We start from the raw sequence: 71,709 nt of genomic DNA, 5'->3' as shown, positions 1-71,709 counted from the left end.
GATTCAAGGACATATTCCCTTGTATTTTGTTTCGCAGGATATCATTCGTCAAATGATAGAAAGATTGACCAGGAGGGAAATTGATATAATACAGGTAAAAATTGCATTCAAATGGGTAATGGAATGATGTTATATGTGGACTTGGAAAGACTAGAGATCGGATTTTTGCTATGCATCCCATATGTAGCCCCTGAACTTATTTATCAAACGAAGTGGGTACACAACGTGGGATTTTGGCAAGAGGGCAAATTCATTAAGATTAAGACTCCAGAAGTGGTGGCATTTCAGTCATGGGAACCTGAAGTTTATTTAATACCAAACCTGGAAACATGTGTAAAATTTAAAGAACAAAATTATATGTGTCCAGGTAAACCGTTTGTTCCGGATGCCACAGATGCTATTTGTGGTTTGAAATCTGACCCAAGTATATCAGAAGGATGTGAAGTGATTATTAGCAATATGGGGAGTGAAGAAATGGCACAGGCTAAGATGGTCAGAGGTAAATGGTTGGTCAGCACCTGTTTAAAGAACATGACGGTAGTACATTTAAACCATGGAACATACGTGGTTAAACAGGTGAAATATAATGTTTTTTATTTACAGGTTCCAAAGGATACAATTGTGTCAATTGGGGGGTTAACATTGTTTCATGTAACAAATGATGTTTGGGAAAGCCAAGTGGAAAATATCGATTTTTTTCAAAGGGATACTTTTCCAATAGATCCGGATGTAGAATATTTATTGAATCACAAAGAAAGACATGTTATAAAAATGAATTTGAGAAAAAACAATATTACAATTAGTAATCTGGGGATAATAGAAGTGGAAAGATTTAATTGGGGAACCTGGGGGGAACGCTCAATAGTGGGTTTGGCTGTCCTGGTGCTAATCATGGGTGGATGGTTGATGGTGCTATCAGTAAATATGAAAATGTTACTGATTTTAGTAGCTACGTCAGGAAGAGAAAGATCCCAATACACATGCATTTTAAGAGAAAAAAAAAGAACAAGTTGTTTTTAGGAATTGGCTTGGATCGTAGCCAAGTTCTAAAAACAAAAGGAGGGTATGTAAGGATATTTGGCGTGTTACAGCACAGAATACAGCACTACTGCACAGGTAGCAATTTTTTTTTTTGCAGCACCACCACATGGGTGTGGTGCATTGCTATATGTGTCGCCAGAGTAACATGGACATATAAGTAAAGCAAATCTATTTTACAGTTAAAAGCACACGTGCACATTTAAAAATGCACACTGTTTTTCACCTGAAATGCCTATGGTGCAAGAGACACATTTGAAAATTAATAACTAACCTCATTAATAACTAACCTGACTAATAAAACTGCACTTAACATAACCCACTAATAAAAATGTGTCTCCACTGCAGAATTAGGCCTACTCTGAAAGTGAACTTTTAAACGCACATTCATTTTTTTTTTCGTTTTCTCTGCTGCTCTGTCCACATAACTACAGAAGGCAAAGGGCTCGAAGGAACAGGAAATCAGTTGGTTACAAATTGTTATTGTAGAAATAAGCCATTGTGTAGTGAGGGAGGAGATGGCATGATTGATTCTCATTGGAGCAGCGTCATAGCAAGTATCATGCTAGAGGCAGTGATTAGAGTTTTGCTGGGGAAGCTTGAGGAGAGGGGGAGGACAATCGAGATTTGGCAGAGCTGGGAGAAGGACCTGTTTCCTGGCTGAAGCATTCCTGCTGCAAAAGCTGAGAATTCCAGGCAATAACCCCAGTTTGAGAACGAAAGACGCTCGTTTTCACTGGGGTTAATCTTCAAGGGAGCCAAATTCAGAAAGAGAACAGAAGGAGAAAACTCATGCTGAACAGATAAGGTAATTACAGAAGTGTGGGGGCTGAGTGTGTACGAGAATATTCAGTCAGTGTAGGAAAGGAGATTCCTGTGCTTTACTCACGTGTTTAATGTTGCAAATTGAGTTCTTGTCTCCGCCACTCTCTTTTCAGTGTATCACAGATAATGCTGTTACTGTGCTATTTTATTTATTTCTGTAAAGAGTGAGATCATGTTTAAATGCAACTTTTATAATACACAAAAATATTTGAAAGCAGACGGGTGGTGTGTTTTATATTTACCAATACAGTGCTGATGATGTGGGGAGATGTCTAGACAGTGCAATTGTCACTTTCAAGGTAGCTAAACATTGGCTGCAGCCGTGTGTACAATGTAATTCAGTATGAGCAATTATAACTAACTGTGTGTGTTGTAGTTTGTCGGAGGTCTATGAGCCGGCAAAAAGGGAGGCCCGGGACATAGTTCACTACCGTATATAAGATAGTGAAAATACCACATGATAGCTCGCTGCCGTAGATAAGACAGAGAGAATTTGCCCATGGTGGCACACTAAAAATGAAAATGTGGTGTTCCTGAAATGCAAGCCTGAGGTCTCTCTAGTGATTACACGAAAAATCAAAACAAAAATAAGGGGTTCTGGATATTGGGGCCACAAATAAAACAAGGGAATTATGCTCACCAAAATACCACCAACCATGCATACCAACCACGCATACCAACCACGCATGCCAACTACGCATGTCTGTGTGCTGAAATAATGCATGTCCACTGTATTATTGTTGTACATGGCCCAATCTGAATACAAGGAGTTATTGTTGCTAAGTTATTTTTCGGCGTTAAGGAAATACCGTCAGGCCCCAAATCTCCACAAAATACCCTACACACTTTAACTGTGTCTACTGTACACCTGGGTGACATTTATTAGAGTTTCAATGTTACACACCAAATCATATAATAGGGCATTGCCCACAACAACTTGGCCAAGAATATGTGCACTAAGAAAGTGAAAAGCATAAATGGTAACTGGCTACTTAAGGTGATACATTATGCAAATGAGGCTGATACAAGCCTTGAATACCGGGCACATAAAATGTGCTCATTGAAAGTGTGATAATTCATATCTTTGCAATCGACAAAAGGCGAGTGGGCACCAGGTGGCAAGTACCAGGTACGATGCCAAAGGTTAACACATGAATCGGTACTAGATCACCTCCTAATCTGCACACTGACCCGTCACACAGAGTGTGGTACTTGGCAGGAGGAAGGTGAAGAGAGCCGAGAAAAGGGAAGCCTTTGTAAATGGACACTCGGTTGGTGGTCCTTCTATTTTCCCAGCCCTAGGCTTTCAATTCAGCTAATTATCAATGTGTTTGTTTACGAAATATAAAAAGGGCACAGACAGTCAAAGTGCTAAGAACCTGGGAATTCTGGAGATTGGAAGGACTATTTCAGCTCTTAAATAAGTGCACATAAACCCTCAGCTACCAGCCCACCAGACTAGTTGCTGCCTCAAGCATATATAAGCACACCCATAATGTATATGTTTTAGTACTACTGTACTAGTCAACAAGTAAACAAAAGCAGCACATTAAAATAATAAAGGCTAAGACCACATCAAAACAGCACTGACAAAGGTGAGATTTGAAACCAGCTCTCTTTTCTTAAGGGTGTGTCAAAACTAATTTGAAACCAATGTGCCTGTGACAAAATGACTATTTCTCTGCAGGAGTATAGGGGCGAGTAGTGTCTAAACAGCCTACTTAGCTCTACTTTACTACTAAACCAGCAGTGATCACAATCATAAAGGTAAAACAGACACAGACCGACAGGTATACCTCGGTTGCCTTTTGTGATAACATGGACCAAAGAAAAGCTACACTCTCAGGTGGGGTGTGAAATGATCACAGTAGCAACCCAAACAGCAATAGTACAAAGGCTCCAAAATAAAAGAATGTTCTATTTAGGTTATACAAAAATATCTATTTTTAACTAAGCAATAAACATGCAAATAACTTACTAGAAAACCTAGCAAACACCCTCTAAGACAACACAGAATATGAAGAACTTCTATAGAAGAGAACTGTGGGTATTTGAGCAGGGGGGGTCATGTAAGAACTGCAACAATGTTCTAAACGGATATGCCTTTCAAGAACAGGATTCAAAAGGGGGCTTATCAATCACTGTGGTCCCAAACGTGGACCAGTGGGATAGGGCCTCTTGACTGTACCTTGATCTTAACATTAGGTAGCTCGACTGTGTTGAACTGGGCTTCTCTCTACTTTCTCACATAGATGGCCTTGGCTCACAGAGCTGATACTGCTATGATATCAAATTGGTGTGGCTTTAATAACTGTGTACTCTTATTAGCCAGCATACTATATCCAGGGGCGACTTATTCGTAGAGATTAACCTGCCACAAGACTGATAAAAAACACACATTATATTTTCAATCAGAAGTGAAGAAGTTAAAATGTCTCATCCGTTTGCAGTGACTTTGGGTTACAACAGTTCTCAGGAATGTGCATGTGCCACTGACGTTCAGGTGCTGCAGTTGTCAGGGGTCTGGTGCAACAATGGCACATGTATGTACCATCATTTTGGCATGGAGCATTATGAAAATGAAGGGGTCTGCTTAGTAGACACCCCTTTCAGAAACAGAATTATCTGCATTCTTTTATATCACTAAAATGAAAAAAGATAGGGCTTTCACATCCTGACCAGATGGCATTTTATCATAGTGACCTCAAAGGCAGTAGAAGTGTAGTGTATATGTAAATCTTCAACACAGCTGGGAATGTCATAATCCTTCACCATCTGTTTAGCTCAGCCAAACCTTACGGATGTGAGTTCTGTTTAGGACGATACCATGGAGAGTGAAGAGGTGCCATTTGTTCCTGTGGCAAAGGTATATAAATTTGCAGCTCTGTAGAACTACACCCCATAAACCGACCATCGACTCACCACTTGAATTGTTCCTGGTTAGAAGACCAGGAAAGGATTCTGCCTAAAAGAAAGAAGATAGTGCAGTGAGTGAAAAGGGGCAAAAGGTGTCAATGAAAACCAGGGAAGATTGGACACCAGATGCTTGAACAAAAGTGATGTGGGAGTCGGTGACCCAGTGAAAACTAAGAATCCAGGTAGGACAACCAAAGGTAATGTTAGGTTTACAAGAATAGTAGTGTGTGAAAGAGATGGAGATTGGGGCAATTGCAGAAAGGTTCGAGATGGAATGTGAACATGTGAGCAAGTTGTATGCTAAATTGAGAAGGGGATTTTGAACAGTGGAAGTTATGAAGATGCCACATGTCGAAAGTTAGAGGGTTTTAGAAATCCCTGGGGAGAACTGTGTGGCATTCTTATGGCGTGCCATATTTTTGTGTGGGAATCAATGTTTTCTATTTGTGCTTAGCTGTTTAGAAATGGTATGTTGCATTGAAAACAGTCCTAATAAGCGCAGGTGGTATTATGATGTACCATTAAAGCTGGAGCGGGATGATGGCAGGAGGTTCTGGGAAGGTCATTGTCGAAAGATCAATTAGCATCTAGGTATGCTGCGGAGCATGTTGTTGCATTGTTTCCAATGAAGACATTCTGTCATTCACATCTGCAACATTTGATGACATTTTGTGCCTTCAGTGTATTATGATCATTATCCAATGGAAGGGTGTAAAGACAGCTATGCTAAGTTAATCTTGTTGGTTCCAAGTTGCTCACAAAGCCTTTGCAGAACCTATACTTTTAATACACTATTGGCATTTCTTAAATTACTTCAGTAGGGTCCCGGATGGCCTATCCAATGCTGTCCTCAAGGAGAAATCAAAATTATGGTGTAGCTTTTTGGCAACATTGTTTAACCAGATCAAGAAGTTGAAGCAGGTGCAGGTGTTCCCTCATGAGATACTATAAGCAGCGGTTTGGATTGGCAAGAGCAGTGGTTGTCTCAAGAAAAAGTCGGTAGCGGTACCTATTTTCAAGAAGGGAGACAGGGCAGATCCGAGGAACTATCTGCCGATCACCCTTCTTAATGTCATAGAAAAAATATTTGGAAAACTACTTCTAGCTCATCTTGAAGACTGGATAAAGACTTCAGGCCATTTTGATACATGGCAATCAGGGGTTTTGAAGGGGTTGGGTAACTCATTAAATGTCTTTTTAATTAACCTTCTCAAAACACAATCTATTAAATCAAATAGCAAAACGTTCCTGGCATTCATTGATTTGTCCCAGGCATTCGATTCCATAGATAAGAATTTGCTCTAGGAGAAAATGAGAATTGGCACTGCCCTCAAGACATCTTGGAAGCCATTAGGGTTTTGCATACTGAAACACCTTTGCAAATAAAGCTAGACCAAAGGGGTCATTTTTAAGGTCAATTGGTACATCAAGAGGCCTAAAACAGGGATGCCCTCTGGCACCGGCTTCATTTAACCTTTTCATCTGAGATCCGCAAGAAGCACTAAAAACAGCAATGAGCTTCCCTCTGAAGATCAACAGTGAACCGCTGGATCCCCTAATGTATGTGGATAATTTGGTCTTTATTGACCAAACAGCGGCGGGCCTCCAACCCCAGCTGAACGCCCTGCAAGCCTATGTGATGGCTAATGGTCTAAAAATCAATGTCGAGAAATCTAACATTCTGATTGTTCAATTGGCCAAAGCAAGGAAGTCTAACAAACAGTCTTGGTAACAAAACAATGCAAGACTGATTAAAGTAAACTTGATCACCTACCTTGGAATTTGCATCAATATTGCTTTAAGAGACGCCCTGGTGAAGCTGTTCTGTGAAGCAAAACAAAGGCATTGGTATTGCAAGCAAAACTGATCCAAAAAAGATATGGTAAATTTTCAGCCGTTCCTGTGGTAATGTTTTATAAAATGAAGGTGGCACAAATTCTAACCTATGGGGCGGAAGCCTCGTTTGCACTACCAAAAGCAAATCGGTACATTTTTGAAAGCCTCTTTTGGAAAAAGATTCTAAATGTACCAACCTGTATCTCAATTCAAGTATCACAACAAGAATTGGGTCTAGTTTCTTTATTTGACTTGGTCACATTGAAGATCTTGATGCTATATCGCAAGTGTCTGTTGGAGTCGTCAGTAATGTGGCCCGCTGAAAAGAGCCATTGCAAGCGGAAGTGATAAAGTCTTCTTGAGTTGGGAAGCAGCTTGCAAAAAGATCCAGGGAAAGCTAGATACAACAGATTTTGAACTGATGACTAACTCAGCTTCAATCAAAAATAAAATATGTAGATAGGACTGGATAGAGACATTAGAAAAAGCATGCCAATTCATGGTCTATTCAAATGTCTCGATTTGCATATCTTATAACACTCTACAAAAATATCTGCTAAGATTCCCTAGCCCTCACTATAGGACAATGTTTATGCGATTCCGACTGAATCTGTACCCAACAGCAGAGGTCATGAAAACAAGGCTTGGAAGAAACAGCCAGAGAGAGATATGGAAAATATATTGTTTCGGACCAGAAGGGAGTGGAAAACCTATTTGCACAATTAAATTGCAACATGCATAAGATAATGCAAGCCCTACCTGTTTCCCTGAAAATCTGGAGCAAATCTACAGCTAGAAATAACACAGCGAGAGCCCCTTTTGACACACTGATTAATTATAGGAAAAAAGATACAGGAAAGAATGAGCGCTGGTTAAGAGAAGTAGGGAATTAAATGACACTGAGCAGAGAGCCGCTATGATAACTCTTCGCACAAATTACAAAAACTAGATACGTAGCCATAAACGCTCCCTGCACAGTGAGAATTGGAAATTCATGTTCAGACTTCTCCACACCAATGAAAATAAAAAATTCTGGTCTTACTACCGGGGCTATCTGTCTGAAGAAAAAGCGAAAGAACTAAATCTGATTATGGAGTCGACATGGCTCATGCACTTGAAAGTATTATATTATGATGAGGAGCTGATAAACTAAGTGAGAGTTACTAAACCAGCAGGAAAAATAAGCTTGGCATTTGATAAGGAAGGCATATATGGAATAATAATGAGATTGCGCAGCTTTAGAGCCCCAGGCCTGATGCTCTACCAAATGTCATCTACAAAGCTAACCCAGGGTATTGGGCGGGTGTCTTGGAGAACTGGTTTAGGAAAATAGTAATTGATGCGAGATTCCTGATAGCTGCCAAGAGTTCATACTTGTACCTATATATAAGAAAGGAGCCAATTTGGACCCCACAAACTACAGAATTCTGGCCATGCTGGATACCAGCTCCAAGATATTTGCCTTGCTCCTCGTGAAGAGATAAGGGAAATGGGCAGACACCAGTGGTAAATTGAAGACATTCCAGATGGGATTTAGAAAAGCGCACAGCACAGTATACAGTGTATGTGCATTACAATACATGGTTTCTGAGATGGCCTCCTCTAAACGCAGGCTATATGCTTGCTACATAGATTATACAAAGGCCTTTGATACAGTCTCCCGACCGCTTTTGTGGGCTAAACTACAGAAATGGGGACTGGATCCCTTGCTTTTTCAGCTTATAAAAGACTATGGCCCTCATTACAACATCTGCGCTAAACCATGGCGCTATTAGCACCATGGTTGGTGCCGGTGTTGTAACGGGTCCGCCATGGTTCAATGGGGAATTACCACCCATTCCAAGGTTGGCGGGGCGGTAATTCCCCATTGAACCATGGCCCTTCCCCGTTCCGATTTTTGCCCCATAGGGCTCTATGGGAATGGGGAAGGCGCTAAGTATGGTACCGCAAATTGCGGTACCGTACTTAGCACCAAGGTCCCTTTGCGGGTCCCTACCTTAACGGCTGGTGTGGACCAGCCGATAAGGTCGGGTCCCGCAAAGGGACCTCGTAGTAAGGCGCTAAGTGTTTAACGGCGCCGCAGCCTTTTACGGCGCTGTTAAAAACTTAGCGCCAGGGTCGTAATGAGGCCCTATATCACGATACCACAGTAGTAATGAGACTGAACCAAGAAGGCGGAGTTTCGGTCAAATGTAACACCAATATTGAATTTTAAGAGGGATGTGCATTATCTCCTCTGTTGTATAATCTTTACGTCTCAGATTTGGAGGAGAAAATGGTAAATATCTGCAACTCCCCTCCGAGAATAGGAAGCGTGCAGGTCCTGTGGATATTGTACGCAGATGACACTGTACTGGTAGTCTGTACACCAATAGGGTTACAAGGCACAATAAATGCACTTCAGGCATATGCGACAGAAAAATGTATGATCAATACAAATAATAGCAAGATCATGATTTGGGGAGGGAAAACCCATGGATAAGGTCCATATGTGTGGAAACTAAATAATGTACCACTAGAAATAGTGGAGAGATACACCTATCTGGGTTTCCTGATGTGTACTCATCCTAGTGCCAGGATACATGAAGAATATGTAAAAAATGAAGTAATGAGAACGTGACACATGATCAAAATACTTGCTAAGAAACGGGCTGGAGATAATATCGAGGGCTTGCATGCTGTATATACAACTAGCATAATCCCTGGCATAATGTATGGCCTAGAGCTACTGACAGAACAGCATGTTAATTGGCTGGAAGCATTGGAAGGGAAAACACTCAGATCAATTTTAGGAGTTCCTGAATCGGTTCCAGTAGAAGCCATACGTTGCGAATTGGGTATCCAATCTCTACGCTCTTGATGGAACATCAAGTGCAGCAAACCTTATCTCTCATTTATCAGAGCACAAAGAGAAGACAAAACATTTGACTCACTGATGTTTGGAAGGTACCAAAGCACTTATCTGAAACCTTTCCTAAATGTCGTGAGAAAAACAGCTGTGAACCACTTCCAAAATTTAGATCTAAAAGTGCAAAGCAGCTCAGAAATTGCTTTAGACCGGCTAGATCCTAATATATAAAAATGGCTTAAAACTAAAAATCAGTTTGGGACTGATCAACCACAATAGCATATTTGAATGGGAAAAAGAGATACCGTGAATACAGCAAGCAAAGCTTCTCCTTAAATGAGCCCTGCAATTATGTAACAAAAATCTGTACTAAAGATCTGAGACTATTTTTATTTGCTGCATGCGTTTCAATATACCACCCACATATGAATATATTGGATGATGGTCGAAAACACTGCCCACAGAAAGAGTCTGTAGACTATGCAAAGCCTCTGTAGAGAAGGAGACACATGTTTTGATACAATGCCCCCAATTACAAGAACAATATCAAAAGGGATATGAGAAAATAGTGAGGTATTTGTGCGACATAGAAAATGAGCAATTTTGGAGCATCCTGATAGGTGCTACCTCAGTGGTGGTGGCCGGAGCAGCATTTAATGTTTGGAAGGGAATTGTAAATGAGGGTCGGCATACATAATCTAGAGGTCTTCAGCGGTAGGAAAGATAAGATAGGAATAGTGAATGGATGGTTTTAATGCAAATGAAATAAGCATTTAATTGAAAAATATAGGAGACATATGAATGATCTGTCCTCGGTTTAAAATAGTTAATATGGATGATTATTCTATTCATTTTTACATGTGTGTAATCAATTGTATTAATTGATTTGTTGAGCTGTTTAAATATGCTTATGTATTTGATTTTTGCACTGGGTAGTAGATATTTGTTGGTTTCTTGTATTTTGTATACTGTTTTGTTTTTGTTGATAAATATGCTTAAGGTTTATGTATTTACACAATTGCACAATAAAAAATAAAAAAAATATAAATAAAACAAGAAATCGGACCAGCAGGCTTCGCGAAAAGGACTCCGAAAAAGAAATCCTCAAACACTTGCTGTTGTTCTGTAACGCATTGACAGATTTTCTAAAACAATCCTTCGGCGCTTTCCTGGAAGAAATAAAGACCATCACGCCAGAGGATTGGTGGAGCATGCTTATGCAGGGGAAACGAGTTTTGGTAATCATTGCTGTGAACTAATTTCTGCAAACAGTGTTTGAGGGTGTTGATGAAGCCTGATTGCCACATTACTTGGAACTAAACGTTGCTATAGTGACGGACTTTGTCTGCCGATGCAGCAGACCTGCCCGGCGGCGTCCACCATTATACTCGCACTTAGAAATCTGCCGATTACGGCGATAATATCTATGAAACAATAACGTTGCTGCCTATCCATGCCGGATTCCCTACCATCTTTAGAACACTAAAACTTGACTCAGTTAACCGTGCTCTGGCCGCAAATGATAGGTGGCTCAGAAGTTTTTCAAAATGTCAGAAGAGAGCACTTACCTCACCGTATCTTAAAACAAAAACAACACCAACTATTCGAATAGACCCATGTTCTCTGAATACACCAGGAGTTGCTAACAAGCACCATTGCTAAAAAAGTAATGTAAATGGTGTATGAATACAGTACTACCCTTACGCCCTGAAGAAGGCCTAGTCAGGTTGAAACACGTCTTGGCGTGACGTAGTTTTCTTTAGGATCCATGTGATAATTCCATAGCTGCATTTGTGAATTATTTCAAGGTTGAGATGTTGTTCAGTTACTAAAAAAGGCATTCACTTATTTTCAGCTGTGACCATGCACAGTCACTAGGAAGTGTATGTGTTATATCCACACACCTATTAGGCAGTGTTTTGATCAAATTTGTATGAATTAAATACTTCTATGATCAGTAATTCTTTGAATATATGAATTGAATACTATTTTTCTTTGTGGTTTTCACCAGACAGATGTCTGCATGCCAATACAAAAACGTTAGTTAATTACTCTTTGGCTCCAAGTTCCAATTATTTCAATTAAATGAAACCCATACCTAAATGTGGGAGAATAGCAGGTTTATCTGAGCACAGTCTGTCGGGTTAGCACCTCTCATACATACGTCAATTATACAGGTGATAGTGGAAGATCACCAGACTAACCACACGGCTGCAGCTACTTACCCTATATATTAGGCATTCTTTGACTTTAGCAGTGCGCATTCACGAATATTGGGACGTTTTTTCCACAAAGTTCAGAATTAATTAACTGGTTCTAACCTTACCTCGTCAGCAAGACATTTCATGCCAAGTCCACTATGAATTACGGAGACCAAGAACAAGTTTGGAAAAAACTATTTTCTTCAATTTGTCGGATTTTAATATCCACAATTGCCCACACGCCTGTGCTGTAAGTCGCAGCATGTTTTTTTTTTGGCCACATACCCTCTCAACAACAATTAGAGTGGCTGCACTTTAAAATCCTTAGCAAATCGCAGCACACTATCCAAATCCTGGGCCATTTTGGTTTTCAGATGTTCTATGTGTTTTGTACCTCTTAGATTTGATGTAAATGTTAGCCCAAGGTAATCAAATCTATGTCTGTTTGCTGCGCACACAAGGCTGCAGTGTGGATTCTAGCTCAAAAGGCCGCATCCCTCAGGTGTGACCTTCTGTGGGTGGCCCGCTCCTCTTCCTTGTCGGGGGTCCCCCCTCAAACCTCTGGGCATGATGCTGCACTCTCCACCGCCCCCTACACCCGATCCTGCCCTCTCCCCCACTTACCTGCTGTGGGCTCCGGCCCCGGATTCCCAACTTCCCTGCTTCTTTTGCAGTCTGCAGAGCGCTGCATCGGAAGCCTGGGGCACACACAGTGCACTTTTGTGTGCAACTTTTTGTGCCCGGATTCCGGCACTGTGCTCTGCAGACTGCGAGCGAGATAATCATATATGGGCCAGATTCGAATTATATCGCCACCAGCCCTAAAATAAGTTACTTTTAGTTGCTTGTTGCCCGATTGCCACACCATAATAGCCGATTTGGTTGGGTTAATCGACAGGTCCAGATTGCCCCTGAACTCTGCATAACAGAAATTATTTTCAGGAAAGAACGTGGGGTTTGGCTATAAGGACCGAGTTGTCCGCTGCAGTCAGAGTTGGAATTGGCAAACCTCCAATAATTGAGACATCAGCCTTGACTTTCACTAGACATGTATTATTGCTATTGATGTATAGTGAGGATAGTAAGGGCTCAAGGACGCAACCTTGCCGAACTCCAGATCTGGCAGGAAAGAAAGAAGTTCAGCGACCATTAGGGCCAGTCCGTATACAAGTTGTATTTTTATCATACATTTGTGAAAGAACTGTGTCAAGGTCCACAGGACACTCCATAGATCTCAGTTGGTTCCACTATGGTGCCCTGTTGACCCTGAAAAAAGCGGCACGAATATCCATAAATGGTCAATAGAGTACTTGCCTTTTGAGGTCAAAAGAATTACAGATAATAAGGTATACGTTAAAGGCTTGATCAAGGGCGCCTAACCACTTCCGGAAGCCCAATTGAGTGGGTGCTTATATGTTATTCTCATCTACCTAGGCTTGACTGCACGGCCAAATAGTATAGCCTAACATTGAACTCGGTCTATAGGAAGCTGAGGTATTACTTATTTATTTTATAAACGGTGCAAATAACAGCCATCCTCCCATCTCAGTACTAACTCATAAATATTGACCATCCATAATCCAATGAGGATGCTCCATTCTGAAATTGCGCGTCGATTTCCCCTTTCAAGATATGAAATCACTCATAGCTATCCCAGAACAGATATGTTTCATAGCAACATATGAAGAGAGTAACGATAACTAACAGCTACTCAAACTACATTTTTGAAATGTGGTCAAAACAAACCAGAGTGTTTAAAGTTTGCATGATCTGAAAGCTGTAATGGTAGATTCAGAAAAGGACATGACTATCAGGCACACAGTTATATTCAATTTTTCTAATGAAATTTGTGGTATTTATTGAGCATGAGCATAGCGTCAGGAAGCAAGGAAGCCCGTATGTGCCATTCGGATCCCTGTTGTGGATTGCTGGGCACGCTATTAGTATACAGTGCTTTCACAGGTGCTTCCAAATGAGTGGAGTGCTCTCAAACCATAGCAATACATGATCTGTGTGCAGTCTTCTGTTTGTTTAGGCATTGATGCAATATATCAGAAATCAGACATGGCATCAATACATACTTGTTTACATTCAAGACACAATTAGCACCCTGATGAATTTAATTATCATAATGGACCCTATCTCGTTCATTAGAACAAGTCGCTTCCATTCTGCACCCTGTCGCCTCGCCTCCATTATAAGCATGCACTACAAGAAAATCAATACTCTAATTGAAATCTCTTTCAAAATTGGTCTGTCCTTGTTTGCCTTCAACTTTGCAAATGGGCACTTGGGGACACTTAACAATGGCTGCGAATGAAATATGAAACAGAAGTGTTGCAGGCTTCTGCCTGATTGGATAATTCCAACAAAAGAGCAATGCAAGGAAGTACAGCTCTATAGAGAACTATCATTATCTAGACCTTTAGTGTTCATATGCTATTGCCTTCCAATTGTGCACTGAAGATATCAGACATGCTGCTGCTTTCAATGGACAGGGCTGACATCTCACATTTCAGTTATAATGGAGCAGCCAGCTCTCAACATTGTCAAATTAAACCTAATTTTGCAAAATTTGAACTGGGTGCACTTTTCTGTCCACAGAACAGTCTGTGTTTCTTTTTTTTTTCAGAGCCACTAATATGTTTCCTGATAGTTGCGAAGTCTGCAGGCATTTTTGTTAATATTCTCGGGTCATGTAAGGCTGAGACAGCTTGGCTAAGTGTTGCAGAAAATGCTGTGCTGCTGCTGGCAAAGATTCACTCTGAATGGCTTAATAGTTTTCAAAAGAAAAGCAGTGGTTAAAAAAGAAATTGCTTAACTACAGAAGCAATGGGCGATCTAAACAGGTCTAATATTAATGTAGTTACTTTGCTGTCCGGGACTCAGTGACAGCTGACATGGATTACTTTTACCATTTATTTCTTCCAAAAAAGGCAGTTTGAGAATTGAAAAATGTTTTAACTTTACCGTAAGCAATCCTATTTCAATTAATGATGTAATTAGGTAATATTTTAATAACACTTTCACTAAATTGCAAGGTTGTGAGTTGGTGCAATGTTCCCATTGTGTTCCTGGTCAAAATGTTCTGGCATAATTTGCCTTTGCGATTCCTATATGACATTATTTAGAGTGAGGCACATTTCCTATAGGTGCCTTTAGAAGCAGTGCCCATGCAATGATCCCAACTTGCTCTTCCTTTAAGTTGCTGAGTTTGGGCATGGCACTTTGTTATACGAGGCGTCACGAGAGCTTGAGTTACCTTTCTTTCCTGGAGAGCGCTGAGTTGAGGCTGCCAGTATGTCGATGAATCACAGCCGAGGAAAGAGCAGCGCTAGGAACCGACCCAACCCCCTCCTGACGATAAACGACAGGATGGAACTGAACCAGCTCCCAACGCCACGAGGAGCTCTTCTCTGTATTAACGTGACGTTGGGACAGTGTTACCACTGACAGAGAAGGCCAAGCTGCGTCCAGTATGGTGTTCCAGAAACGGGTCTTCAGTGCTCCCACGGAGATTATTGGCACAGGTACCGGCAGGGCACAACACAAGCAGGAGGAGGCAGGACAGGTTCACAAGAAAAGAAAGTAGGAGGGATGAGTAACCCACCCAGGGAAGGTTCACTCCAAGTAGTACGAGCTGGGCAAGTTAGTAGCCCAGGCTGGCCAGCAAAACCCAGGAACTGGATCAGGGGGCAGGCAAGGGCTAAGGAGCAGGGCAGAGGGCAGGAAGGACTGGGACCCAAGGGAGGAAGCAAGTAGGCAGGGGGAGGTCTGGCAAGCAGAAACAGGAAGGGGACTGGAGGCAGAGACAAGCAGGGCTCCAGCAGCGCATACACGGGAAACCACGTTGAGACGCATGTTCCCGTGTATGCAGAGCCTCTTTATAGTCCGGGGCCAAAGCGAGGCCTGGAACGCATGCTCCCGCTACTGCGCATGCGCAGAACGTCGGATACTGACGATCCGCGCATGCGCAAAACATTCAAGATGGCCGCGCCCATGGAGCCGGCCCGGACCGCGGGACATCGCGAGGAAAGACGCCAGCGCGGATACAGTCTCCATGAGAGAGACCTCCGCGGCCGAGGAACCGGGACCCCAGAACAGGTAAGTGGTGCGCGTGCACGCAGCGTGACACCATACCCCCTCCCGGACAACCCAGGGGCACCAGGCTTCCAGGCATAGCGGAGGTAGGAGTCCCGAACCAAGCGAGGGGCATGTACAGAGGAACGAGGCTCCCAAGTACGGTCACAAGCCGGATAGCCCTTCCAACCGACCAAAAATTGCAGCACCCCGCGCCTGATCCGGGAATCACAAATCTCCTGCACCTCAAACTCATGAACACCCTTAACCAAGATCGGGGCAGGACGGGAACAGGGACGCCCCAAAACATCGGGTACACAGGGTTTTAGAAGAGAGACATGAAAAACAGGATGGATCCGCCAAGAAGGCGGCAGGGACAGACGAAAAGCAACAGGAGAAATCCGCCCAATGATGCAAAATGGGCCAAAAAAGCGGGGAGCCAGTTTCAGGGGCAAATTGCGAACCAGTAAGTTCTTAGAGGAGAGCCATACCTTATCACCAACCCGAAGGTCGGGCTCAGGCCTCCGCCGTTTATCGGCCTGGTCCTTCATGCGTGCTTGTGCCACTGCTAGGGTACTGGCCGCTAGACGATGCTGGTCGTGGATAAGAGACACCATGGCATCAGCCGACGGAACTGCACTGGGAGGCGTAGGACGAACAGGTAGCAACTTGGGGTGCAAGCCGACAGAACAAAAAAAAGGGCTGAGTCCGGTAGCAGAATGGACAGCATTGTTGTAAGCCACTTCAGCGGTGTCCAACCAACCTGACCAGTTGTCTTGAGTGGCATTTGCGTAACATCGTAGGTACTGCTCAAGGGTTTGATTGGTACGCTCGGTTTTCCCGTTGGTTTGGGGATGATAACCAGAACTCAAAGCCCGCTGAATATCCAAATTACGACACAGTTGATCCCAAAAAGAAGAAATATACTGAGACCCACGATCCGACAATATCTTCTCTGGGAGGCCGTGAAGACGGTATATTTCATGGAGGAAACGTTGCGCCATCTGAGAGGCAGTGGGCAGCTTAGGAAAAGGAACGAAATGAGCCAACTTGGAGAAACAGTCTACCACCACCATGATGCAAGTATGCCCACCCGAGAGTGGTAGTTCGACTATAAAGTCCGTGGCAATAGTATGCCATGGGTATGGTGGTGTAGGTGTTGGCTGCAGAAGGCCAAGAGGTTTCTTGCGAGGTATCTTGGTTTGAGCACATACCGGGCAGGAATCCACGTATTGTTTAACCTGCTTGGCCCATCCGGGCCACCAGAATTGCCGTGCAACCAGTTCTTGAGTGGTTTTGACCCCACAATGACCACAAACAACGGAGTCGTGATTATTTTTTAGGACAATCCTCTGAAGGTCCCATGTGGGAACGTACAGGCGATCCTTAAAGAACAAGCAACCGTTTTGTTCACTGACATCAGTACGTTGCAGTATTTGAGACCTGGAGGGATCCATCTGAGTGGCATCTAGTAGTTGATGAAGCCAAGGAGTCAACATCGACAAGAAATGCTTCGAGGTAATCAAGGGTTCTGGGCTCTTGGCTCTTTCGATGTCATTCTCTAAAGAACGAGACAGGGCGTCGGCCTTTATATTCTGTGAACAAGGTATGTATGTCACCACGAAATCAAACTGAGAGAAGAAAAAGGCCCAACGAGCATGCCGGGAGGTTCTGCATTGCAAGGAACGTAAGAATTGAAGGTTACGGTGATCCATGCGTACTTCCACCGAATATCTACCTCCCAGCAAGTGATGGCGCCATTCCTCGAAGGCTGCTTTTATTGCTAGAAGTTCCTTCTCGATGACAGCGTAGTTTCTTTCGCTGGGTGTTAGCTTCCGTGAGAAGTATGCCACAGGATGTTCTGTTTCCGTGTCCGGATCATGCTGTAATAAGACCGCACCAATTGCAAAGTCTGAAGCATCGGTTTTGGCTACAAACGGTCTTTCATCGTCCGGATGTTTCAGAATTGGAGCCTAGTAAAGGATTTCTTCAAATCTTGAAAAGCCGCTTCAGCCAGAGTATCCCAGAAAAAAGGAACCTTATTGCTAGTCAGGCGAGTTAGCATGGTGGTAAGGTGAGAGAAATGAGGTATGAAGCGTCGATAGAAGTTTGCAAAGCCCAGGAATCGTTGAAGTGACTTTATGTTTTGGGGCTGCTTCCATTCCTGTATGGCTTGTAGCTTCGTGGGGTCCATCCGTACTCCCGTGCTGTTGATAACATAGCCCAGAAACTCCATGCTTTCCTGATGAAACTGACACTTTTCAACCTTGGCATACAGATGGTTGGCGGCTAGTCTTCGGAGCACTTCCCGAACGTGCGTGACATGATCCATGCGAGTAGAGGAAAAAACCAGTATATCGTCCAGATATACCCACACTGAAACTCCAACAAGGTCCGAAAAGACAACATCCATGAATCGCTGGAAGACGGCCGGGGCGTTGCAAAGTCCAAAGGGCATTACCCTATACTCGTAGTGTCCAAAGGGAGTCCTGAAGGCCGTCTTCCACTCATCACCCTCTTTTATCCGCACCAAGTGGTAAGCCCCTCTTAAATCCAACTTGGTGAAGATCCGGGCAGACTTTAGAGACTCAATGATGTTCCGGATGAGTGGTAGGGGGTACCTGTCCTTGCAAGTGATCTCATTCAATTGCCGGTAATCGATACAAGGGTGCAAAGTACCCTCCTTCTTCCTGACAAAGAACAGCGGAAAAGCCGCAGGGGATTTAGACGGTACAATGTAGCCCTTACCAAGGCACTCCTGAATGTATTCATGTAGGACCCCCTTTTCTGTTTGCGTCAAGGAGTAAATCTTGCCATGGGGAATTACTGCATCAGGTAGAATGTCAATGGAGCAGTCGAAATGCCTGTGCGGCGGTAGCGGAATGCCCTCTGGTTTAGAAAACACTTTAAGGAATCCAGCATATTCCTGCGGTACAGAATGAGTGACACATAGACAATCAAAGGTGGTCGTAAGGGCTGGAGACCCCACTGACCCCAAAGCAGCTGGAAAGGTTTCATGAAGACGACATTCCCGAGGACAACGGGAAGTGGTAAAGACCAGGGTTCTGGAAGTCCAATTGACCTGAGGGTCGTGATAGAGCAGCCATGGTAGACCGAGTACCACCGGAAAAGAGGGAGACTTGATGACGTCTAATGAAATCCGTTCAAGATGCCCTTCCACTGATAGCCATAGTGGATCGGAATGTTGGCACACCGGGCCAGAAGACAAGAGGGTACCATCGATCACCTCTACCACCGCAGGCTGTTCCTTGCGGTGCAACTGGATCCCATTAGACGCTGCAAACGAGGCATCGATGTAATTACCCGATGCACCACAATCCAAAACGGCCCGGGTCTTCATGCATTTCCCTTGCCAGGCGATACCTACTTCTAAGACCAATAGAGGTACTGAATGCATCAGAGGAAGGTCTGATCCAAAAGGACGGCCCGCCGCTGCCTTCTCACCATACAGCGGGCCCGCTAGTTTTCCTGTTTCTTCAAAGGACGAAACGGACAGGTGCTTAAATAATGGCCAGAACCTCCACAGTACAAACACAGGTTTTGCTGGCGCCTTCTCTTCTTTTCCGCTTCAGACATTGGTCCACGAATGGCTCCCAATTGCATAGGTTCGGGTCCCACGTCGGTAGCGGTAGACGATCCTGGAGGATGTACCGAGGGCCCCGGATGGTATCGGTCTGTTCGGCGACGTTCACTTCGTCTTTCAGCCAACCTGTGATCAATGCGGAGGACCTGTTCCAACAATGCGGGTAATGTTTCTGGCTCAGGAATATGTAGCAATTCGTCCTTGTACTCATCTCGCAATCCGCGGCGGAACGTTTTCTAAGTGATTTCAGGCCATTGGGAGTCGGTTGCTAGCTGCCGGAACCGACTAATGTAGTTTATGATGTCTCCTGATCCCTGTTTAATTTCCATTAGCTGATTCTGGGCCACGGCTGCCAAATTTGGCGGCTTGAAGACATCCAGGAAGGCCTTCTCAAAGGCAGCAAAATCCCCTAACAAGGGACTGTTGGAGGAAACCAGGGGAGCGGCCCAGGCAAGAGCGTTACCGGTCAGATTTCCAAGAATGTAACCAATTTTTACCTTGTCTAAGTTGAAATGACTCGATCGAAACTGAAAATGGATCCTACAATGGGTACAAAACTCCGCTACTCGACGTGGATCACCATCGAACTTCATGGGGGTTGTGTAGGCCATGGAATTCTCGGGTTGTGGAGAAACATTCACACCCCGCCCCATCGCCTGACGGAGGGTGTCGTTCTCCTGGCGAAGGGCAGACATCTCAAGGCGCATGGCTCGCATTTCATCACGTACTTCCCGCAGGTCATCCATGTCGAGACTGGTGGAGAGGCGTCTCAATCTGTTATACGAGGCGTCACGAGAGCTTGAGTTACCTTTCTTTCCTGGAGAGCGCTGAGTTGAGGCTGCCAGTATGTCGATGAATCACAGCCGAGGAAAGAGCAGCGCTAGGAACCGACCCAACCCCCTCCTGAAGATAAACGACAGGATGGAACTGAACCAGCTCCCAACGCCACGAGGAGCTCTTCTCTGTATTAACGTGACGTTGGGACAGTGTTACCACTGACAGAGAAGGCCAAGCTGCGTCCAGTATGGTGTTCCAGAAACGGGTCTTCAGTGCTCCCACGGAGATTATTGGCACAGGTACCGGCAGGGCACAACACAAGCAGGAGGAGGGAGGACAGGTTCACAAGAAAAGAAAGTAGGAGGGATGAGTAACCCACCCAGGGAAGGTTCACTCCAAGTAGTACGAGCTGGGCAAGATAGTAGCCCAGGCTGGCCAGCAAAGCCCAGGAACTGGATCAGGGGGCAGGCAAGGGCTAAGGAGCAGGGCAGAGGGCAGGAAGGACTGGGACCCAAGGGATGAAGCAAGTAGGCAGGGCGAGGTCTGGCAAGCAGAAACAGGAAGGGGACTGGAGGCAGAGACAAGGAGGGCTCCAGCAGCGCATACACGGGAAACCACGTTGAGACGCATGTTCCCGTGTATGCAGAGCCTCTTTATAGTCCGGGGCCAAAGCAAGGCCTGGAACGCATGCTCCCGCTACTGCGCATGCGCAAAACGTCGGATACTGACGATCCGCGCATGCGCAGAACATTCAAGATGGCTGCGCCCATGGAGCCGGCCCGGACCGCGGGACGTCGCGAGGAAAGACGCCAGCGCGGATACAGTCTCCATGAGAGAGACCTCCGCGGCCGAGGAACCGGGACCCCAGAACAGGTAAGTGGTGCGCGTGCACGTGCGCGCAGCGTGACACCCTTTCATTCTTCTCGGGATCTGAGTAATCCTTCTGCACTAGGACTGCTCAGATCCCAAGAAGAATGCAAGTGCCATTCTTGGCAAGCCTGCCAATGAGGTCAGAAGGACTGCTCAGATCCAAAGAAGAATGAAAGTGCCATTCTTGGCAAGTCTGCCATTGAGGGCAGAAGCAGAAGAACTGCTCAGATCCCAAGAAGAATGCATTTGCCATTCTTGGCATGCCTACCATTGAGGGCAGAAGGACTGCTCAGATCCCAAGAAGATTGCAAGTGCCATTCTTGGCAAGCCTATCATTGAGGATAAAAGGAGTGCTCAGATCTAAAGAAGAATGAAAGTGCCATTCTTGGCAAGCCTTCAATTGAGGGCTGAAGGACTGCTCAAATCTCAAGAAGAAAGTGCCATTGTTTGCAATCCTGCCAAGGAGGTCAGAAGGACTGCTCAAATACCAAGAAGAATGAAAATACCATTCTTGGCAAGTCTGCCATTGAGGGCAGAAGGACTGCTCCGATCCCAAGAAGAATGAAAGGGACAATCTTGGCAAGCCTGCCAATGAGGGCAGAAGGACTGCTCAGATCCCAAGAAGAATGCAACTGCCATTATTTTCAAGCCTCCCATTGAGGAAAGAAGGACTGCTCAGATCCCAAGAAGAATGCAAGTGCCATTTCTGGCAAGCCTGCCATTGAGGGCAGAAGGACCGCTGAGATCCCAAGAAGAATGAAAGTGTCATGGTTTGTAATCCTGCTAATGAGTTCAGAAGGACTGCTCAGATCCCAAGAAGAATGCAAGTGTCATTCTTTGCAAGCCTGCAATTGAGGGCAGAGGGACGGCTCAGATTCCAAAAAGAATGAAATGTCAATCTTTGCAAGCCTGCCATTGAGGGCAGAAGGACTGCTAAGATCCCAAGAAGAATGCAAGTGGCATTCCTTGCAAGCATGGCATTGAGGACAGAAGGACTGTTCAGATCCCAAGAAGAATGAAAGTGCCATTCTTGGCAAGCCTGCCATTGCGGCAGATGGACTGCACAGATCCCAAGAAGAATGAAAGTGCCATTCTTGGCACGCCTGCCATTGAGGGCAGAAGGAATTCTCAGATCCCATCAAGAATGAAAGGGCCATTCATGCAAGCCTGCCATTGAGGGCAGAAGGACAGCTTAGATCCCAAGAAGAATGCAACTGCCATTTTTTGCAAGCCTGCAATTGAGGGTAGAAGGACTGCTCAGATCCCAAGAAGAATGCAAGTGCCATTGTTTGCAAGCCTATCATTGAGGATAAAAGGAGTGCTCAGATCTAAAGAAGAATGAAAGTGCCATTCTTGGCAAGCCTTCAATTGAGGGCTAAAGGACTGCTCAAATCCCAAGAAGAAAGTGCCATTGTTTGCAATCCTGCCAAGGAGGTCAGAAGGACTGCTCAAATACCAAGAAGAATGAAAATACCATTCTTGGCAAGTCTGCCATTGAGGGCAGAAGGACTGCTCCGATCCCAAGAAGAATGAAAGGGACAATCTTGGCAAGCCTGCCAATGAGGGCAGAAGGACTGCTCAGATCCCAAGAAGAATGCAACTGCCATTATTTTCAAGCCTCCCATTGAGGAAAGAAGGACTGCTCAGATCCCAAGAAGAATGCAAGTGCCATTTCTGGCAAGCCTGCCATTGAGGGCAGAAGGACCGCTGAGATCCCAAGAAGAATGAAAGTGTCATGGTTCGTAATCCTGCTAATGAGTTCAGAAGGACTGCTCAGATCCCAAGAAGAATGCAAGTGCCATTCTTTGCAAGCCTGCCATTGAGGGCAGAAGGACTGCTAAGATCCCAAGAAGAATGCAAGTGGCATTCCTTGCAAGCATGGCATTGAGGACAGAAGGACTGTTCAGATCCCAAGAAGAATGAAAGTGCCATTCTTGGCAAGCCTGCCATTGCGGCAGATGGACTGCACAGATCCCAAGAAGAATGAAAGTGCCATTCTTGGCACGCCTGCCATTGAGGGCAGAAGGAATTCTCAGATCCCATCAAGAATGAAAGGGCCATTCATGCAAGCCTGCCATTGAGGGCAGAAGGACAGCTTAGATCCCAAGAAGAATGCAACTGCCATTTTTTTGCAAGCCTGCAATTGAGGGTAGAAGGACTGCTCAGATCCCAAGAAGAATGCAAGTGCCATTGTTTGCAAGTCTGTCATTGAGGGCAGAAGGACAGCTCAGTTCGCAAGAACAATGAAAGTGCCAATCTTTGCAAGCCTGCCATTGAGGGAAGAAGGACTGCTCAGATCCCATGAAGAATGCAAGTGCCATTCTTTGCAAGTCTGCCATTGAGGGCAGACGGACTACTAGATCACAAGAAGAATGCAAGTGCCATTGTTTGCAAGCCTGCCATTTAGGACAGAAGGGCAGCTCAGATCCCAAGAAGAATACAACTGCCATTCTTTGCAATCCTGCCATTGAGGAAAGAAGGACTGCTCAGATCCCAAGAAGAATGAAAGTGCCATTCATGGCAAGCCTGTAATTGAGGATAGAAGGAGTGCTCAGATCTCCAGAAGAATGAAAGTGCCATTCTTGGCAAGCCTTCCATTGAGGACTGAAGCACTGCTCAGATCCAAAGAAAAATGAAACTGCCATTGTTTGCAATCCTGCTAATGAGGTCAGAAGGACTGCTCAGATCCCAAGAAGAAGGAAAGTGCCATTCTTGGCAAGCCTGACATTGAGGGCAGAAGGACTGCTCAGATCCCAAGAAGAATGAAATGTCAATCTCTGTAAGCCTGCCATTGAGGGCAGAAGGACTGCTAAGATCCCAAGAAGAATGCAAGTGCCATTCCTTGCAAGCCTGCCATTGAGGGCAGAAGGACTGTTCAGATCCCAAGAAGAATGAAAGTAGCATTCTCGGCAAGTCTGCCATTGATGGCAGAAGGGCTACTCAGATCCCAAGAAGAATGCAAGTGCTATTCTTGGCAAGCCTGCCATTGAGGGCAGAAGGACAGTTCAGATCCCAAGAAGAATGAAAGTGTCATGGTTTGCAATCCTGCTAATGAGTTCAGAAGGACTGCTCAGATCCCCAGATCCCAAGAAGAATGAAAGTGCCATTCTTGGCAAGCCTGCCATTGAGGGCAGAGTGACTGCACAGATCCCAAGAAGAATGAAAGTGCCATTCTTGGCACGCCTGCCATTGAGGGCAGAAGGAATGCTCAGATCCCATCAAGAATGAAAGGGTCATTCATGCAAGCCTGCCATTGAGGGCAGAAGGACAGCTTAGATCCCAAGAAGAATGCAACTGCCATCCTTTGCAAGCCTGCAATTGAGGGTAGAAGGACTGCTCAGATCCCAAGAAGAATGCAAGTGCCATTGTTTGCAAGTCTGTCATTGAGGGCAAAAGGACAGCTCAATTCGCAAGAAGAATGAAAGTGCCATTCTTTGCAAGTCTGCCATTGAGGGCAGAAGGAATGCTCAGATCCCATCAAGAATGAAAGGGCCATTCATGCAAGCCTGCCATTGAGGGCAGAAGGACAGCTTAGATCCCAAGAAGAATGCAACTGCCATCCTTTGCAAGCCTGCAATTGAGGGTAGAAGGACTGCTCAGATCCCAAGAAGAATGCAAGTGCCATTGTTTGCAAGTCTGTCATTGAGGGCAAAAGGACAGCTCAATTCGCAAGAAGAATGAAAGTGCCATTCTTTGCAAGTCTGCCATTGAGGGCAGAAGGACTACTAAATCCCAAGAAGAATGCAAGTGCCATTCTTTGCAAGCCTGCCATTGAGGGCAGAAGGACTGCTAGATCGCAAGAAGAATGAAAAGGTCCTTTTTGGCAAGCCTGCCACTGAGGGCAGAAGGACTGCTCAGATCTCAAGAAGAATGAAAGTGCCAATCTTTTCAAGCCTGCCACTGAGGGCCGAAGGACTGCTCAGATCCCAAGAAGAATGAAAGTGCCATTCTTGGCAAGTCTCCCATTGAAGGCAGAAGGGCTGCTCAGATCCCAAGAAGAATGCAAGTGGTATTCTTGGTAGGCCTGCCATTGAGGGCAGAAGGACAGTTCAGATCCCAAGAAGAATGAAAGTGCCATTGTTTGCAATCCTGATAATGAGGTCAGAAGGACTGCTCATATCCCAAGAAGAAGGAAAATGCCATTCTTGGCAAGCCTGACATTGAGGGCAGAAGGACTGCTCAGATCCCAAGAAGAATGAAAGCGCCATTCTTGGCAAGCCTGCCATTGAGGGCAGATGGACTGCACAGACCCCAAGAAGAATGAAAGTGCCATTCTTGGCAAGTCTGCCATTGAAGGCAGATGGGCTGCTCAGATCCCAAGAAGAATGCAAGTGCTCTTCTTGGCAGGCCTGCCATTGAGGGCAGAAGGACAGTTCAGATCCCAAGAAGAATGAAAGTGCCATTGTTTGCAATCCTGCTAATGAGGTCAGAAGGACTGCTCATATCCCAAGTAGAAGGAAAATGCCATTCCTGGCAAGCCTGACATTGAGGGCAGAAGGACTGCTCAGATCCCATGAAGAATGAAAGGGCCATTCATGCAAGCCTGCCATTGAGGGCAGAAGGACTGCTAGGTCGCAAGAAGAATGAAAGGGCCCTTTTTGGCAAGCCTGCCACTGAGGGCAGAAGGACTGCTCAGATCTCAAGAAGAATGAAAGTGCCAATCTTTTCAAGCCTGCCACTGAGGGCCGAAGGACTGCTCAGATCCCAAGAAGAATGCAAGTGGCATTCTTTGCAATTCTGCCATTGAGGGCAGAAGGACTGCTAGATCACAAGAAGAATGCAAGCGCCATTCTTTGCAAGGCTGCCATTGAGGGCAGAAGGACTGCTAGATCCCAAGAAGAATGAAAGGGCCCTTTTTGGCAAGCCTGCCATTGAGGGCAGAAAGACTGCTCAGATGTCACAAAGAATGAAAGTGCCAATCTTTTCAAGTCTGCCACTGAGGGCCGAAGGACTGCTCAAATCCCAAGAAGAATGAAAGTGCCATTCTCGGCAAGTCTGCCATTGAAGGCAGAAGGGCTGCTCAGATCCCAAGAAGAATGAAAGGGACAATCTTGGCAAGCCTGCCAATGAGGGCAGAAGGACTGCTCAGATCCCAAGAAGAATGCAACTGCCATTATTTTCAAGCCTCCCATTGAGGAAAGAATGACTGCTCAGATCCCAAGAAGAATGCAAGTGCCATTTCTGGCAAGCCTGCCATTGAGGGCAGAAGGACCGCTGAGATCCCAAGAAGAATGAAAGTGTCATGGTTTGTAATCCTGCTAATGAGTTCAGAAGGACTGCTCAGATCCCAAGAAGAATGCAAGTGCCATTCTTTGCAAGCCTGCAATTGAGGGCAGAGGGACGGCTCAGATTCCAAAAAGAATGAAATGTCAATCTTTGCAAGCCTGCCATTGAGGGCAGAAGGACTGCTAAGATCCCAAGAAGAATGCAAGTGGCATTCCTTGCAAGCATGGCATTGAGGACAGAAGGACTGTTCAGATCCCAAGAAGAATGAAAGTGCCATTCTTGGCAAGCCTGCCATTGCGGCAGATGGACTGCACAGATCCCAAGAAGAATGAAAGTGCCATTCTTGGCACGCCTGCCATTGAGGGCAGAAGGAATTCTCAGATCCCATCAAGAATGAAAGGGCCATTCATGCAAGCCTGCCATTGAGGGCAGAAGGACAGCTTAGATCCCAAGAAGAATGCAACTGCCATTTTTTTACAAGCCTGCAATTGAGGGTAGAAGGACTGCTCAGATCCCAAGAAGAATGCAAGTGCCATTGTTTGCAAGTCTGTCATTGAGGGCAGAAGACAGCTCAGTTCGCAAGAACAATGAAAGTGGCAATCTTTGCAAGCCTGCCATTGAGGGAAGAAGGACTGCTCAGATCCCATGAAGAATGCAAGTGCCATTCTTTGCAAGTCTGCCATTGAGGGCAGACGGACTACTAGATCACAAGAAGAATGCAAGTGCCATTGTTTGCAAGCCTGCCATTTAGGACAGAAGGGCAGCTCAGATCCCAAGAAGAATGCAACTGCCATTCTTTGCAATCCTGCCATTGAGGAAAGAAGGACTGCTCAGATCCCAAGAAGAATGAAAGTGCCATTCATGGCAAGCCTGTAATTGAGGATAGAAGGAGTGCTCAGATCTCCAGAAGAATGAAAGTGCCATTCTTGGCAAGCCTTCCATTGAGGACTGAAGCACTGCTCAGATCCAAAGAAAAATGAAACTGCCATTGTTTGCAATCCTGCTAATGAGGTCAGAAGGACTGCTCAGATCCCAAGAAGAAGGAAAGTGCCATTCTTGGCAAGCCTGACATTGAGGGCAGAAGGATTGCTCAGATCCCAAGAAGAATGAAATGTTAATCTCTGTAAGCCTGCCATTGAGGGCAGAAGGACTGTTCAGATCCCAAGAAGAATGAAAGTAGCATTCTCGGCAAGTCTGCCATTGATGGCAGAAGGGCTGCTCAGATCCCAAGAAGAATGCAAGTGCTATTCTTGGCAAGCCTGCCATTGAGGGCAGAAGGACAGTTCAGATCCCAAGAAGAATGAAAGTGTCATGGTTTGCAATCCTGCTAATGAGTTCAGAAGGACTGCTCAGATCCCCAGATCCCAAGAAGAATGAAAGTGCCATTCTTGGCAAGCCTGCCATTGAGGGCAGAGTGACTGCACAGATCCCAAGAAGAATGAAAGTGCCATTCTTGGCACGCCTGCCATTGAGGGCAGAAGGAATGCTCAGATCCCATCAAGAATGAAAGGGCCATTCATGCAAGCCTGCCATTGAGGGCAGAAGGACAGCTTAGATCCCAAGAAGAATGCAACTGCCATCCTTTGCAAGCCTGCAATTGAGGGTAGAAGGACTGCTCAGATCCCAAGAAGAATGCAAGTGCCATTGTTTGCAAGTCTGTCATTGAGGGCAAAAGGACAGCTCAATTCGCAAGAAGAATGAAAGTGCCATTCTTTGCAAGTCTGCCATTGAGGGCAGAAGGACTACTAGATCCCAAGAAGAATGCAAGTGCCATTCTTTGCAAGCCTGCCATTGAGGGCAGAAGGACTGCTAGATCGCAAGAAGAATGAAAGGGCCCTTTTTGGCAAGCCTGCCACTGAGGGCAGAAGGACTGCTCAGATCTCAAGAAGAATGAAAGTGCCAATCTTTTCAAGCCTGCCACTGAGGGCCGAAGGACTGCTCAGATCCCAAGAAGAATGAAAGTGCCATTCTCGGCAAGTCTCCCATTGAAGGCAGAAGGGCTGCTCAGATCCCAAGAAGAATGCAAATGGTATTCTTGGCAGGCCTGCCATTGAGGGCAGAAGGACAGTTCAGATCCCAAGAAGAATGAAAGTGCCATTGTTTGCAATCCTGATAATGAGGTCAGAAGGACTGCTCATATCCCAAGAAGAAGGAAAATGCCATTCTTGGCAAGCCTGACATTGAGGGCAGAAGGACTGCTCAGATCCCAAGAAGAATGAAAGCGCCATTCTTGGCAAGCCTGCCATTGAGGGCAGATGGACTGCACAGACCCCAAGAAGAATGAAAGTGCCATTCTTGGCAAGTCTGCCATTGAAGGCAGATGGGCTGCTCAGATCCCAAGAAGAATGCAAGTGCTCTTCTTGGCAGGCCTGCCATTGAGGGCAGAAGGACAGTTCAGATCCCAAGAAGAATGAAAGTGCCATTGTTTGCAATCCTGCTAATGAGGTCAGAAGGACTGCTCATATCCCAAGTAGAAGGAAAATGCCATTCCTGGCAAGCCTGACATTGAGGGCAGAAGGACTGCTCAGATCCCATGAAGAATGAAAGGGCCATTCATGCAAGCCTGCCATTGAGGGCAGAAGGACTGCTAGGTCGCAAGAAGAATGAAAGGGCCCTTTTTGGCAAGCCTGCCACTGAGGGCAGAAGGACTGCTCAGATCCCAAGAAGAATGCAAGTGCCATTGTTTGCAAGTCTGTCATTGAGGCCAGAAGGACTGCTCAGATCTCAAGAAGAATGAAAGTGCCAATCTTTTCAAGCCTGCCACTGAGGGCCGAAGGACTGCTCAGATCCCAAGAAGAATGAAAGTGCCATTCTGGGCAAGTCTGCCATTGAAGGCAGAAGGGCTGCTCAGATCCCAAGAAGAATGCAAGTGGTATTCTTGGCAGGCCTGCCATTGAGGGCAGAAGGACAGTTCAGATCCCAAGAAGAATGAAAGTGCCATTGTTTGCAATCCTGATAATGAGGTCAGAAGGACTGCTCATATCCCAAGAAGAAGGAAAATGCTATTCTTGGCAAGCCTGCCATTGGGGGAAGAAGGACTACTCAGATCCCATGAAGAATGAAAGGGCCATTCATGCAAGCCTGCCATTGAGGGCAGAAGGACAGCTTAGATCCCAAGAAGAATGCAACTGCCATCCTTTGCAAGCCTGCAATTGAGGGTAGAAGGACTGCTCACATCCCAAGAAGAATGCAAGTGCCATTGTTTGCAAGTCTGTCATTGAGGGCAGAAGGACAGCTCAGTTCACAAGAAGAATGAAAGTGCCAATCTTTGCAAGCCTGCCATTGAGGGAAGAAGGACTGCTAGATCGCAAGAAGAATGAAAGTGCCATTCTTTGCAAGTCTGCCATTGAGGGCAGAAGGACTACTAGATCCCAAGAAGAATGCAAGTGCCATTCTTTGCAAGCCTGCCATTGAGGGCAGAAGGACTGCTAGATCGCAAGAAGAATGAAAGGGCCCTTTTTGGCAAGCCCACCACTGAGGGCAGAAGGACTGCTCAGATCCCAAGAAGAATGCAAGTGCCATTGTTTGCAAGTCTGTCATTGAGGGCAGAAGGACAGCTCAGTTCACAAGAAGAATGAAAGTGCCAATCTTTTCAAGCCTGCCACTGAGGGCCGAAGGACTGCTCAAATCCCAAGAAGAATGAAAGTGCCATTCTCGGCAAGTCTGCCATTGAAGGCAGAAGGGCTGCTCAGATCCCAAGAAGAATGCAAGTGCTATTCTTGGCAGGCCTGCCATTGAGGGCAGAAGGACAGTTCAGATCCCAAGAAGAATGAAAGTGCCATTGTTTGCAATCCTACTAATGAGGTCAGAAGGACTGCTCATATCCCAAGATGAAGGAAAATGCCATTCTTGGCAAGCCTGAGATTGAGGGCAGAAGGACTGCTCAGATCCCAAGAAGAATGAAAGCGCCATTCTTGGCAAGCCTGCCATTGAGGGCAGATGGACTGCACAGATCCCAAGAAGAATGAAAGTGCCTTTCTTGGCAAGCCTGCCATTGAGGGCAGAAGGACTGCTAAGATCCCAAGAAGAATGCAAGTGGCATTCTTTGCAATTCTGCCATTGAGGGCAGAAGGACTGCTAGATCACAAGAAGAATGCAAGCGCCATTCTTTGCAAGGCTGCCATTGAGGGCAGAAGGACTGCTAGATCCCAAGAAGAATGAAAGGGCCCTTTTTGGCAAGCCTGCCACTGAGAGCAGAAGGACTGCTCAGATCTCACAAAGAATGAAAGTGCCAATCTTTTCAAGTCTGCCACTGAGGGCCGAAGGACTGCTCAGATCCCAAGAAGAATGCAAGTGCCATTCTTGGCAAGCTGCCATTGAGGGCAGAAGGACTGCTCAGATCCCATGAAGAATGAAAGTGCCATTCTTGGCAAGCCTGCCATTGAAGGCAGAAGAACTGCTCAGATCCCCGGAAGAATTAAAGTGCCATTCTTGGCAAGCCTGCCATTGAGAGGAGGAGGACTGCTCAGAACCCAAGCAGAATGAAAGTGCCAATATTTGCAAGCCTGCCATTGAGGGCAGAAGGACTGCTCAGATCCCAAGAAGAATGAAAGTGCCAATCTTTGCAAGCCTGCAATTGAGGGCAGAAGGAATGCCAAGATCCCATGAAGAATGAAAGGGCCATTCATGGCAAGCCTGCCATAGAGGGCATAAGGACAGCTCTGATCCCAAGAAGAATGCAACTGCCATTATTTGCAAGCCTCCCATTGAGGAAAGAAGGACTGCTCAGATCCCAAGAAGAATGCAAGTGCCATTCCTGGCAAGCCTGCCATTGAGGGCAGAAGGACCGCTGAGATCCCAAGAAGAATAAAAGTGCCAATCTTTGCTAGCCTGCAATTGAGGTAAGAAGGACTGCTAAGATCCCAAGAAGAATGCAAGAGCCATTCTTTGCAAGCCTGCCATTGAGGGCAGAGGGACTGCTCAGATTCCAAGAAGAAAGAAAGTGTCAATCTTGGCAAGATTACCATTAAGGGCAAAAGGACTGCTCAGATCCCAAGAAGAATGAAATGCTATTCTTTGCAAGCCTACCATTGAGGGCAGAAGGAGTGCTCAGATCTCAAGAAGAATGAAAGTGTCATTCTTGGCAAGCCGTCCAGTGAGGGCTGAAGGACAGCTCAGATCCCAAGAAGAATGAAAGTGCCATTGTTTGCAATCCTGCCAATGAAGTCAGAAGGACTGCTCAGGTCCCAAGAAGAATGAAAGTGCCATTCTTGGCAAGCCTGCCATTTAGGGCAGAAGGACTGCTCAGATCCCAAGAAGAATGAAAGGGACAATCTTGGCAAGCCTCCCATTGTGGGCAGAAGGGCTGCTCAGATCCCAAGAATAATGAAAGGGCCCTGTTTGGCAAGCCTGCCACTGAGGGCCGAAGAACTGCTCAGATCCCAAGAAGAATGCAAGTGCCATTCTTGGCAAGCCTGAGTGCAGAAGGGCTGCTCATATCCCAAGAAGAATGCAAGTGCCATTCTTGGCAAGCCTGCCATTGAGGGCAGATGGACTGCACAGCTCCCAAGAAGAATGAAAGTGACAATATTTGCAAGCCTGCCATTTAGGGCAGATGGACTGCTCAAATCCCAAGAAGAATGCAAGCTCAATTATTGGCAAGCCTGCCATTTAGGGCAGATGGACTGCTCAGATCCCAAGAAGAATGAAAGAGCCATTCTTGGCAAGGCTGCCATTGAGGGCAGAAGGACTGCTGAGATCCCAAGAAGAATGCAAGTGCCATTCCCGGAGAGCCTGCCATTGAGGGCAGAAGGACCGCTGAGATCCCAAGAAGAATGAAAGTGCCAATCTTTGCAAGCCTGCCATTGAGGGCAGAAGGAATGCTAAGATCCCATGAAGAATGAAAGGGCCATTCATGGCAAGCCTGCCATTGAGGGCAGAAGGACAGCTCAGATCCCAAGAAGAATGCAACTGCCATTATTTGCAAGCCTCCCATTGAGGAAAGAAGGACTGCTCAGATCCCAAGAAGAATGCAAGTGCCATTCCTGGCAAGCCTGCCATTGAGGGCAGAAGGACCGCTGAGATCCCAAGAAGAATAAAAGTGCCAATCTTTGCAAGCCTGCAATTGAGGAAAGAAGGACTGCTAAGAATCCAAGACGAATGCAAGAGCCATTCTTTGCAAGCCTGCCATTGAGGGCAGAGGGACTGCTCAGATTCCAAGAAGAAAGAAAGAGTCAATCTTGGCAAGACTACCATTAAGGGCAAAAGGACTGCTCAGATCCCAAGAAGAATGAAATGCCATTCTTTGCAAGCCTACCATTGAGGGCAGAAGGAGTGCTCAGATCTCAAGAAGAATGAAAGTGTCATTCTTGGCAAGCCGTCCAGTGAGGGCTGAAGGACAGCTCAGATCCCAAGAAGAATGAAAGTGCCATTGTTTGCAATCCTGCCAATGAAGTCAGAAGGACTGCTCAGATCCCAAGAAGAATGAAAGTGCCATTCTTGGCAAGCCTGCCATTGAGGTCAGAAGGACTGCTCAGATCAAAAGAAGAATGAAAGGGACAATCTTGGCAAGCCTCCTATTGAGGGCAGAAGGGCTGCTCAGATCCCAAGAATAATGAAAGGGCCCTGTTTGGAAAGCCTGCCACTGAGGGCCGAAGGACTGCTCAGATCCCAAGAAGAATGCAAGTGCCATTCTTAGCAAGCCTGAGTGCAGAAGGGCTGCTCATATCCCAAGAAGAATGGAAGTTCCATTCTTGGCAAGCCTGACATTGAGGGCAGATGGACTGCACAGCTCCAAAGAAGAATGAAAGTGCCAATATTTGCAAGCCTGCCATTTATGGCAGAAGGACTGCTCAGATCCCAAGAAGAATGCAAGCGCCATTCTTGGCAAGCCTGCCATTGAGGGCAGATGGACTGCTCAGATCCCAAGAAGAACGAAAGTAGCATGCTCGGCAAGTCTGCCATTGATGGCAGAAGGGCTGCTCAGATCCCAAGAAGAATGCAAGTGCTATTCTTGGCAAGCCTGCCATTGAGGGCAGAAGGACAGTTCAGATCCCAAGAAGAATGAAAGTGTCAAGGTTTGCAATCCTGCTAATGAGTTCAGAAGGACTGCTCAGATCCCAAGAAGAATGAAAGTGCCATTCTTGGCAAGCCTGACATTGAGGGCAGAAGGACTGCTTAGATCCCAAGAAGAATGAAATGTCAATCTTTGCAAGCCTGCCATTGAGGGCAGAAGGACTGCTAAGATCCCAAGAAGAATGCAAGTGGCATTCCTTGCAAGCCTGGCATTGAGGGCAGAAGGACTGTTCAGATCCCAAGAAGAATGAAAGTGCCATTCTTGGCAAGCCTGCCATTGAGGGCAGATGGACTGCACAGATCCCAAGAAGAATGAAAGTGCCATTCTTGGCACGCCTGCCATTGAGGGCAGAAGGAATGCTCAGATCCCATCAAGAATGAAAGGGCCATTCATGCAAGCCTGCCATTGAGGGCAGAAGGACAGCTTAGATCCCAAGAAGAATGCAACTGCCATCCTTTGCAAGCCTGCAATTGAGGGTAGAAGGACTGCTCAGATCCCAAGAAGAATGCAAGTGCCATTGTTTGCACGTCTGTCATTGAGGGCAGAAGGACAGCTCAGTTCGCAAGAAGAATGAAAGTGCCAATCTTTGCAAGCCTGCCATTGAGGGAAAAAGGACTGCTCAGATCCCAAGAAGAATGCAAGTGCCATTCTTTGCAAGTCTGCCATTGAGGGCAGAAGGACTACTAGATCCCAAGAAGAATGTAAGTGCCATTCTTTGCAAGCCTGCCACTGAGGGCAGAAGGACTGCTAGATCGCAAGAAGAATGAAAGGGCCCTTTTTGGCAAGCCTGCCACTGAGGGCAGAAGGACTGCTCAGATCTCAAGAAGAATGAAAGTGCCAATCTTTTCAAGCCTGCCACTGAGGGCCGAAGGACTGCTCAGATCCCAAGAAGAATGAAAGTGCCATGCTTGGCAAGTCTCCCATTGAAGGCAGAAGGGCTGCTCAGATCCCAAGAAGAATGCAAGTGCTATTCTTTGCATGCCTGCCATTGAGGGCAGAAGGACAGTTCAGATCCCAAGAAGAATGAAAGTGCCATTGTTTGCAATCCTGCTAATGAGGTCAGAAGGACTGCTCATATCCCAAGAAGAAGGAAAATGCCATTCTTGGCAAGCCTGACATTGAAGGCAGAAGGACTGCTCAGATCCCAAGAAGAATGAAAGCGCCATTCTTGGCAAGCCTGCCATTGAGGGCAGATGGACTGCACAGATCCCAAGAAGAATGAAAGTGCCATTCTTGGCAAGCCTGCCATTGAGGGCAGAAGGACTGCTCATATCCAAAGAAGAAGGAACATGCCATTATTGGCAAGCCTGCCATTGAGGGCAGATGGACTGCTCAGATCCCAAGAAGAATGAAAGAGCCATTCTTGGCAAGCCTGCCACTGAGGGCAGAAGGACTGCTAGATCGCAAGAAGAATGAAAGGGCCCTTTTTGGCAAGCCTGCCACTGAGGGCAGAAGGACTGCTCAGATCTCAAGAAGAATGAAAGTGCCAATCTTTTCAAGCCTGCCACTGAGGGCCGAAGGACTGCTCAGATCCCAAGAAGAATGAAAGTGCCATGCTTGGCAAGTCTCCCATTGAAGGCAGAAGGGCTGCTCAGATCCCAAGAAGAATGCAAGTGCTATTCTTTGCAGGCCTGCCATTGAGGGCAGAAGGACAGTTCAGATCCCAAGAAGAATGAAAGTGCCATTGTTTGCAATCCTGCTAATGAGGTCAGAAGGACTGCTCATATCCCAAGAAGAAGGAAAATGCCATTCTTGGCAAGCCTGACATTGAAGGCAGAAGGACTGCTCAGATCCCAAGAAGAATGAAAGCGCCATTCTTGGCAAGCCTGCCATTGAGGGCAGATGGACTGCACAGATCCCAAGAAGAATGAAAGTGCCATTCTTGGCAAGCCTGCCATTGAGGGCAGAAGGACTGCTCATATCCAAAGAAGAAGGAACATGCCATTATTGGCAAGCCTGCCATTGAGGGCAGATGGACTGCTCAGATCCCAAGAAGAATGAAAGAGCCATTCTTGGCAAGCCTGCCATTGAGGGCAGAAGGACTGCTGAGATCCCAAGAAGAATGCAAGTGCCATTCCTGGAGAGCCTGCCATTGAGGGCAGAAGGACCGCTGAGATCCCAAGAAGAATGAAAGTGCCAATCTTTGCAAGCCTGCCATTGAGGGCAGAAGGAATGCTAAGATCCCATGAAGAATGAAAGGGCCATTCATGGCAAGCCTGCCATTGAGGGCAGAAGGACAGCTCTGATCCCAAGAAGAATGCAACTGCCATTATTTGCAAGCCTCCCATTGAGGAAAGAAGGACTGCTCAGATCCCAAGAAGAATGCAAGTGCCATTCCTGGCAAGCCTGCCATTGAGGGCAGAAGGACCGCTGAGATCCCAAGAAGAATAAAAGTGCCAATCTTTGCAAGCCTGCAATTGAGGGAAGAAGGACTGCTAAGATCCCAAGACGAATGCAAGAGCCATTCTTTGCAAGCCTGCCATTGAGGGCAGAGGGACTGCTCAGATTCCAAGAAGAAAGAAAGAGTCAATCTTGGCAAGACTACCATTAAGGGCAAAAGGACTGCTCAGATCCCAAGAAGAATGAAATGCCATTCTTTGCAAGCCTACCATTGAGGGCAGAAGGAGTGCTCAGATCCCAAGAAGAATGAAAGTGCCATTGTTTGCAATCCTGCCAATGAAGTCAGAAGGACTGCTCAGATCCCAAGAAGAATGAAAGTGCCATTCTTGGCAAGCCTGCCATTGAGGTCAGAAGGACTGCTCAGATCCAAAGAAGAATGAAAGGGACAATCTTGGCAAGCCTCCTATTGAGGGCAGAAGGGCTGCTCAGATCCCAAGAATAATGAAAGGGCCCTGTTTGGCAAGCCTGCCACTGAGGGCCGAAGGACTGCTCAGATCCCAAGAAGAATGCAAGTGCCATTCTTAGCAAGCCTGAGTGCAGAAGGGCTGCTCATATCCCAAGAAGAATGGAAGTTCCATTCTTGGCAAGCCTGACATTGAGGGCAGATGGACTGCACAGCTCCCAAGAAGAATGAAAGTGCCAATATTTGCAAGCCTGCCATTTAGGGCAGAAGGACTGCTCAGATCCCAAGAAGAATGCAAGCGCCATTCTTGGCAAGCCTGCCATTGAGGGCAGATGGACTGCTCAGATCCCAAGAAGAACGAAAGTAGCATGCTTGGCAAGTCTGCCATTGATGGCAGAAGGGCTGCTCAGATCCCAAGAAGAATGCAAGTGCTATTCTTGGCAAGCCTGCCATTGAGGGCAGAAGGACAGTTCAGATCCCAAGAAGAATGAAAGTGTCATGGTTTGCAATCCTGCTAATGAGTTCAGAAGGACTGCTCAGATCCCAAGAAGAATGAAAGTGCCATTCTTGGCAAGCCTGACATTGAGGGCAGAAGGACTGCTTAGATCCCAAGAAGAATGAAATGTCAATCTTTGCAAGCCTGCCATTGAGGGCAGAAGGACTGCTAAGATCCCAAGAAGAATGCAAGTGGCATTCCTTGCAAGCCTGGCATTGAGGGCAGAAGGACTGTTCAGATCCCAAGAAGAATGAAAGTGCCATTCTTGGCAAGCCTGCCATTGAGGGCAGATGGACTGCACATATCCCAAGAAGAATGAAAGTGCCATTCTTGGCACGCCTGCCATTGAGGGCAGAAGGAATGCTCAGATCCCATCAAGAATGAAAGGGCCATTCATGCAAGCCTGCCATTGAGGGCAGAAGGACAGCTTAGATCCCAAGAAGAATGCAAGTGCCATTCTTTGCAAGTCTGCCATTGAGGGCAGAAGGACTACTAGATCCCAAGAAGAATGCAAGTGCCATTCTTTGCAAGCCTGCCATTGAGGGCAGAAGGACTGCTAGATCGCAAGAAGAATGAAAGGGCCTTTTTTGGCAAGCCTGCCACGGAGGGCAGAAGGACTGCTCAGATCTCAAGAAGAATGAAAGTGGCAATCTTTTCAAGCCTGCCACTGAGGGCCGAAGGACTGCTCAGATCCCAAGAAGAATGAAAGTGCCATTCTCTGCAAGTCTCCCATTGAAGGCAGAAGGGCTGCTCAGATCCCAAGAAGAATGCAAGTGCTATTCTTTGCAGGCCTGCCATTGAGGGCAGATGGACTGCACAGATCCCAAGAAGAATGAAAGTGCCATTCTTGGCAAGCCTGCCATTGAGGGCAGAAGGACTGCTCATATCCCAAGAAGAAGGAACATGCCATTCCTGGCAAGCCTGACATTGAGGGCAGAAGGACTGCTCAGATCCCATGAAGAATGAAAGGGCTATTCATGCAAGCCTGCCATTGAGGGCAGAAGGACTGCTAGATCGCAAGAAGAATGAAAGGGCCCTTTTTGGCAATCCTGCCACTGACTGCAGAATAACTGCTCAGATCTCAAGAAGAATGAAAGTGCCAATCTTTTCAAGGCTGCCACTGAGGGCCGAAGGACTGCTCAGATCCCAAGAAGAATGAAAGTGCCATTCTCGGCAAGTCTGCCATTGAAGGCAGAAGGGCTGCTTAGATCCCAAGAAGAAAGCAAGTGGTATTCTTGGCAGGCCTTCCATTGAGGGCAGAAGGACAGTTCAGAACCCAAGAAGAATGAAAGTGCCATTGTTTGCAATCCCGATAATGAGGTCAGAAGGACTGCTCATATCCCAAGAAGAAGGAAAATGCTATTCTTGGCAAGCCTGCCATTGAGGGCAGAAGGACTGCTCAGATCCGATGAAGAATGAAAGGGCCATTCATGCAAGCCTGCCATTGAGGGCAGAAGGACAGCTTAGATCCCAAGAAGAATGCAACTGCCATCCTTTGCAAGCCTGCAATTCAGGGTAGAAGGACTGCTCAGATCCCAAGAAGAATGCAAGTGCCATTGTTTGCAAATCTGTCATTGAGGGCAGAAGGACAGCTCAGTTCGCAAGAAGAATGAAAGTGCCAATCTTTGCAAGCCTGCCATTGAGGGAAGAAGGACTGCTAGATCGCAAGAAGAATGAAAGTGCCATTCTTTGCAAGTCTGCCATTGAGGGCAGAAGGACTACTAGATCCCAAAAAGAATGCAAGTGCCATTCTTTGCAAGCCTGACATTGAGGGCAGGAGGACTGCTAGATCGCAAGAACAATGAAAGGGCCCTTTTCGGCAAGCCTGCCACTGAGGGCAGAAGGACTGCTCAGATCTCAAGAAGAATGAAATTGCCAATCTTTTCAAGCCTGCCACTGAGGGCCGAAGGACTGCTCAGATCCCAAGAAGAATGAAAGGGCCATTCTCGGCAAGTCTGCCATTGAAGGCAGTAGGGCTGCTCAGATCCCAAGAAGAATGCAAGTGCTATTCTTGTCAGGCCTGCCATTGAGGGCAGAAGGACAGTTCAGATCCCAAGAAGAATGAAAGTGCCATTGTTTGCAATCCTGCTAATGAGGTCAGAAGGACTGCTCATATCCCAAGAAGAAGGAAAATGCCATTCTTGGCAAGCCTGAAATTGAGGGCATAAGGACTGCTCAGATCCCAAGAAGAATGAAAGCGCCATTCTTGGCAAGCCTGCCATTGAGGGCAGATGGACTGCACAGATCCCAAGAAGAATGAAAGTGGCATTCTTGGCAAGCCTGCCATTGAGGGCAGAAGGACTGCTCAGATCCCATGACGAATGAAAGGGCCATTCATGCAAGCCTGCCATTGAGGGCAGAAGGACAGCTTAGATCCCAAGAAGAATGCAAGTGCCGTTCTTTGCAAGCCTGCCATTGAGGGAAGAAGGACTGCTAAGATCCCAAGAAGAATACAAGTGGCATTCTTTGCAATTCTGCCATTGAGGGCAGAAGGACTGCTAGATCACAAGAAGAATGCAAGCGTCATTCTTTGCAAGCCTGCCATTGAGGGCAGAAGGACTGCTAGATCCCAAGAAGAATGAAAGGGCCCTTTTTGGCAAGCCTGCCACTGAGGGCAGAAGGACTGCTCAGATCTCACGAAGAATGAAAGTGCCAATCTTTTCAAGTCTGCCACTGAGGGCCGAAGGACTGCTCAGATCCCAAGAAGAATGCAAGTGCCATTCTTGGCAAGCTGCCATTGAGGGCAGAAGGACTGCTCAGATCCCATGAAGAATGAAAGTGCCATTCTTGGCAAGCCTGCCATTGAAGGCAGAAGAACTGCTCAGATCCCCAGAAGAATTAAAGTGCCATTCTTGGCAAGCCTGCCATTGAGGGCAGAAGGACAGCTCAGATTGCAAGAAGAATGAAAGTGCCAATCTTTGCAAGCCTGCCATTGAGGGAAGAAGGACTGCTAAGATCCCAAGAAGAATGCAAGTGGCATTCTTTGCAATTATGCCATTCAGGGCAGAAGGACTGCTAGATCACAAGAAGAATGCAAGCGTCATTCTTTGCAAGCCTGCCATTGAGGGGAGAAGGACTGCTAGATCCCAAGAAGAATGAAAGGGCCCTTTTTGGCAAGCCTGCCACTGAGGGCAGAAGGACTGCTCAGATCCCAAGAAGAATGCAAGTGCCATTCCTGGCAAGCCTGCCATTGAGGGCAGAAGGCCCGCTGAGATCCCAAGAAGAATAAAAGTGCCAATCCTTGCAAGCCTGCAATTGAGGGAAGAAGGACTGCTAAGATCACAAGAAGAATGCAAGAGCCATTCTTTGCAAGCCTGCCATTGAGGGCAGAGGGACTGCTCAGATTCCAAGAAGAAAGAAAGTGTCAATCTTGGCAAGATTACCATTAAGGGCAAAAGGACTGCTCAGATCCCAAGAAGAATGAAATGCCATTCTTTGCAAGCCTACCATTGAGGGCAGAAGGAGTGCTCAGATCTCAAGAAGAATGAAAGTGTCATTCTTGGCAAGCCGTCCAGTGAGGGCTGAAGGACAGCTCAGATCCCAAGAAGAATGAAAGTGCCATTGTTTGCAATCCTGCCAATGAAGTCAGAAGGACTGCTCAGGTCCCAAGAAGAATGAAAGTGCCATTCTTGGCAAGCCTGCCATTGAGGGCAGAAGGACTGCTCAGATCCCAAGAAGAATGAAAGGGACAATCTTGGCAAGCCTCCCATTGCGGGCAGAAGGGCTGCTCAGATCCCAAGAATAATGAAAGGGCCCTGTTTGGCAAGCCTGCCACTGAGGGCCGAAGAACTGCTCAGATCCCAAGAAGAATGCAAGTGCCATTCTTGGCAAGCCTGAGTGCAGAAGGGCTGCTCATATCCCAAGAAGAATGCAAGTGCCATTCTTGGCAAGCCTGCCATTGAGGGCAGATGGACTGCACAGCTCCCAAGAAGAATGAAAGTGACAATATTTGCAAGCCTGCCATTTAGGGCAGATGGACTGCTCAAATCCCAAGAAGAATGCAAGCTCAATTATTGGCAAGCCTGCCATTGAGGGCGGATGGACTGCTCAGATCCCAAGAAGAATGAAAGAGCCATTCTTGGCAAGGCTGCCATTGAGGGCAGAAGGACTGCTGAGATCCCAAGAAGAATGCAAGTGCCATTCCTGGAGAGCCTGCCATTGAGGGCAGAAGGACCGCTGAGATCCCAAGAAGAATGAAAGTGCCAATCTTTGCAAGCCTGCCATTGAGGGCAGAAGGAATGCTAAGATCCCATGAAGAATGAAAGGGCCATTCATGGCAAGCCTGCCATTGAGGGCAGAAGGACAGCTCAGATCCCAAGAAGAATGCAACTGCCATTATTTGCAAGCCTCCCATTGAGGAAAGAAGGACTGCTCAGATCCCAAGAAGAATGCAAGTGCCATTCCTGGCAAGCCTGCCATTGAGGGCAGAAGGACCGCTGAGATCCCAAGAAGATTAAAAGTGCCAATCTTTGCAAGCCTGCAATTGAGGAAAGAAGGACTGCTAAGATCCCAAGACGAATGCAAGAGCCATTCTTTGCAAGCCTGCCATTGAGGGCAGAGGGACTGCTCAGATTCCAAGAAGAAAGAAAGAGTCAATCTTGGCAAGACTACCATTAAGGGCAAAAGGACTGCTCAGATCCCAAGAAGAATGAAATGCCATTCTTTGCAAGCCTACCATTGAGGGCAGAAGGAGTGCTCAGATCTCAAGAAGAATGAAAGTGTCATTCTTGGCAAGCCGTCCAGTGAGGGCTGAAGGACAGCTCAGATCCCAAGAAGAATGAAAGTGCCATTGTTTGCAATCCTGCCAATGAAGTCAGAAGGACTGCTCAGATCCCAAGAAGAATGAAAGTGCCATTCTTGGCAAGCCTGCCATTGAGGTCAGAAGGACTGCTCAGATCCAAAGACGAATGAAAGGGACAATCTTGGCAAGCCTCCTATTGAGGGCAGAAGGGCTGCTCAGATCCCAAGAATAATGAAAGGGCCCTGTTTGGAAAGCCTGCCACTGAGGGCCGAAGGACTGCTCAGATCCCAAGAAGAATGCAAGTGCCATTCTTAGCAAGCCTGAGTGCAGAAGGGCTGCTCGTATCCCAAGAAGAATGGAAGTTCCATTCTTGGCAAGCCTGACATTGAGGGCAGATGGACTGCACAGCTCCCAAGAAGAATGAAAGTGCCAATATTTGCAAGCCTGCCATTTAGGGAAGAAGGACTGCAAAGATCCCAAGACAAATGCAAGAGCCATTCTTTGCAAACCTGCCATTGAGGGCAGAGGGACTGCTCAGATTCCAAGAAGAAAGAAAGAGTCAATCTTGGCAAGACTACCATTAAGGGCAAAAGGACTGCTCAGATCCCAAGAAGAATGAAATGCCATTCTTTGCAAGCCTACCATTGAGGGCAGAAGGAGTGCTCAGATCTCAAGAAGAATGAAAGTGTCATTCTTGGCAAGCCGTCCAGTGAGGGCTGAAGGACAGCTCAGATCCCAAGAAGAATGAAAGTGCCATTGTTTGCAATCCTGCCAATGAAGTCAGAAGGACTGCTCAGATCCCAAGAAGAATGAAAGTGCCATTCTTGGCAAGCCTGCCATTGAGGTCAGAAGGACTGCTCAGATCCAAAGAAGAATGAAAGGGAAAATCTTGGCAAGCCTCCTATTGAGGGCAGAAGGGCTGCTCAGATCCCAAGAATAATGAAAGGGCCCTGTTTGGCAAGCCTGCCACTGAGGGCCGAAGGACTGCTCAGATCCCAAGAAGAATGCAAGTGCCATTCTTAGCAAGCCTGAGTGCAGAAGGGCTGCTCATATCCCAAGAAGAATGGAAGTTCCATTCTTGGCAAGCCTGACATTGAGGGCAGATGGACTGCACAGCTCCCAAGAAGAATGAAAGTGCCAATATTTGCAAGCCTGCCATTTAGGGCAGAAGGACTGCTCAGATCCCAAGAAGAATGCAAGCGCCATTCTTGGCAAGCCTGCCATTGAGGGCAGATGGACTGCACAGATCCCAAGAAGAATGAAAGTGCCTTTCTTGGCAAGCCTGCCATTGAGGGCAGAAGGACTGCTAAGATCCCAAGAAGAATGCAAGTGGCATTCTTTGCAATTCTGCCATTGAGGGCAGAAGGACTGCTAGATCACAAGAAGAATGCAAGCGCCATTCTTTGCAAGGCTGCCATTGAGGGCAGAAGGACTGCTAGATCCCAAGAAGAATGAAAGGGCCCTTTTTGGCAAGCCTGCCACTGAGGGCAGAAGGACTGCTCAGATCTCACAAAGAATGAAAGTGCCAATCTTTTCAAGTCTGCCACTGAGGGCCGAAGGACTGCTCAGATCCCAAGAAGAATGCAAGTGCCATTCTTGGCAAGCTGCCATTGAGGGCAGAATGACTGCTCAGATCCCATGAAGAATGAAAGTGCCATTCTTGGCAAGCCTGCCATTGAAGGCAGAAGAACTGCTCAGATCCCCGGAAGAATTAAAGTGCCATTCTTGGCAAGCCTGCCATTGAGAGGAGGAGGACTGCTCAGAACCCAAGCAGAATGAAAGTGCCAATATTTGCAAGCCTGCCATTGAGGGCAGAAGGACTGCTCAGATCCCAAGAAGAATGAAAGTGCCAATCTTTGCAAGCCTGCAATTGAGGGCAGAAGGAATGCCAAGATCCCATGAAGAATGAAAGGGCCATTCATGGCAAGCCTGCCATAGAGGGCATAAGGACAGCTCTGATCCCAAGAAGAATGCAACTGCCATTATTTGCAAGCCTCCCATTGAGGAAAGAAGGACTGCTCAGATCCCAAGAAGAATGCAAGTGCCATTCCTGGCAAGCCTGCCATTGAGGGCAGAAGGACCGCTGAGATCCCAAGAAGAATAAAAGTGCCAATCTTTGCTAGCCTGCAATTGAGGTAAGAAGGACCGCTGAGATCCCAAGAAGAATAAAAGTGCCATTCTTTGCAAGCCTGCCATTGAGGGCAGAGGGACTGCTCAGATTCCAAGAAGAAAGAAAGTGTCAATCTTGGCAAGATTACCATTAAGGGCAAAAGGACTGCTCAGATCCCAAGAAGAATGAAATGCTATTCTTTGCAAGCCTACCATTGAGGGCAGAAGGAGTGCTCAGATCTCAAGAAGAATGAAAGTGTCATTCTTGGCAAGCCGTCCAGTGAGGGCTGAAGGACAGCTCAGATCCCAAGAAGAATGAAAGTGCCATTGTTTGCAATCCTGCCAATGAAGTCAGAAGGACTGCTCAGGTCCCAAGAAGAATGAAAGTGCCATTCTTGGCAAGCCTGCCATTGAGGGCAGAAGGACTGCTCAGATCCCAAGAAGAATGAAAGGGACAATCTTGGCAAGCCTCCCATTGTGGGCAGAAGGGCTGCTCAGATCCCAAGAATAATGAAAGGGCCCTGTTTGGCAAGCCTGCCACTGAGGGCCGAAGAACTGCTCAGATCCCAAGAAGAATGCAAGTGCCATTCTTGGCAAGCCTGAGTGCAGAAGGGCTGCTCATATCCCAAGAAGAATGCAAGTGCCATTCTTGGCAAGCCTGCCATTGAGGGCAGATGGACTGCACAGCTCCCAAGAAGAATGAAAGTGACAATATTTGCAAGCCTGCCATTTAGGGCAGATGGACTGCTCAAATCCCAAGAAGAATGCAAGCTCAATTATTGGCAAGCCTGCCATTTAGGGCAGATGGACTGCTCAGATCCCAAGAAGAATGAAAGAGCCATTCTTGGCAAGGCTGCCATTGAGGGCAGAAGGACTGCTGAGATCCCAAGAAGAATGCAAGTGCCATTCCTGGAGAGCCTGCCATTGAGGGCAGAAGGACCGCTGAGATCCCAAGAAGAATGAAAGTGCCAATCTTTGCAAGCCTGCCATTGAGGGCAGAAGGAATGCTAAGATCCCATGAAGAATGAAAGGGCCATTCATGGCAAGCCTGCCATTGAGGGCAGAAGGACAGCTCAGATCCCAAGAAGAATGCAACTGCCATTATTTGCAAGCCTTCCATTGAGGAAAGAAGGACTGCTCAGATCCCAAGAAGAATGCAAGTGCCATTCCTGGCAAGCCTGCCATTGAGGGCAGAAGGACCGCTGAGATCCCAAGAAGAATAAAAGTGCCAATCTTTGCAAACCTGCAATTGAGGAAAGAAGGACTGCTAAGAATCCAAGACGAATGCAAGAGCCATTCTTTGCAAGCCTGCCATTGAGGGCAGAGGGACTGCTCAGATTCCAAGAAGAAAGAAAGAGTCAATCTTGGCAAGACTACCATTAAGGGCAAAAGGACTGCTCAGATCCCAAGAAGAATGAAATGCCATTCTTTGCAAGCCTACCATTGAGGGCAGAAGGAGTGCTCAGATCTCAAGAAGAATGAAAGTGTCATTCTTGGCAAGCCGTCCAGTGAGGGCTGAAGGACAGCTCAGATCCCAAGAAGAATGAAAGTGCCATTGTTTGCAATCCTGCCAATGAAGTCAGAAGGACTGCTCAGATCCCAAGAAGAATGAAAGTGCCATTCTTGGCAAGCCTGCCATTGAGGTCAGAAGGACTGCTCAGATCAAAAGAAGAATGAAAGGGACAATCTTGGCAAGCCTCCTATTGAGGGCAGAAGGGCTGCTCAGATCCCAAGAATAATGAAAGGGCCCTGTTTGGAAAGCCTGCCACTGAGGGCCGAAGGACTGCTCAGATCCCAAGAAGAATGCAAGTGCCATTCTTAGCAAGCCTGAGTGCAGAAGGGCTGCTCATATCCCAAGAAGAATGGAAGTTCCATTCTTGGCAAGCCTGACATTGAGGGCAGATGGACTGCACAGCTCCCAAGAAGAATGAAAGTGCCAATATTTGCAAGCCTGCCATTTAGGGAAGAAGGACTGCAAAGATCCCAAGACGAATGCAAGAGCCATTCTTTGCAAACCTGCCATTGAGGGCAGAGGGACTGCTCAGATTCCAAGAAGAAAGAAAGAGTCAATCTTGGCAAGACTACCATTAAGGGCAAAAGGACTGCACAGCTCCCAAGAAGAATGAAAGTGCCAATATTTGCAAGCCTGCCATTTAGGGAAGAAGGACTGCAAAGATCCCAAGACGAATGCAAGAGCCATTCTTTGCAAACCTGCCATTGAGGGCAGAAGGACCGCTGAGATCCCAAGAAGAATAAAAGTGCCAATCTTTGCAAGCCTGCAATTGAGGAAAGAAGGACTGCTAAGAATCCAAGACGAATGCAAGAGCCATTCTTTGCAAGCCTGCCATTGAGGGCAGAGGGACTGCTCAGATTCCAAGAAGAAAGAAAGAGTCAATCTTGGCAAGACTACCATTAAGGGCAAAAGGACTGCTCAGATCCCAAGAAGAATGAAATGCCATTCTTTGCAAGCCTACCATTGAGGGCAGAAGGAGTGCTCAGATCTCAAGAAGAATGAAAGTGTCATTCTTGGCAAGCCGTCCAGTGAGGGCTGAAGGACAGCTCAGATCCCAAGAAGAATGAAAGTGCCATTGTTTGCAATCCTGCCAATGAAGTCAGAAGGACTGCTCAGATCCCAAGAAGAATGAAAGTGCCATTCTTGGCAAGCCTGCCATTGAGGTCAGAAGGACTGCTCAGATCAAAAGAAGAATGAAAGGGACAATCTTGGCAAGCCTCCTATTGAGGGCAGAAGGGCTGCTCAGATCCCAAGAATAATGAAAGGGCCCTGTTTGGAAAGCCTGCCACTGAGGGCCGAAGGACTGCTCAGATCCCAAGAAGAATGCAAGTGCCATTCTTAGCAAGCCTGAGTGCAGAAGGGCTGCTCATATCCCAAGAAGAATGGAAGTTCCATTCTTGGCAAGCCTGACATTGAGGGCAGATGGACTGCACAGCTCCCAAGAAGAATGAAAGTGCCAATATTTGCAAGCCTGCCATTTAGGGAAGAAGGACTGCAAAGATCCCAAGACGAATGCAAGAGCCATTCTTTGCAAACCTGCCATTGAGGGCAGAGGGACTGCTCAGATTCCAAGAAGAAAGAAAGAGTCAATCTTGGCAAGACTACCATTAAGGGCAAAAGGACTGCTCAGATCCCAAGAAGAATGAAATGCCATTCTTTGCAAGCCTACCATTGAGGGCAGAAGGAGTGCTCAGATCTCAAGAAGAATGAAAGTGTCATTCTTGGCAAGCCGTCCAGTGAGGGCTGAAGGACAGCTCAGATCCCAAGAAGAATGAAAGTGCCATTGTTTGCAATCCTGCCAATGAAGTCAGAAGGACTGCTCAGATCCCAAGAAGAATGAAAGTGCCATTCTTGGCAAGCCTGCCATTGAGGTCAGAAGGATTGCTCAGATCCAAAGAAGAATGAAAGGGACAATCTTGGCAAGCCTCCTATTGAGGGCAGAAGGGCTGCTCAGATCCCAAGAATAATGAAAGGGCCCTGTTTGGCAAGCCTGCCACTGAGGGCCGAAGGACTGCTCAGATCCCAAGAAGAATGCAAGTGCCATTCTTAGCAAGCCTGAGTGCAGAAGGGCTGCTCATATCCCAAGAAGAATGGAAGTTCCATTCTTGGCAAGCCTGACATTGAGGGCAGATGGACTGCACAGCTCCAAAGAAGAATGAAAGTGCCAATATTTGCAAGCCTGCCATTTATGGCAGAAGGACTGCTCAGATCCCAAGAAGAATGCAAGCGCCATTCTTGGCAAGCCTGCCATTGAGGGCAGATGGACTGCTCAGATCCCAAGAAAAACGAAAGTAGCATGCTCGGCAAGTCTGCCATTGATGGCAGAAGGGCTGCTCAGATCCCAAGAAGAATGCAAGTGCTATTCTTGGCAAGCCTGCCATTGAGGGCAGAAGGACAGTTCAGATCCCAAGAAGAATGAAAGTGTCAAGGTTTGCAATCCTGCTAATGAGTTCAGAAGGACTGCTCAGATCCCAAGAAGAATGAAAGTGCCATTCTTGGCAAGCCTGACATTGAGGGCAGAAGGACTGCTTAGATCCCAAGAAGAATGAAATGTCAATCTTTGCAAGCCTGCCATTGAGGGCAGAAGGACTGCTAAGATCCCAAGAAGAATGCAAGTGGCATTCCTTGCAAGCCTGGCATTGAGGGCAGAAGGACTGTTCAGATCCCAAGAAGAATGAAAGTGCCATTCTTGGCAAGCCTGCCATTGAGGGCAGATGGACTGCACAGATCCCAAGAAGAATGAAAGTGCCATTCTTGGCACGCCTGCCATTGAGGGCAGAAGGAATGCTCAGATCCCATCAAGAATGAAAGGGCCATTCATGCAAGCCTGCCATTGAGGGCAGAAGGACAGCTTAGATCCCAAGAAGAATGCAACTGCCATCCTTTGCAAGCCTGCAATTGAGGGTAGAAGGACTGCTCAGATCCCAAGAAGAATGCAAGTGCCATTGTTTGCACGTCTGTCATTGAGGGCAGAAGGACAGCTCAGTTCGCAAGAAGAATGAAAGTGCCAATCTTTGCAAGCCTGCCATTGAGGGAAAAAGGACTGCTCAGATCCCAAGAAGAATGCAAGTGCCATTCTTTGCAAGTCTGCCATTGAGGGCAGAAGGACTACTAGATCCCAAGAAGAATGCAAGTGCCATTCTTTGCAAGCCTGCCACTGAGGGCAGAAGGACTGCTAGATCGCAAGAAGAATGAAAGGGCCCTTTTTGGCAAGCCTGCCACTGAGGGCAGAAGGACTGCTCAGATCTCAAGAAGAATGAAAGTGCCAATCTTTTCAAGCCTGCCACTGAGGGCCGAAGGACTGCTCAGATCCCAAGAAGAATGAAAGTGCCATGCTTGGCAAGTCTCCCATTGAAGGCAGAAGGGCTGCTCAGATCCCAAGAAGAATGCAAGTGCTATTCTTTGCAGGCCTGCCATTGAGGGCAGAAGGACAGTTCAGATCCCAAGAAGAATGAAAGTGCCATTGTTTGCAATCCTGCTAATGAGGTCAGAAGGACTGCTCATATCCCAAGAAGAAGGAAAATGCCATTCTTGGCAAGCCTGACATTGAAGGCAGAAAGACTGCTCAGATCCCAAGAAGAATGAAAGCGCCATTCTTGGCAAGCCTGCCATTGAGGGCAGATGGACTGCACAGATCCCAAGAAGAATGAAAGTGCCATTCTTGGCAAGCCTGCCATTGAGGGCAGAAGGACTGCTCATATCCAAAGAAGAAGGAACATGCCATTATTGGCAAGCCTGCCATTGAGGGCAGATGGACTGCTCAGATCCCAAGAAGAATGAAAGAGCCATTCTTGGCAAGCCTGCCATTGAGGGCAGAAGGACTGCTGAGATCCCAAGAAGAATGCAAGTGCCATTCCTGGAGAGCCTGCCATTGAGGGCAGAAGGACCGCTGAGATCCCAAGAAGAATGAAAGTGCCAATCTTTGCAAGCCTGCCATTGAGGGCAGAAGGAATGCTAAGATCCCATGAAGAATGAAAGGGCCATTCATGGCAAGCCTGCCATTGAGGGCAGAAGGACAGCTCTGATCCCAAGAAGAATGCAACTGCCATTATTTGCAAGCCTCCCATTGAGGAAAGAAGGACTGCTCAGATCCCAAGAAGAATGCAAGTGCCATTCCTGGCAAGCCTGCCATTGAGGGCAGAAGGACCGCTGAGATCCCAAGAAGAATAAAAGTGCCAATCTTTGCAAGCCTGCAATTGAGGGAAGAAGGACTGCTAAGATCCCAAGACGAATGCAAGAGCCATTCTTTGCAAGCCTGCCATTGAGGGCAGAGGGACTGCTCAGATTCCAAGAAGAAAGAAAGAGTCAATCTTGGCAAGACTACCATTAAGGGCAAAAGGACTGCTCAGATCCCAAGAAGAATGAAATGCCATTCTTTGCAAGCCTACCATTGAGGGCAGAAGGAGTGCTCAGATCCCAAGAAGAATGAAAGTGCCATTGTTTGCAATCCTGCCAATGAAGTCAGAAGGACTGCTCAGATCCCAAGAAGAATGAAAGTGCCATTCTTGGCAAGCCTGCCATTGAGGTCAGAAGGACTGCTCAGATCCAAAGAAGAATGAAAGGGACAATCTTGGCAAGCCTCCTATTGAGGGCAGAAGGGCTGCTCAGATCCCAAGAATAATGAAAGGGCCCTGTTTGGCAAGCCTGCCACTGAGGGCCGAAGGACTGCTCAGATCCCAAGAAGAATGCAAGTGCCATTCTTAGCAAGCCTGAGTGCAGAAGGGCTGCTCATATCCCAAGAAGAATGGAAGTTCCATTCTTGGCAAGCCTGACATTGAGGGCAGATGGACTGCACAGCTCCCAAGAAGAATGAAAGTGCCAATATTTGCAAGCCTGCCATTTAGGGCAGAAGGACTGCTCAGATCCCAAGAAGAATGCAAGCGCCATTCTTGGCAAGCCTGCCATTGAGGGCAGATGGACTGCTCAGATCCCAAGAAGAACGAAAGTAGCATGCTTGGCAAGTCTGCCATTGATGGCAGAAGGGCTGCTCAGATCCCAAGAAGAATGCAAGTGCTATTCTTGGCAAGCCTGCCATTGAGGGCAGAAGGACAGTTCAGATCCCAAGAAGAATGAAAGTGTCATGGTTTGCAATCCTGCTAATGAGTTCAGAAGGACTGCTCAGATCCCAAGAAGAATGAAAGTGCCATTCTTGGCAAGCCTGACATTGAGGGCAGAAGGACTGCTTAGATCCCAAGAAGAATGAAATGTCAATCTTTGCAAGCCTGCCATTGAGGGCAGAAGGACTGCTAAGATCCCAAGAAGAATGCAAGTGGCATTCCTTGCAAGCCTGGCATTGAGGGCAGAAGGACTGTTCAGATCCCAAGAAGAATGAAAGTGCCATTCTTGGCAAGCCTGCCATTGAGGGCAGATGGACTGCACATATCCCAAGAAGAATGAAAGTGCCATTCTTGGCACGCCTGCCATTGAGGGCAGAAGGAATGCTCAGATCCCATCAAGAATGAAAGGGCCATTCATGCAAGCCTGCCATTGAGGGCAGAAGGACAGCTTAGATCCCAAGAAGAATGCAAGTGCCATTCTTTGCAAGTCTGCCATTGAGGGCAGAAGGACTACTAGATCCCAAGAAGAATGCAAGTGCCATTCTTTGCAAGCCTGCCATTGAGGGCAGAAGGACTGCTAGATCGCAAGAAGAATGAAAGGGCCCTTTTTGGCAAGCCTGCCACGGAGGGCAGAAGGACTGCTCAGATCTCAAGAAGAATGAAAGTGGCAATCTTTTCAAGCCTGCCACTGAGGGCCGAAGGACTGCTCAGATCCCAAGAAGAATGAAAGTGCCATTCTCGGCAAGTCTCCCATTGAAGGCAGAAGGGCTGCTCAGATCCCAAGAAGAATGCAAGTGCTATTCTTTGCAGGCCTGCCATTGAGGGCAGATGGACTGCACAGATCCCAAGAAGAATGAAAGTGCCATTCTTGGCAAGCCTGCCATTGAGGGCAGAAGGACTGCTCATATCCCAAGAAGAAGGAACATGCCATTCCTGGCAAGCCTGACATTGAGGGCAGAAGGACTGCTCAGATCCCATGAAGAATGAAAGGGCTATTCATGCAAGCCTGCCATTGAGGGCAGAAGGACTGCTAGATCGCAAGAAGAATGAAAGGGCCCTTTTTGGCAATCCTGCCACTGACTGCAGAATAACTGCTCAGATCTCAAGAAGAATGAAAGTGCCAATCTTTTCAAGGCTGCCACTGAGGGCCGAAGGACTGCTCAGATCCCAAGAAGAATGAAAGTGCCATTCTCGGCAAGTCTGCCATTGAAGGCAGAAGGGCTGCTTAGATCCCAAGAAGAAAGCAAGTGGTATTCTTGGCAGGCCTTCCATTGAGGGCAGAAGGACAGTTCAGAACCCAAGAAGAATGAAAGTGCCATTGTTTGCAATCCCGATAATGAGGTCAGAAGGACTGCTCATATCCCAAGAAGAAGGAAAATGCTATTCTTGGCAAGCCTGCCATTGAGGGCAGAAGGACTGCTCAGATCCGATGAAGAATGAAAGGGCCATTCATGCAAGCCTGCCATTGAGGGCAGAAGGACAGCTTAGATCCCAAGAAGAATGCAACTGCCATCCTTTGCAAGCCTGCAATTCAGGGTAGAAGGACTGCTCAGATCCCAAGAAGAATGCAAGTGCCATTGTTTGCAAATCTGTCATTGAGGGCAGAAGGACAGCTCAGTTCGCAAGAAGAATGAAAGTGCCAATCTTTGCAAGCCTGCCATTGAGGGAAGAAGGACTGCTAGATCGCAAGAAGAATGAAAGTGCCATTCTTTGCAAGTCTGCCATTGAGGGCAGAAGGACTACTAGATCCCAAGAAGAATGCAAGTGCCATTCTTTGCAAGCCTGACATTGAGGGCAGGAGGACTGCTAGATCGCAAGAACAATGAAAGGGCCCTTTTTGGCAAGCCTGCCACTGAGGGCAGAAGGACTGCTCAGATCTCAAGAAGAATGAAATTGCCAATCTTTTCAAGCCTGCCACTGAGGGCCGAAGGACTGCTCAGATCCCAAGAAGAATGAAAGGGCCATTCTCGGCAAGTCTGCCATTGAAGGCAGTAGGGCTGCTCAGATCCCAAGAAGAATGCAAGTGCTATTCTTGTCAGGCCTGCCATTGAGGGCAGAAGGACAGTTCAGATCCCAAGAAGAATGAAAGTGCCATTGTTTGCAATCCTGCTAATGAGGTCAGAAGGACTGCTCATATCCCAAGAAGAAGGAAAATGCCATTCTTGGCAAGCCTGAAATTGAGGGCATAAGGACTGCTCAGATCCCAAGAAGAATGAAAGCGCCATTCTTGGCAAGCCTGCCATTGAGGGCAGATGGACTGCACAGATCCCAAGAAGAATGAAAGTGGCATTCTTGGCAAGCCTGCCATTGAGGGCAGAAGGACTGCTCAGATCCCATGACGAATGAAAGGGCCATTCATGCAAGCCTGCCATTGAGGGCAGAAGGACAGCTTAGATCCCAAGAAGAATGCAAGTGCCGTTCTTTGCAAGCCTGCCATTGAGGGAAGAAGGACTGCTAAGATCCCAAGAAGAATACAAGTGGCATTCTTTGCAATTCTGCCATTGAGGGCAGAAGGACTGCTAGATCACAAGAAGAATGCAAGCGTCATTCTTTGCAAGCCTGCCATTGAGGGCAGAAGGACTGCTAGATCCCAAGAAGAATGAAAGGGCCCTTTTTGGCAAGCCTGCCACTGAGGGCAGAAGGACTGCTCAGATCTCACGAAGAATGAAAGTGCCAATCTTTTCAAGTCTGCCACTGAGGGCCGAAGGACTGCTCAGATCCCAAGAAGAATGCAAGTGCCATTCTTGGCAAGCTGCCATTGAGGGCAGAAGGACTGCTCAGATCCCATGAAGAATGAAAGTGCCATTCTTGGCAAGCCTGCCATTGAAGGCAGAAGAACTGCTCAGATCCCCAGAAGAATTAAAGTGCCATTCTTGGCAAGCCTGCCATTGAGGGCAGAAGGACAGCTCAGATTGCAAGAAGAATGAAAGTGCCAATCTTTGCAAGCCTGCCATTGAGGGAAGAAGGACTGCTAAGATCCCAAGAAGAATGCAAGTGGCATTCTTTGCAATTATGCCATTCAGGGCAGAAGGACTGCTAGATCACAAGAAGAATGCAAGCGTCATTCTTTGCAAGCCTGCCATTGAGGGGAGAAGGACTGCTAGATCCCAAGAAGAATGAAAGGGCCCTTTTTGGCAAGCCTGCCACTGAGGGCAGAAGGACTGCTCAGATCCCAAGAAGAATGCAAGTGCCATTCCTGGCAAGCCTGCCATTGAGGGCAGAAGGACCGCTGAGATCCCAAGAAGAATAAAAGTGCCAATCTTTGCAAGCCTGCAATTGAGGGAAGAAGGACTGCTAAGATCACAAGAAGAATGCAAGAGCCATTCTTTGCAAGCCTGCCATTGAGGGCAGAGGGACTGCTCAGATTCCAAGAAGAAAGAAAGTGTCAATCTTGGCAAGATTACCATTAAGGGCAAAAGGACTGCTCAGATCCCAAGAAGAATGAAATGCCATTCTTTGCAAGCCTACCATTGAGGGCAGAAGGAGTGCTCAGATCTCAAGAAGAATGAAAGTGTCATTCTTGGCAAGCCGTCCAGTGAGGGCTGAAGGACAGCTCAGATCCCAAGAAGAATGAAAGTGCCATTGTTTGCAATCCTGCCAATGAAGTCAGAAGGACTGCTCAGGCCCCAAGAAGAATGAAAGTGCCATTCTTGGCAAGCCTGCCATTGAGGGCAGAAGGACTGCTCAGATCCCAAGAAGAATGAAAGGGACAATCTTGGCAAGCCTCCCATTGCGGGCAGAAGGGCTGCTCAGATCCCAAGAATAATGAAAGGGCCCTGTTTGGCAAGCCTGCCACTGAGGGCCGAAGAACTGCTCAGATCCCAAGAAGAATGCAAGTGCCATTCTTGGCAAGCCTGAGTGCAGAAGGGCTGCTCATATCCCAAGAAGAATGCAAGTGCCATTCTTGGCAAGCCTGCCATTGAGGGCAGATGGACTGCACAGCTCCCAAGAAGAATGAAAGTGACAATATTTGCAAGCCTGCCATTTAGGGCAGATGGACTGCTCAAATCCCAAGAAGAATGCAAGCTCAATTATTGGCAAGCCTGCCATTGAGGGCAGATGGACTGCTCAGATCCCAAGAAGAATGAAAGAGCCATTCTTGGCAAGGCTGCCATTGAGGGCAGAAGGACTGCTGAGATCCCAAGAAGAATGCAAGTGCCATTCCTGGAGAGCCTGCCATTGAGGGCAGAAGGACCGCTGAGATCCCAAGAAGAATGAAAGTGCCAATCTTTGCAAGCCTGCCATTGAGGGCAGAAGGAATGCTAAGATCCCATGAAGAATGAAAGGGCCATTCATGGCAAGCCTGCCATTGAGGGCAGAAGGACAGCTCAGATCCCAAGAAGAATGCAACTGCCATTATTTGCAAGCCTCCCATTGAGGAAAGAAGGACTGCTCAGATCCCAAGAAGAATGCAAGTGCCATTCCTGGCAAGCCTGCCATTGAGGGCAGAAGGACCGCTGAGATCCCAAGAAGATTAAAAGTGCCAATCTTTGCAAGCCTGCAATTGAGGAAAGAAGGACTGCTAAGATCCCAAGACGAATGCAAGAGCCATTCTTTGCAAGCCTGCCATTGAGGGCAGAGGGACTGCTCAGATTCCAAGAAGAAAGAAAGAGTCAATCTTGGCAAGACTACCATTAAGGGCAAAAGGACTGCTCAGATCCCAAGAAGAATGAAATGCCATTCTTTGCAAGCCTACCATTGAGGGCAGAAGGAGTGCTCAGATCTCAAGAAGAATGAAAGTGTCATTCTTGGCAAGCCGTCCAGTGAGGGCTGAAGGACAGCTCAGATCCCAAGAAGAATGAAAGTGCCATTGTTTGCAATCCTGCCAATGAAGTCAGAAGGACTGCTCAGATCCCAAGAAGAATGAAAGTGCCATTCTTGGCAAGCCTGCCATTGAGGTCAGAAGGACTGCTCAGATCCAAAGACGAATGAAAGGGACAATCTTGGCAAGCCTCCTATTGAGGGCAGAAGGGCTGCTCAGATCCCAAGAATAATGAAAGGGCCCTGTTTGGAAAGCCTGCCACTGAGGGCCGAAGGACTGCTCAGATCCCAAGAAGAATGCAAGTGCCATTCTTAGCAAGCCTGAGTGCAGAAGGGCTGCTCGTATCCCAAGAAGAATGGAAGTTCCATTCTTGGCAAGCCTGACATTGAGGGCAGATGGACTGCACAGCTCCCAAGAAGAATGAAAGTGCCAATATTTGCAAGCCTGCCATTTAGGGAAGAAGGACTGCAAAGATCCCAAGACGAATGCAAGAGCCATTCTTTGCAAACCTGCCATTGAGGGCAGAGGGACTGCTCAGATTCCAAGAAGAAAGAAAGAGTCAATCTTGGCAAGACTACCATTAAGGGCAAAAGGACTGCTCAGATCCCAAGAAGAATGAAATGCCATTCTTTGCAAGCCTACCATTGAGGGCAGAAGGAGTGCTCAGATCTCAAGAAGAATGAAAGTGTCATTCTTGGCAAGCCGTCCAGTGAGGGCTGAAGGACAGCTCAGATCCCAAGAAGAATGAAAGTGCCATTGTTTGCAATCCTGCCAATGAAGTCAGAAGGACTGCTCAGATCCCAAGAAGAATGAAAGTGCCATTCTTGGCAAGCCTGCCATTGAGGTCAGAAGGACTGCTCAGATCCAAAGAAGAATGAAAGGGAAAATCTTGGCAAGCCTCCTATTGAGGGCAGAAGGGCTGCTCAGATCCCAAGAATAATGAAAGGGCCCTGTTTGGCAAGCCTGCCACTGAGGGCCGAAGGACTGCTCAGATCCCAAGAAGAATGCAAGTGCCATTCTTAGCAAGCCTGAGTGCAGAAGGGCTGCTCATATCCCAAGAAGAATGGAAGTTCCATTCTTGGCAAGCCTGACATTGAGGGCAGATGGACTGCACAGCTCCCAAGAAGAATGAAAGTGCCAATATTTGCAAGCCTGCCATTTAGGGCAGAAGGACTGCTCAGATCCCAAGAAGAATGCAAGCGCCATTCTTGGCAAGCCTGCCATTGAGGGCAGATGGACTGCTCAGATCCCAAGAAGAACGAAAGTAGCATGCTTGGCAAGTCTGCCATTGATGGCAGAAGGGCTGCTCAGATCCCAAGAAGAATGCAAGTGCTATTCTTGGCAAGCCTGCCATTGAGGGCAGAAGGACAGTTCAGATCCCAAGAAGAATGAAAGTGTCATGGTTTGCAATCCTGCTAATGAGTTCAGAAGGACTGCTCAGATCCCAAGAAGAATGAAAGTGCCATTCTTGGCAAGCCTGACATTGAGGGCAGAAGGACTGCTTAGATCCCAAGAAGAATGAAATGTCAATCTTTGCAAGCCTGCCATTGAGGGCAGAAGGACTGCTAAGATCCCAAGAAGAATGCAAGTGGCATTCCTTGCAAGCCTGGCATTGAGGGCAGAAGGACTGTTCAGATCCCAAGAAGAATGAAAGTGCCATTCTTGGCAAGCCTGCCATTGAGGGCAGATGGACTGCACATATCCCAAGAAGAATGAAAGTGCCATTCTTGGCACGCCTGCCATTGAGGGCAGAAGGAATGCTCAGATCCCATCAAGAATGAAAGGGCCATTCATGCAAGCCTGCCATTGAGGGCAGAAGGACAGCTTAGATCCCAAGAAGAATGCAAGTGCCATTCTTTGCAAGTCTGCCATTGAGGGCAGAAGGACTACTAGATCCCAAGAAGAATGCAAGTGCCATTCTTTGCAAGCCTGCCATTGAGGGCAGAAGGACTGCTAGATCGCAAGAAGAATGAAAGGGCCCTTTTTGGCAAGCCTGCCACGGAGGGCAGAAGGACTGCTCAGATCTCAAGAAGAATGAAAGTGGCAATCTTTTCAAGCCTGCCACTGAGGGCCGAAGGACTGCTCAGATCCCAAGAAGAATGAAAGTGCCATTCTCGGCAAGTCTCCCATTGAAGGCAGAAGGGCTGCTCAGATCCCAAGAAGAATGCAAGTGCTATTCTTTGCAGGCCTGCCATTGAGGGCAGATGGACTGCACAGATCCCAAGAAGAATGAAAGTGCCATTCTTGGCAAGCCTGCCATTGAGGGCAGAAGGACTGCTCATATCCCAAGAAGAAGGAACATGCCATTCCTGGCAAGCCTGACATTGAGGGCAGAAGGACTGCTCAGATCCCATGAAGAATGAAAGGGCTATTCATGCAAGCCTGCCATTGAGGGCAGAAGGACTGCTAGATCGCAAGAAGAATGAAAGGGCCCTTTTTGGCAATCCTGCCACTGACTGCAGAATAACTGCTCAGATCTCAAGAAGAATGAAAGTGCCAATCTTTTCAAGGCTGCCACTGAGGGCCGAAGGACTGCTCAGATCCCAAGAAGAATGAAAGTGCCATTCTCGGCAAGTCTGCCATTGAAGGCAGAAGGGCTGCTTAGATCCCAAGAAGAAAGCAAGTGGTATTCTTAGCAGGCCTTCCATTGAGGGCAGAAGGACAGTTCAGAACCCAAGAAGAATGAAAGTGTCATTGTTTGCAAGTCTGTCATTGAGGGCAGAAGGACAGCTCAGTTCGCAAGAAGAATGAAAGTGCCAATCTTTGCAAGCCTGCCATTGAGGGAAAAAGGACTGCTCAGATCCCAAGAAGAATGCAAGTGCCATTCTTTGCAAGTCTGCCATTGAGGGCAGAAGGACTACTAGATCCCAAGAAGAATGCAAGTGCCATTCTTTGCAAGCCTGCCATTGAGGGCAGAAGGACTGCTAGATCGCAAGAAGAATGAAAGGGCCCTTTTTGGCAAGCCTGCCACTGAGGGCAGAAGGACTGCTCAGATCTCAAGAAGAATGAAAGTGCCAATCTTTTCAAGCCTGCCACTGAGGGCCGAAGGACTGCTCAGATCCCAAGAAGAATGAAAGTGCCATTCTCGGCAAGTCTCCCATTGAAGGCAGAAGGGCTGCTCAGATCCCAAGAAGAATGCAAGTGCCATTCTTGGCAAGCCTGCCATTGAGGGCAGAAGGACTGCTCATATCCCAAGAAGAAGGAACATGCCATTCCTGGTAAGCCTGCCATTGAGGGAAGATGGACTGCACAGATCCCAAGAAGAATGAAAGTGCCATTCTTGGCAAGCCTGCCATTGAGGGCAGAAGGACTGCTCATATCCCAAGAAGAAGGAACATGCCATTCCTGGTAAGCCTGACATTGAGGGCAGAAGGACTGCTCAGATCCCATGAAGAATGAAAGGGCCATTCATGCAAGCCTGCCATTGAGGGCAGAAGGACTGCTAGATCGCAAGAAGAATGAAAGGGCCCTTTTTGGCAAGCCTGCCACTGACGGCAGAATAACTGCTCAGATCTCAAGAAGAATGAAAGTGCCAATCTTTTCATGGCTGCCACTGAGGGCCGAAGGACTGCTCAGATCCCAAGAAGAATGAAAGTGCCATTCTCGGCAAGTCTGCCATTGAAGGCAGAAGGGCTGCTCAGATCCCAAGAAGAAAGCAAGTGGTATTCTTGGCAGGCCTGCCATTGAGGGCAGAAGGACAGTTCAGAACCCAAGAAGAATGAAAGTGCCATTGTTTGCAATCCCGATAATGAGGTCAGAAGGACTGCTCATATCCCAAGAAGAAGGAAAATGCTATTCTTGGCAAGCCTGCCATTGAGGGCAGAAGGACTGCTCAGATCCCATGAAGAATGAAAGGGCCATTCATGCAAGCCTGCCATTGAGGGCAGAAGGACAGCTTAGATCCAAAGAAGAATGCAACTGCCATCCTTTGCAAGCCTGCAATTCAGGGTAGAAGGACTGCTCAGATCCCAAGAAGAATGCAAGTGCCATTGTTTGCAAATCTGTCATTGAGGGCAGAAGGACAGCTCAGTTCGCAAGAAGAATGAAAGTGCCAATCTTTGCAAGCCTGCCATTGAGGGAAGAAGGACTGCTAGATCGCAAGAAGAATGAAAGTGCCATTCTTTGCAAGTCTGCCATTGAGGGCAGAAGGACTACTAGATCCCAAGAAGAATGCAAGTGCCATTCTTTGCAAGCCTGACATTGAGGGCAGGAGGACTGCTAGATCGCAAGAACAATGAAAGGGCCCTTTTTGGCAAGCCTGCCACTGAGGGCAGAAGGACTGCTCAGATCTCAAGAAGAATGAAATTGCCAATCTTTTCAAGCCTGCCACTGAGGGCCGAAGGACTGCTCAGATCCCAAGAAGAATGAAAGGGCCATTCTCGGCAAGTCTGCCATTGAAGGCAGAAGGGCTGCTCAGATCCCAAGAAGAATGCAAGTGCTATTCTTGGCAGGCCTGCCATTGAGGGCAGAAGGACAGTTCAGATCCCAAGAAGAATGAAAGTGCCATTGTTTGCAATCCTGCTAATGAGGTCAGAAGGACTGCTCATATCCCAAGAAGAAGGAAAATGCCATTCTTGGCAAGCCTGAAATTGAGGGCATAAGGACTGCTCAGATCCCAAGAAGAATGAAAGCGCCATTCTTGGCAAGCCTGCCATTGAGGGCAGATGGACTGCACAGATCCCAAGAATAATGAAAGTGGCATTCTTGGCAAGCCTGCCATTGAGGGCAGAAGGACTGCTCAGATCCCATGATGAATGAAAGGGCCATTCATGCAAGCCTGCCATTGAGGGCAGAAGGACATCTTAGATCCCAAGAAGAATGCAAGTGCCGTTCTTTGCAAGCCTGCCATTGAGGGAAGAAGGACTGCTAAGATCCCAAGAAGAATGCAAGTGGCATTCTTTGCAATTCTGCCATTGAGGGCAGAAGGACTGCTAGATCACAAGAAGAATGCAAGCGTCATTCTTTGCAAGCCTGCCATTGAGGGCAGAAGGACTGCTAGATCCCAAGAAGAATGAAAGGGCCCTTTTTGGCAAGCCTGCCACTGAGGGCAGAAGGACTGCTCAGATCTCACGAAGAATGAAAGTGCCAATCTTTTCAAGTCTGCCACTGAGGGCCGAAGGACTGCTCAGATCCCAAGAAGAATGCAAGTGCCATTCTTGGCAAGCTGCCATTGAGGGCAGAAGGACTGCTCAGATCCCATGAAGAATGAAAGTGCCATTCTTGGCAAGCCTGCCATTTAAGGCAGAAGAACTGCTCAGATCCCCAGAAGAATTAAAGTGCCATTCTTGGCAAGCCTGCCATTGAGGGCAGGAGGACTGCTCAGAACCCAAGCAGAATGAAAGTGGCAATATTTGCAAGCCTGCCATTGAGGGCAGAAGGACAGCTCAGATTGCAAGAAGAATGAAAGTGCCAATCTTTGCAAGCCTGCCATTGAGGGAAGAAGGACTGCTAAGATCCCAAGAAGAATGCAAGTGGCATTCTTTGCAATTCTGCCATTCAGGGCAGAAGGACTGCTAGATCACAAGAAGAATGCAAGCGTCATTCTTTGCAAGCCTGCCATTGAGGGGAGAAGGACTGCTAGATCCCAAGAAGAATGAAAGGGCCCTTTTTGGCAAGCCTGCCACTGAGGGCAGAAGGACTGCTCAGATCCCAAGAAGAATGCAAGTGCCATTCCTGGCAAGCCTGCCATTGAGGGCAGAAGGACCGCTGAGATCCCAAGCAGAATAAAAGTGCCAATCTTTGCAAGCCTGCAATTGAGGGAAGAAGGACTGCTAAGATCACAAGAAGAATGCAAGAGCCATTCTTTGCAAGCCTGCCATTGAGGGCAGAGGGACTGCTCAGATTCCAAGAAGAATGAAAGTGTCAATATTTGCAAGGCTGGATTTAGGGCAGAAGGATTGCTCAGATCCCAAGAAGAATGCAAGCGCCATTCTTGGCAAGCCTCCCATTGAGGGCAGATGGACTGCTCAGATCCCAAGAAGAATGAAAGGGCCAATATTTGCAAGCCTGCCATTTAGGGCAGAAGGACTTGCCCAGATCCCAAGAAGAATGAAAGTGCCATTCTTGGCAAGCCTGCCATTGAGGGCAGAAGGACTGCTCAGATCCCAAGAAGTATGCAAGTGCCATTCTTTGCAAGCCTACCATTGAGGGCAGAAGGAGTGCTCAGATCTCAAGAAGAATGAAAGTGTCATTTTGGCAAGCCGTCCAGTGAGGGCTGAAGGACAGCTCAGATCCCAAGAAGAATGAAAGTGCCATTGTTTGCAATCCTGCCAATGAAGTCAGAAGGACTGCTCAGATCCCAAGAAGAATGAAAGTGCCATTCTTGGCAAGCCTGCCATTGAGGTCAGAAGGACTGCTCAGATCCCAAGAAGAATGAAAGGGACAATCTTGGCAAGCCTCCCATTGAGGGCAGAAGGGCTGCTCAGATCCCAAGAATAATGAAAGGGCCCTGTTTGGCAAGCCTGCCACTGAGGGCCGAAGGACTGCTCAGATCCCAAGAAGAATGCAAGTGCCATTCTTAGCAAGCCTGAGTGCAGAAGGGCTGCTCATATCCCAAGAAGAATGCAAGTTCCATTCTTGCCAAGCCTGACATTGAGGGCAGATGGACTGCACAGCTCCCAAGAAGAATGAAAGTGCCAATATTTGCAAGCCTGCCATTTAGGGCAGAAGGACTGCTCAGATCCCAAGAAGAATGCAAGCGCCATTCTTGGCAAGCCTGCCATTGAGGGCAGATGGACTGCTCAGATCCCAAGAAGAATGAAAGGGCCATTCTTGGAAAGCCTGCCATTGAGGGCAGAAGAACTGCTCAGATCCCAGGAAGAATTAAAGTGCCATTCTTGGCAAGCCTGCCATTGAGGGCAGAAGGACTGCTCAGATCCCAGGAAGAATTAAAGTGCCATTCTTGGCAAGCCTGCCATTGAGGGCAGGAAGACTGCTCAGATCCCAAGCAGAATGAAAGTGCCAATATTTGCATCCTGCCATTGAGGGCAGAAGGACTGCTCAGAACCCAAGAAGAATGAAAGTGCCATTCTTGGCAAGCCTGCCATTGAGGGCAGAAGGACTACTCAGATCCCAAGAAGAATGAAAGTGCCAATCTTTGCAAGCATGCCATTGAGGGCAGAAGGACTGCTAATATCCCATGAAGAATGAAAGGGCCATTCAAGATAAGCCTGCCATTGAGGGCATAAGGACAGCTCTGATCCGAAGAAGAATGCAACTGCCATTATTTGCAAGCCTGCCATTGAGGGCAGAAGGACTGCTCAGATCCCAAGAAGAATACAAGTGTCATCCCTGGCAAGCCTGCCATTGAGGGCAGAAAGACCGCTGAGATCCCAAGAAGAATAAAAGTGCCAATCTTTGCAATCCTGCAATTGATGAAGAAGGACTGCTAAGATCCCAAGAAGAATGAAAGTGCCATTCTTTGCAAGCCTGCCATTGACGGCAGAGGGACTGCTCAGATTCCAAGAGGAAAGAAAGTGTCAATCTTGGCAAGTCCACCATTAAGGGCAAAAGGACTGCTCAGATCCCAAGAAGAATGAAATGCCATTCTTTGCAAGCCTACCATTGAGGGCAGAAGGAGTGCTCAGATCTCAAGAAGAATGAAAGTATAATTCTTGGCAAGCCGTCCAGTGAGGGCTGAAGGACAGCTCAGATCCCAAGAAGAATGAAAGTGCCATTGTTTGCAATCCTGCCAATGAAGTCAGAAGGACTGCTCAGATCCCAAGAAGAATGAAAGTGCCATTCTTGGCAAGCCTGCCATTGAGGGCAGAAGGACTGCTCAGATCCCAAGAAGAATGAAAGGGACAATCTTGGCAAGCCTCCCATTGAGGGCAGAAGGGCTGCTCAGATCCCAAGAATAATGAAAGGGCCCTGTTTGGCAAGCCTGCCACTGAGGGCCGAAGGACTGCTCAGATCCCAAGAAGAATGCAAGTGCCATTCTTAGCAAGCCTGAGTGCAGAAAGGCTGCTCATATCCCAAGAAGAATGGAAGTGCCATTCTTGGCAAGCCTGCCATTGAGGGCAGATGGACTGCACAGCTCCCAAGAAGAATGAAAGTGTCAATATTTGCAAGGCTGGATTTAGGGCAGAAGGATTGCTCAGATCCCAAGAAGAATGCAAGCGCCATTCTTGGCAAGCCTCCCATTGAGGGCAGATGGACTGCTCAGATCCCAAGAAGAATGAAAGGGCCAATCTTTGCAAGCCTCCCATTGAGGGCAGAAGGGCTGCTCAGATCCCAAGAATAATGAAAGGGCCCTGTTTGGCAAGCCTGCCACTGAGGGCCAAAGGACTGCTCAGATCCCAAGAAGAATGCAAGTGCCATTCTTAGCAAGCCTGAGTGCAGAAGAGCTGCTCATATCCCAAGAAGAATGCAAGTGCCATTCTTGGCAAGCCTGCCGTTGAGGGCAGATGGACTGCACAGCTCCCAAGAAGAATGAAAGTGCCAATATTTGCAAGCCTGCCATTTAGGGCAGAAGGACTGCTCAGATCCCAAGAAGAATGCAAGCGCCATTCTTGGCAAGCCTGCCATTGAGGGCAGATGGACTGCTCAGATCCCAAGAAGAATGAAAGTGCCATTCGTGGCAAGCTTGCCATTGAGGGCAGAAGGACTGCTCAGATCCCAAGAAGTATGCAAGTGCCATTCCTGGCAAGCCTGCCATTGAGGGCAGAAGGACCGCTGAGATCCCAAGAAGAATGAAAGTGCCAATCTTTGCAAGCCTGCCATTGAGGGCAGAAGGAATGCTAAGATCCCATGAAGAATGAAAGGGCCATTCATGGCAAGCCTGCCATTGAGGGCAGAAGGACAGCTCTGATCCCAAGAAGAATGCAACTGCCATTATTTGCAAGCCCCCCATTGAGGAAAGAAGGACTGCTCAGATCCCAAGAAGAATGCAAGTGCCATTCCTTGCAAGCCTGCCATTGAGGGCAGAAGGACCGCTGAGATCCCAAGAAGAATAAAAGTGCCAATGTTTGCAAGCCTGCAATTGAGGGAAGAAGGACTGCTAAGATTCCAAGACGAATGCAAGAGCCATTCTTTGCAAGCCTGCCATTGAGGGCAGAGGGACTGCTCAGATTCCAAGAAGAAAGAAAGTGTCAATCTTGGCAAGACTACCATTAAGGGCAAAAGGACTGCTCAGATCCCAAGAAGAATGAAATGCCATTCTTTGCAAGCCTACCATTGAGGGCAGAAGGAGTGCTCAGATGTCAAGAAGAATGAAAGTGTCATTCTTGGCAAGCCGTCCAGTGAGGGCTGAAGGACAGCTCAGATCCCAAGAAGAATGAAAGTGCCATTGTTTGCAATCCTGCCAATGAAGTCAGAAGGACTGCTCAGATCCCAAGAAGAATGAAAGTGCCATTCTTGGCAAGCCTGACATTGAGGGCAGAAGGACTGCTCAGATCCCAAGAAGAATGAAAGGGACAATCTTGGCAAGCCTCCCATTGAGGGCAGAAGGGCTGCTCAGATCCCAAGAATAATGAAAGGGCCCTGTTTGGCAAGCCTGCCACTGAGGGCCGAAGGACTGCTCAGATCCCAAGAAGAATGCAAGTGCCATTCTTAGCAAGCCTGAGTGCAGAAAGGCTGCTCATATCCCAAGAAGAATGGAAGTGCCATTCTTGGCAAGCCTGCCATTGAGGGCAGATGGACTGCACAGCTCCCAAGAAGAATGAAAGTGTCAATATTTGCAAGGCTGGATTTAGGGCAGAAGGACTGCTCAGATCCCAAGAAGAATGCAAGCGCCATTCTTGGCAAGCCTCCCATTGAGGGCAGATGGACTGCTCAGATCCCAAGAATAATGAAAGGGCCCTGTTTGGCAAGCCTGCCACTGAGGGCCAAAGGACTGCTCAGATCCCAAGAAGAATGCAAGTGCCATACTTAGCAAGCCTGAGTGCAGAAGAGCTGCTCATATCCCAAGAAGAATGCAAGTGCCATTCTTGGCAAGCCTGCCATTGAGGGCAGATGGACTGCACAGCTCCCAAGAAGAATGAAAGTGCCAATATTTGCAAGCCTGCCATTTAGGGCAGAAGGACTGCTCAGATCCCAAGAAGAATGCAAGCGCCATTCTTGGCAAGCCTGCCATTGAGGGCAGATGGACTGCTCAGATCCCAAGAAGAATGAAAGTGCATTCCTGGCAAGCCTGCCATTGAGGGCAGAAGGACCGCTGAGATCCCAAGAAGAATGAAAGTGCCAATCTTTGCAAGCCTGCCATTGAGGGCAGAAGGAATGCTAAGATCCCATGAAGAATGAAAGGGCCATTCATGGCAAGCCTGCCATTGAGGGCAGAAGGACAGCTCTGATCCCAAGAAGAATGCAACTGCCATTATTTGCAAGCCTCCCATTGAGGAAAGAAGGACTGCTCAGATCTCAAGAAGAATGCAAGTGCCATTCCTTGCAAGCCTGCCATTGAGGGCAGAAGGACCGCTGAGATCCCAAGAAGAATAAAAGTGCCAATGTTTGCAAGCCTGCAATTGAGGGAAGAAGGACTGCTAAGATTCCAAGACAAATGCAAGAGCCATTCTTTGCAAGCCTGCCATTGAGGGCAGAGGGACTGCTCAGATTCCAAGAAGAAAGAAAGTGTCAATCTTGGCAAGACTACCATTAAGGGCAAAAGGACTGCTCAGATCCCAAGAAGAATGAAATGCCATTCTTTGCAAGCCTACCATTGAGGGCAGAAGGAGTGCTCAGATGTCAAGAAGAATGAAAGTGTCATTCTTGGCAAGCCGCCCAGTGAGGGCTGAAGGACAGCTCAGATCCCAAGAAGAATGAAAGTGCCATTGTTTGCAATCCTGCCAATGAAGTCAGAAGGACTGCTCAGATCCCAAGAAGAATGAAAGTGCCATTCTTGGCAAGCCTGCCATTGAGGTCAGAAGGACTGCTCAGATCCCAAGAAGAATGAAAGGGACAATCTTGGCAAGCCTCCCATTGAGGGCAGAAGGGCTGCTCAGATCCCATGAAGAATGAAAGGGCCATTCATGGCAAGCCTGCCATTGAGGCCAGAATGGCAGCTCAGATCCGAAGAAGAATGCAACTGCCATTCTTTGCAAGCCTGCTATTGAGGAAAGAAGGACTGCTCAGATCCCAAGAAGAATGCAAGTGCCATTCTTGGCAAGCCTGCCATTGAGGGCAGATGGACTGCACAGCTCCCAAGAAGAATGAAAGTGCCAATATTTGCAAGCCTGCCATTTAGGGCAGAAGGACTGCTCAGATCCCAAGAAGAATGCAAGCGCCATTCTTGGCAAGCCTGCCATTGAGGGCAGATGGACTGCTCAGATCCCAAGAAGAATGAAAGTGCCATTCTTGGCAAGCCTGCCATTGAGGGCAGAAGGACTGCTCAGATCCCAAGAAGTATGCAAGTGCCATTCCTGGCAAGCCTGCCATTGAGGGCAGAAGGACCGCTGAGATCCCAAGAAGAATGAAAGTGCCAATCTTTGCAAGCCTGCAATTGAGGGAAGAAGGACTGCTAAGATCCCAAGACGAATGCAAGAGCCATTCTTTGCAAGCCTGCCATTGAGGGCAGAGGGACTGCTCAGATTTCAAGAAGAAAGTGTCAATCTTGGCAAGACTACCATTAAGGGCAAAAGGACTGCTCAGATCCCAAGAAGAATGAAATGCCATTCTTTGCAAGCCTACCATTGAGGGCAGAAGGAGTGCTCAGATCTCAAGAAGAATGAAAGTGTCATTCTTGGCAAGCCGTCCAGTGAGGGCTGAAGGACAGCTCAGATCCCAAGAAGAATGAAAGTGCCATTGTTTGCAATCCTGCCAATGAAGTCAGAAGTACTGCTCAGATCCCAAGAAGAATGAAAGTGCCATTCTTGGCAAGCCTGCCATTGAGGTCAGAAGGACTGCTCAGATCCCAAGAAGAATGAAAGGGACAATCTTGGCAAGCCTCCCATTGAGGGCAGAAGGGCTGCTCAGATCCCAAGAATAATGAAAGGGCCCTGTTTGGCAAGCCTGCCACTGAGGGCCAAAGGACTGCTCAGATCCCAAGAAGAATGCAAGTGCCATTCTTAGCAAGCCTGAGTGCAGAAGGGCTGCTCATATCCCAAGAAGAATGCAAGTTCCATTCTTGCCAAGCCTGACATTGAGGGCAGATGGACTGCACAGCTCCCAAGAAGAATGAAAGTGCCAATATTTGCAAGCCTGCCATTTAGGGCAGAAGGACTGCTCAGATCCCAAGAAGAATGCAAGCGCCATTCTTGGCAAGCCTGCCATTGAGGACAGATGGACTGCTCAGATCCCAAGAAGAATGAAAGGGCCATTCTTGGAAAGCCTGCCATTGAGGGCAAAGAACTGCTCAGATCCCAGGAAGAATTAAAGTGCCATTCTTGGCAAGCCTGCCACTGAGGGCAGGAGGACTGCTCAGATCCCAAGCAGACTGAAAGTGCCAATATTTGCAAGCCTGCCATTGAGGGCAGAAGGACTGCTCAGAACCCAAGAAGAATGAAAGTGCCATTCTTGGCAAGCCTGCCATTGAGGGCAGAAGGACTACTCAGATCCCAAGAAGAATGAAAGTGCCAATCTTTGCAAGCATGCCATTGAGGGCAGAAGGACTGCTAATATCCCATGAAGAATGAAAGGGCCATTCAAGATAAGCCTGCCATTGAGGGCAGAAGGACAGCTCTGATCCGAAGAAGAATGCAACTGCCATTATTTGCAAGCCTCCCATTGAGGAAAGAAGGACTGCTCAGATCCCAAGAAGAATGCAAGTGTCATTCCTGGCAAGCCTGCCATTGAGGGCAGAAAGACCGCTGAGATCCCAAGAAGAATAAAAGTGCCAATCTTTGCAATCCTGCAATTGAGGGAACAAGGACTGCTAAGATCCCAAGAAGAATGAAAGTGCCATTCTTTGCAAGCCTGCCATTGAGGGCAGAGGGACTGCTCAGATTCCAAGAAGAAAGAAAGTGTCAATCTTGGCAAGTCCACCATTAAGGGGAAAAGGACTGCTCAGATCCCAAGAAGAATGAAATGCCATTCTTTGCAAGCCTACCATTGAGGGCAGAAGGAGTGCTCAGATCTCAAGAAGAATGAAAGTGTCATTCTTGGCAAGCCGTCCAGTGAAGGCTGAAGGACAGCTCAGATCCCAAGAAGAATGAAAGTGCCATTGTTTGCAATCCTGCCAATGAAGTCAGAAGGACTGCTCAGATCCCAAGAAGAATGAAAGTGCCATTCTTGGCAAGCCTGTCACTGAGGGCAGAAGGACTGCTCAGATCCCAAGAAGAATGAAAGGGACAATCTTGGCAAGCCTCCCATTGAGGGCAGAAGGGCTGCTCAGATCCCAAGAATAATGAAAGGGCCCTGTTTGGCAAGCCTGCCACTGAGGGCCGAAGGACTGCTCAGATCCCAAGAAGAATGCAAGTGCCATTCTTAGCAAGCCTGAGTGCAGAAGGGCTGCTCATATCCCAAGAAGAATGGAAGTGCCATTCTTGGCAAGCCTGCCATTGAGGGCAGATGGACTGCACAGCTCCCAAGAAGAATGAAAGTGTCAATATTTGCAAGGCTGCCATTTAGGGCAGAAGGACTGCTCAGATCCCAAGAAGAATGCAAGCGCCATTCTTGGCAAGCCTCCCATTGAGGGCAGATGGACTGCTCAGATCCCAAGAAGAATGAAAGGGCCAATCTTTGCAAGCCTCCCATTGAGGGCAGAAGGGCTGCTCAGATCCCAAGAATAATGAAAGGGCCCTGTTTGGCAAGCCTGCCACTGAGGGCCGAAGGACTGCTCAGATCCCAAGAAGAATGCAAGTGCCATTCTTAGCAAGCCTGAGTGCAGAAGAGCTGCTCATATCATAAGAAGAATGCAAGTGCCATTCTTGGCAAGCCTGCCATTGAGGGCAGATGGACTGCACAGCTCCCAAGAAGAATGAAAGTGCCAATATTTGCAAGCCTGCCATTTAGGGCAGAAGGACTGCTCAGATCCCAAGAAGAATGCAAGCGCCATTCTTGGCAAGCCTGCCATTGAGGGCAGATGGACTGCTCAGATCCCAAGAAGAATGAAAGGGTCATTCGTGGCAAGCCTGCCATTGAGGGCAGAAGGACAGCTCTGAACCCAAGAAGAATGCAACTGCCATTATTTGCAAGCCTCCCATTGAGGAAAGAAGGACTGCTCAGATCCCAAGAAGAATGCAAGTGCCATTCCTTGCAAGCCTGCCATTGAGGGCAGAAGGACCGCTGAGATCCCAAGAAGAATAAAAGTGCCAATCTTTGCAAGCCTGCAATTGAGGGAAGAAGGACTGCTAAGATTCCAAGACGAATGCAAGAGCTATTCTCTGCAAGCCTGCCATTGAGGGCAGAGGGACTGCTCAGATTCCAAGAAGAAAGAAAGTGTCAATCTTGGCAAGACTACCATTAAGGGCAAAAGGACTGCTCAGATCCCAAGAAGAATGAAAGTGCCATTGTTTGCAATCCTGCCAATGAAGTCAGAAGGACTGCTCAGATCCCAAGAAGAATGAAAGTGCCATTCTTGGCAAGCCTGCCATTGAGGTCAGAAGGACTGCTCAGATCCCAAGAAGAATGAAAGGGACAATCTTGGCAAGCCTCCCATTGAGGGCAGAAGGGCTCCTCAGATCCCATGAAGAATGAAAGGGCCATTCATGGCAAGCCTGCCATTGAGGCCAGAATGGCAGCTCAGATCCGAAGAAGAATGCAACTGCCATTCTTTGCAAGCCTGCTATTGAGGAAAGAAGGACTGCTCAGATCCCAAGAAGAATGCAAGTGCCATTCTTGGCAAGCCTGCCATTGAGGGCAGATGGACTGCACAGCTCCCAAGAAGAATTAAAGTGCCAATATTTGCAAGCCTGCCATTTAGGGCAGAAGGACTGCTCAGATCCCAAGAAGAATGCAAGCGCCATTCTTGGCAAGCCTGCCATTGAGGGCAGATGGACTGCTCAGATCCCAAGAAGAATGAAAGTGCCATTCTTGGCAAGCCTGCCATTGAGGGCAGAAGGACTGCTCAGATCCCAAGAAGTATGCAAGTGCCATTCCTGGCAAGCCTGCCATTGAGGGCAGAAGGACCGCTGAGATCCCAAGAAGAATGAAAGTGCCAATATTTGCAAGCCTGCAATTGAGGGAAGAAGGACTGCTAAGATCCCAAGACGAATGCAAGAGCCATTCTTTGCAAGCCTGCCATTGAGGGCAGAGGGACTGCTCAGATTCCAAGAAGAAAGAAAGTGTCAATCTTGGCAAGACTACCATTAAGGGCAAAAGGACTGCTCAGATCCCAAGAAGAATGAAATGCCATTCTTTGCAAGCCTACCATTGAGGGCAGAAGGAGTGCTCAGATCTCAAGAAGAATGAAAGTGTCATTCTTGGCAAGCCGTCCAGTGAGGTCAGAAGGGCTGCTCAGATCCCAAGAATAATGAAAGGGCCCTGTTTGGCAAGCCTGTCACTGAGGGCCGAAGGACTGCTCAGATCCGAAGAAGAATGCAAGTGCCATTCTTAGCAAGCCTGAGTGCAAAAGGGCTGCTCATATCCCAAGAAGAATGGAAGTTCCATTCTTGGCAAGCCTGACATTGAGGGCAGATGGACTGCACAGCTCCCAAGAAGAATGAAAGTGCCAATATTTGCAAGCCTGCCATTTAGGGCAGAAGGACTGCTCAGATCCCAAGAAGAATGCAAGCGCCATTCTTGGCAAGCCTGCCATTGAGGGCAGATGGACTGCTCAGATCCCAAGAAGAACGAAAGTAGCATGCTCGGCAAGTCTGCCATTAATGGCAGAAGGGCTGCTCAGATCCCAAGAAGAATGCAAGTGCTATTCTTGGCAAGCCTGCCATTGTGGGAAGAAGGACAGTTCAGATCCCAAGAAGAATGAAAGTGTCATGGTTTGCAATCCTGCTAATGAGTTCAGAAGGACTGCTCAGATCCCAAGAAGAATGAAAGTGCCATTCTTGGCAAGCCTGACATTGAGGGCAGAAGGACTGCTTAGATCCCAAGAAGAATGAAATGTCAATCTTTGCAAGCCTGCCATTGAGGGCAGAAGGACTGCTAAGATCCCAAGAAGAATGCAAGTGGCATTCCTTGCAAGCCTGGCATTGAGGGCAGAAGGACTGTTCAGATCCCAAGAAGAATGAAAGTGCCATTCTTGGCAAGCCTGCCATTGAGGGCAGATGGACTGCACAGATCCCAAGAAGAATGAAAGTGCCATTCTTGGCACGCCTGCCATTGAGGGCAGAAGGAATGCTCAGATCCCATCAAGAATGAAAGGGCCATTCATGCAAGCCTGCCATTGAGGGCAGAAGGACAGCTTAGATCCCAAGAAGAATGCAACTGCCATCCGTTGCAAGCCTGTAATTGAGGGTAGAAGGACTGCTCAGATCCCAAGAAGAATGCAAGTGTCATTGTTTGCAAGTCTGTCATTGAGGGCAGAAGGACAGCTCAGTTCGCAAGAAGAATGAAAGTGCCAATCTTTGCAAGCCTGCCATTGAGGGAAAAAGGACTGCTCAGATCCCAAGAAGAATGCAAGTGCCATTCTTTGCCAGTCTGCCATTGAGGGCAGAAGGACTACTAGATCCCAAGAAGAATGCAAGTGCCATTCTTTGCAAGCCTGCCATTGAGGGCAGAAGGACTGCTAGATCGCAAGAAGAATGAAAGGGCCCTTTTTGGCAAGCCTGCCTCTGAGGGCAGAAGGACTGCTCAGATCTCAAGAAGAATGAAAGTGCCAATCTTTTCAAGCCTGCCACTGAGGGCCGAAGGACTGCTCAGATCCCAAGAAGAATGAAAGTGCCATTCTCGGCAAGTCTCCCATTGAAGGCAGAAGGGCTGCTCAGATCCCAAGAAGAATTCAAGTGCCATTCTTGGCAAGCCTGCCATTGAGGGCAGAAGGACTGCTCATATCCCAAGAAGAAGGAACATGCCATTCCTGGTAAGCCTGCCATTGAGGGAAGATGGACTGCACAGATCCCAAGAAGAATGAAAGTGCCATTCTTGGCAAGCCTGCCATTGAGGGCAGAAGGACTGCTCATATCCCAAGAAGAAGGAACATGCCATTCCTGGTAAGCCTGACATTGA

Source organism: Ambystoma mexicanum, chromosome 14, assembly GCF_040938575.1.
Source record: "Ambystoma mexicanum isolate Mex_15411 chromosome 14, UKY_AmexF1_1, whole genome shotgun sequence".
Classification (NCBI taxonomy): Eukaryota; Metazoa; Chordata; class Amphibia; order Caudata; family Ambystomatidae; genus Ambystoma; species Ambystoma mexicanum.
Note: the sequence above shows the minus strand (reverse complement) of the source record.